The sequence below is a fragment of the Scardinius erythrophthalmus genome (genome assembly GCF_964197995.2).
Source record: "Scardinius erythrophthalmus genome assembly, chromosome: 13".
Taxonomy (NCBI): domain Eukaryota; kingdom Metazoa; phylum Chordata; class Actinopteri; order Cypriniformes; family Leuciscidae; genus Scardinius; species Scardinius erythrophthalmus.
The window spans coordinates 25,429,189-25,501,277 of NC_138233.1; the positions used below are offsets into that span (position 1 = coordinate 25,429,189).

Below are 72,089 nucleotides of genomic sequence, written 5' to 3' on the forward strand. Positions count from 1 at the left end.
ATGGCTTTTCTAATGATTGATCAAATGGCAAATCTGAGTTCAGAAAATGCTGCCATATTTCCTGTTTTAACATTTAAAAAAAAAAAAAAAAAAAAAAAAATCATAGTTTGCAACATGAAAGTTTGGGTTTAAATGGAAAGCAATTTAAATTAATGGTTTTTAAAGGACTTCTCATATCAGTATCATGTGCATGTTACCTTTCAACCCAAAATGTGCTGAGTGTGCATGTATTCAAACTCAGTTTCTCCCAATTACTTCCTACCAAAAGTAAAAGGAGGCCACAAGCACACTCTAGTCATAGCAAGACTGGAAAAACATGGGAATGCAAGCCAGTTTGGGAGCCTCGGGCTTAGGCGTGTGGCTAACACTCACAGAAATCGTTGCTTTCCACTTGAATGAAATTAGAAAATATCAGCACTTTCGGAGGCAGGCTGAAACAATGCAACACATCTCTCACTTTCCTTTTCACTTCCTTAAAAATTCACACAGACAGATGGATTATCGCTTTTTCAGTATGCTGTCTCATCTAACTTTGACTCAACATACGCTCTCTGCAAGGTTTAATACTCTGGCCTGGGTTAAAGTGGACTTAGATGTACAATTATGCTGTGTTAGCTTTGAGCCTGAGGTCTGAGAAACCCACTCAGGTGTAAAGAATAGAAAAATGGCCTGTCTCCATTGATTAGACCTTCTAGAGGAAATGAGTACTCAGATTCAACAGCACATCCGCAGGGACAGTGAAGCGCTCCAGGTTGATTTGAAATAATTAGTTCTTTATTAGTATTGCATATAAGTAAACAATTAAGTATTTATTTTGTAAAGGAATGTTAGTTTCATAATGAACTAACCAGTGGGAAACAGAAGCAAACATTGAAACAAATTGGTACATTACATTAGTTTAAAAAAGGTTGCATGTTCTCAACAAGCGAATCAGTGGTCAATTAATACTATGCTGACCTCCCTTCAGAGTTATTGACTGACCCATCCAAGTTCCAAATTGATTTTTTATGGCCACAAGACAAGTCCCATAAATGCTGTTCTCTATCATTTTCTGATCGAATTATCTGATTTGCTCTCTATCGTTTGAGTACAGAGAATCTGATGCTATAGTGTTCAAGGGATCTATAAACTTTAATCAGAGGAGATGCTACAGTATATTTAATTTGACACAATTGCAAATGAGGCTTTGAGGATATTCAGTCACAGCTTTGATAACTTAATAAGATTTTTTGGAAAGACATATTTTCAATGATTCATGAGCTGAAAGATAGCCAACAGTACAACCAACTGAATGTATCATGGCCGGTGCATTCTAGTAAATAAAATATGCTGGATTCATGCAAAGTATATCAATTTAAGGATTTTGTCATGCGCAGAGCTTTGTTGCTCTTCGCATGACTCGTGAAGTGGATAGCCTATTCAGTGCGAGAACAAAACTGTCATTGTACTCCTACAGTGTGTCTCGTTGCATTGCGCTTGGTGTGTGTGTGTGTGTGTGTGTGTGTGTGTGTGTGTGTGTGTGTGTGTGTGTGTGTGTGTGTGTGTGTGTGTGTGTGTGTCTATGTGTGTTATTGTTTATTCTATTGCGCTGTGACTCTCCTCTCTGCTGCCAGGCCAAAGCAGAAGTTCTTACATGGCCAAAGCCCTTAGTCACATGGCCTGGGCATGTGCCACATACCGCTAGCAGTCAATGCACACCAACACTAAAGCTTCTCCCCTTTAACACAGATAAAGGACAGTTTAAAAAAGAACCGGAGAGAGACGGAGACCTGAGGCCAAGAGCTTGAAGATTTGCATTGAAACCGAGAACCTGAAAAAGGACCGCAGGGGAATCGATGTGAGAAACTGAGGAAGGTCAAAGGAGGAGAGGAGAGAGAGAGAGAGAGAGAGAGAGAGAGAGAGAGAGAGAGAGAGAGAGAGAGAGAGAGAGAGAGAGAGAGAGAGAGAGAGAGAGAGAGAGAGAGAGAGAGAGAGAGAGAGAGAGAGAGAGAGAGAGAGAGAGAGAGAGAGAGAGAGAGAGAGAGAGAGAGAGAGAGAGAGAGAGGCAGACTGGCTGCATGCTGCTGAATTGCATGGCCATCTTTCCAGCTGTCCCTCCTGTACATGCACTGACATCGGCTTAGCTTTAAGCCACACATCAGGAAATACAGAAAGGGAGGAGTGTGTGTGAATACATGTGTGCGCGTGTGTGTGTGTTTTGTTAGTGTAATATTGGAGGAACAAGAGGGAGGGGTCCTTTCCCAGCTGTTGCAGTGTTTGCACATGGTTTATGACACTGCAGTAAGTGTAGCTCAATCCCTCTTCTAACATGGCTCAATGTTTACTCATCATGGGCCGAAAATGTGGCAAAGATCTGCTGAGGATGGGATCTGTCAGATGGGAACTTTGGAATTTGAGTTGAAGAGCTAATGAATGCAGACAGCCTTCTGATTTAAATGCTTTAGTCAGACTACCCTAATGATGCAACTTACTTTCTTCTACCGAGCTTTCTTTTTTTTTTTTGCTTTCCAAAAGCTTGCGTTTTAAACATTCTTGATTTATGAAATCATGCCCTTCACATCTTTAACCTTGAAGGCTACTGCATACAGCGTGCTATTCTCTGCAAGCTACATTTCAAACCAACAGCATGCAGCGTCAGTCATACTGTTGCCATGGAGAGATTGCATTAATTGCTTTATTTCAGAAACATCCACGCCGGCAAGCATTGAGATACGCAACATTTCAATAGCAGCAGAAGGAAATGTATCTTGGTAGTTTTTATGCCACCTCAAGCTTGCAAATCTTTAGAATATATGTTAAAGCTGAAACTAAGGACCTATCTTCTTCTTGAATCATTGAACAGCATGTGAAATAACACAAAACTGATTGCATCACCTGGGGGCGAAGTCTAGCAAGCAACTACAATGCAGATGTGTCAGACAGACCAACATTGTGAGCTACAAGTGAACATAGCTGGCTTTTTAATCCTCTGAGCAGCCCCCTCGCTCTTGTCCTTCTGCAAGATGACCTTGTGCACAGTATCTTGTGACAGACCCACAGACAGACTGATGAAAGCAAAGACCACAAATGGTTATTCAGGTCCCGGCTCTGCCTGATTTCTGGGAAACAGAAAGTGAGTGATGTAAATGATGGGTGCATTTTAAACACGGCTGATTCATTTGTGGCTGCACTGTAAAAAATGATAAGATCAATAAGATATGACAACATATGTTTTTACATTGCTTTAACTATTTTTCAAGTTATACAAGATTCAGCTCTTTTTTTTCGGTCAGTTTAATGTAATTTAAGTTCAAATGACTTAAACATCCAAGTTGATTGTACTTAACTCAAGGCAGCATTTGTTTTTTACAGTGTGGCTGTTTTTTTATTTTTTATATGCGGTATGATAGTCTAGGAATTAGGCCTGCTATTACATTCTCAGACTTGTTGTGATGTAATTGCTCCATTTGTGGAGAACATATAAAATATTATATTTCATCAAAATATCTGCATGTGCTATTTATTAGAGAATGTAAACAACTTCTGTGAATGTTAAGGTAATTAATTCTTAATAAGATTTTATTACAAAATGTTATTAAAGTAATCATTTATAGAAACTCTCCAGATATCTGCTTCTTTCTTTTTTTAGATTAACATGGTTAAATTTAGACAACGCTCAGAACGTTGATTTGATCGATTCCCGTTTCAGTAAACAGTCCAAATGTGTCAGTTCTCCCTCACATAAATCCTTAGTCTGTGTACTGAAATATAAACTGTACAAACACTAAACTTGACATAAAGCCTACACAAAAATGAATTACTTGAGACAGATTCATCCAATGGATGTCACACTTTTTTTTTTATTATTGTGATTCAGTGCTGCAGAGAAATGGATTGATTTTGATCTGGTCCAGGCATGAATAGTCGAGCGCTAAAACTCGATTACAGGCTGAAAATAGTAACAGCTTACTTTAATGGGATTGCAGGCTGCAGTGAGCACTAGAACTGGCCTACTGAAGGCATCCCCGAGCCTCTAAACCCATCATTAAAAAGATATAGACTGTGTCTGCCCATTAATAAAAGCAGTGTGCAGAACTGAATGAATGTGAATAAAATCGAGGCAGGAATCTATCGTCCATCGTCCAATATTTCTCCTTCAAACCTGATAAAAAATGTTAATTATTCATCTGGTCAAGCATGCCCGAGGCATACGTTTTCCAGAACAAGAAAATGCTAAAGTTCATATAAACATCTCCTATTTCTCTCTGATATTCAGACCAATGTGGCAACCCGTCACATATAATAATTACAGAAGCTGCTCTTTCATGTATATATATTTATTAATTGTTATTTATATGTACGCAGTCTAGACAGCAAATATTTAAACATTTCAAAGCCGGTTCTATGGGGTATTTACATTCTGGGCAGGTACAGTCACCCTTCTATCGGTGATAGAAAGTAACTGGTTGAGAAAGAGGTGTGGTTGGGATTCTCGGGTCCAATCAGAAGCCGAGTTTACTCAAACCAGGGCGGAGATTCTGCTATACAAGGGCGGGGTTAAAGACGGAAGTTCAACTGGATTGGTTGGTCGGTTGCAACACTCACAAACCATGGTCATCTGCAGCACGTCCTTGCAACTTGGAAACGTAAGAAAACCTGTATCATTCTCAGTGTCGATTCTGAAACAAATCTTTAGCAAAAACAGCCAAAATGTGTCGAGTGTAAACGGTTGGCCGACGAAGACGCGTGGACGTTTTTAACCGCTGTCTTTATTAAAACGCCGACTGCGATGCACGGTGTCATTAAGAAACCAGAACACGAACGCTGTCGTTTGCAGTGCGGGATCTGAAGTAATTTAGCGTTGCTTATGAAGCAAATGTAGCAGAAATCCACCGAGTAGCGTTTGGCATCACTACCGTGGGATTTAATCGACGCGTCAATGTAAATTCGAGAATTTATAAGGTGAAATTTGGACTGGGGGGGGGGGGGGCACTACCCCGGTCTATAGCACATAGACTGAAACGTCATCAACATTTTCCTGTATTTAAATGGCTGAGAGAGAGGAGGTCATTGCTGAAATAAGGAAGAACGCCGGTAGGTCATTTGCATTATCTTGAAACATTTGCGATGACAATGCTTTAAATGCGTACGTGAAAATCCTCCATCAGCGGGCGTGCGGAATTATTAGATAAGGTGGCCTGTGTGTGTCATGATGACATGTCGTGATGTGTTTAAAGGCGACCCCGTTTTGCTTAAGAAAAAATGTCGATTAAATCAACGGCTCCCCACGGCGTTTCTCGCTGCAGCGTCTTTTACTCTTGATTTCATTAAGATTAAAATCCATTCCATCATTAAATCCATGATAGATCAGTACTGTGTGTGTCTGTGAATGACGGCAAAGGTCGTTAGTGTAGAACAGTAATAGAAACTGCATATTATTTGAATGTATTGTATAATGGGTGGATGACATGATTCATTAGCTGTTTAGTATTCTAAATATTTTTCATTTCTCTCTCTCTCTCTCACACACACACACACACACACACACAAGGGTATTAAGAGAAACTGAGGGAATTACGCACAAGTGAAGATTTACTCGATTAAGCTACATAAATGGGGGATTACGGCTTTCTGGTTAAAAACAACGCTGCTAACAAATCAGTTTTTCCAGTAAGAATACATCCACACCTGCAGCATACGGTCCACCACCAGACCGCTCCTCCAAGCCCTCCAGCTTTCATCAGCAACAACAACACTACCAATGGTGGAAGTGTTGGATCCGCTTGGCTTTTCCCAGCTGTGACGACCCACTCTAACATGCAAGATGATGTTTTGGAGTCTGAGACGTCCAAGGCTTCGCAGCCGCAACTGGAGAGTCAGGATGGACAAGACAAGCAAACACTCTCTCCGCCGGGTCACCAAGAAGCACCAGGAATCATATCAGATTTGGACAACGCCATGCCAGAGGAGAATCAGCTGGAGAAGGGGACCATGGAGAATGCTAACGGAAAAGAGGCGCTGCGGCTTGAGTCTCCAGTGTTATCAGGCTTTGACTATCACGAGACGTCCGGTATTGGTACTTTAGCACAGTCCAGTAGCTCTTCTTCATCGTCCCTCACTGGCTTCAGCAGCTGGTCCACTGCTATGCCGCCTAACCCCTCCACCTTGATTGAAGAGGTCGGCTTTTTCAACCAGGCCGCTACTACTAACAATGCTCCTCCTCCGCTGCTATTTCAGAGTTTCTCTCATCACACCAATACAGGATTCGGGGGGAATTTCTCCCACCAGATAGGGCCGCTATCTCAGCACCATCCATCTCATCATCCCCACTTCCAGCACCCTCATAATCAGCACCGCAGGTCCTCACCCAGCCCCCATCCGCCTCCCTTTTCCCACCGCAGTGCTGCTTTCAACCAGCTGCCCCATTTAGGGAATAACTTGAGCAAGCCCCCATCACCGTGGGGAAGCTATCAGAGCCCCTCTTCCACTCCATCTTCAACTTCATGGAGCCCCGGTGGAGGGTACGGAGGCTGGGGGAGCTCTCAGGGACGGGAGTATCGAAGAGGGCTGAATGGAGGGGTCAATCCCCTCAACTCGATTTCGCCTTTAAAGAAGTCTTTCCCAAATAACCAGACACCAACGCAAAAGTATCCCCGCAACAATTCCGGCTTCAACACTAAACCCTGGATGGAGGATACCATAAATCGCAATGATAGCATCTTTCCATTTCAGGTAACTAAAGCCCAGTCTCTCTTAATTTTTTTGTTAGCTATTGATGATTTAGATGGAGGAACATGTTTAGAGGTAATATGGTTGCAAAGATGTGTATTGAGGATTAGATGACATGAGAATTTTTTTCTTTTTCTTTTTTCTTTCTGCATTTGCTCCCTTTGGCTTAATCTAATCTGATAGTGACGAAGCACTCGTGGCCTGTTTGTTAGATAAATGTGATAGATCAAAGCTCAGATGAGCAATGCAGTGCTGTCGTTCCACTTCTGCAAGCTGTTATTGTCCGTGATATAAAAAGACATGGTTGAGTGAGTCAAAATCAGGGGATGGCAACATGAGGGGAACTGGAAACTCTGATACTCATTTATCCACTTATGTCAACACAATATTAACATTCATAAATAGCAGGGATTCTATTCTATCAGGCTATTCTTATTCTTTTCGTATCTATCATTGATTGAGTAACTGGAAGACCAACAGATGATTGGACACCAATGACAATACCTTGTGATTTGAATTTGACTTATTTTAGAGCAGAATTTGTATCTTTTTAATGATTTACTTGTTAGCAGTCTGAACTGTGTTGTTATAACCACGGTGGTAACTGTGAAAACACTCACTGTTTCACATGCTCAGTGTGTCCTCCCTGCTCAGTTCGTAGCCTAATACCAAGAACAAACCATGTATTGTTTGTAAGGCTTTTCTGTTGGTAAGCACAGGATTGTTGTGCTAAAACACACGGGTTATAGTGCATTTCATCAGGCTAAATCAGGTGACTACAGACGCCATGTACATTTTTGAATTGCGAAACAACATGGGTTCTTTTGCAAGCAATCAGACGTGTTACACAGATAATTACTTCTTTTCTTTAGGTCTCTGTAGCCTTAGGAATCCTTGACTGATGTATTCATTATCTAATGGCACTATTGGTGTACACATCAAGTGCCCAACTGTGTCAGTCTGTGTGTGTTAATGTGGGCCCGGGCTGCATGTTTGCATGGGTGGCATGACGTATATCATCTGCATTTTTTCAAAACAAAATGATGTGAATGTGCCAGCAGGATGAGTTTCAGAAACTGTTGATATCGCTTAAAAAGAACTTTGTCTGCATTATTTTATAAAAACCCATTTATTACTTTTCAAACAGAATGACGGGGCCTAATCACATCTCCCTTGTCGTTTTTGCAGGAGCGCAGTCGGTCCTTTGATGGTTTCAGCATGCACTCTCTAGAGAACTCTCTGATCGACATCATGAGAGCCGAGCAGGATTCCTTGAAAGGTACATTACTCACTGCCATTACAGATCCCGCCTCACATGAGTCTGAAAGCGTTTGAGTATCTTTTGCAAGTAAAAACCACTAAATTTGATGATTAATCATCACAGAAAATCTTTTTTCTAGTTTACACTTGAGTTTATGACTCAGTGTTATTCATAGCAAACACGTAATATAGCATATTTAAATGCATGGCTATGAATTTAAATGTATTTTATAGATTCTTTCTCAAAATAACCAAATATAGCCTTAGTTTACTTGGCTTTGATGCTTAGGCTATATTTGCAGCATCATGCATGCTGTTTTTTTTTAATGCACCTTTGTATATTTATTGCATCAGGTCATGTGTTGTTTTTCAATATAATGCTTGATTTCTCCAAAACTCCACATTTGTATTCCCCAACCAAAGTAAAAAATGTATAACTCATGCTATTTCCATTCTTGTCATAACAGATATGACTGTCCCCCATACTAACGTTTTCCTGCGTTCAAGTAACCCACATACACAACCCAGTTCTAAGTTTAGTTTTGGAATCTGTTTGGGATTTGTGATTTATTGTTGCCATAGGATGAGTGTTTCAGAAAGTACAGCCACAGAATATATTGAATGAAGGGACATGGAGATCACCTAAGTTCCCTTCAGGATTTGAAGGCTTATCTAGGACAAACACTGGAGAGTTTGATATGTAGGCTAGTTTTTGCACAGAACTGGTTTAGTTGTGTTCACATTACATAATTTATGTTTTTTTTTGTTTTTGTTTTTTTTTGTTTTTTAAATCAAGGTGAAGTGTAACTTTTAATTGTATATTTGAATAGCACAAATGTGGTAAACCAAATTATCGTGTTTGCTTGTTCTCAGTGATGTAGTCTACCTAATGCTTTCCAATACCTGTGGACTGATGTCTACTAACTGTATGTGCTATTGTGCATTTAATACACAAATCCTCCATTTTTTTATCAACAGTGATTTAGGCCGATAGCATCTGATTGCAATGTCTAAGTCTTTGCTCAAGTTTATTCTGTCTTATTTCACATGCAGCAAGGAATTACGGGAGGCGACGAGGTAAAGATCTTGGTAGTGTATTTATACTTTGTCTGTTCAAGTTACAACATGCCTTTGTATTAAATTGTGTTGGTTGCCAGGCAAGGTTTCTGTACTCTGTTGTGTTTAGAAACTGTGATCTTTCATTGTATTCAAATGAAGACGGGTGTTAATTCAGGGTTCCTACACAGTTTCCAGTTCTAAATTCCATTCTTATCATACTCAAATTTCCAAACTTCGACCATATTAACATAAATGGTTCATACATCATATTGTTTATTGTTCATTATTATATATTATTATTATTATCATCTATTTTATTAAATTCAAAAGAAATATCTTACTATTGCAAAATTAAACTACTGTAAAATAAAAAAATCAAGAATTTAATAATCATAGTAACAAAAACCTAATACACTCCTATAAAGGTATTGAATTGTTATTATTATTTGTAGTTATTATTATTATTATTATTATTATTATTATTATTATTATTATTATATTATTTACAATAATAATTTGTATGATAATTTTTGTTTATTTTATTTTACAAAACAACAATAAAATGACAATAGTAACATTTATGGTTGTCCTAATTTCTTTGCTTTCAATTGTTAAACCATTGAGTTTTTATTTTGGCGGAAACCCGCAGGGAGACCTTAAAGTCCAACGGAAATCAAAATTGACCGTATTTACTTTGTTAGCGCATATTACTAGTCTTGTGGTGAAAAATTAATCCGTGCAAGTTAATACACAGAAAAAAATTGTTTGCCGTCGTAATCTTTAATCAAAGTGAAAAGTTACTTCCGGTCTGGAATGGCGTTCCTTCTCTGATGATGTAGGTTTGACGGCTTGGGTTGGGAAACGCTTAACCACTCCCCTCAAACCGTTAGTCTGTAATGAGTGAGAGATGGAGAGGAGGAGCGCTAGAGTAAAACCCTGCCCTCTGTTCAATGTTCCGTTTCACTGGGAAATACGTCACAACACTGGGGAAAAGTCGTTTGAAACTTCCGGTTCACTTAAACTTTGACCTTAACGGTTTGTTGACATTACGAATTTGGGTTGATGGTTTTCGCATGTTGCGTTGCCAAATGCAAATTCTTAATTACTCAAACACACAGCACTTGCAGAGTAGCATTTACTGTAAATTGAAACTGAAAATGAACACAGTGCTGCACTTTGGCTTTGCTCTGAAACATGCAGCGTGACTAATATATTAATAAATTTACCTTACAACCTTTAAAGCTACACTGTGTGATATTTTCCCCCATCTAGCGGTGAAATTGTATATGACTACCCAGTGAATATTAGTTTCTGTTCCTTTCAATTTCGAGGGAATTTTAACTCCTACGGTGGCCGTATTATTCCAAGATTAACATGGCTTCCAGTTCGACTTCGTCCAATTGCGCCTTTAAAACTATTCATCACCTGTGATCCGTCGCAGCACAGATTTATGTTACAAGGTAAACAATAATTTTTCACCATTGACGTGAGGTAAAGTAACGCAAGTTATACTAGAGGTCTTTCTGCACAACCACACTATGGTTAGACAAGCAACTATAAAACTTTGAATTTACACAAATAGGCTGAATTACCTGTCGAGAAGAAAGCAGCCAACTTCGGCGTCCGTTTTAAAATCTTTGCTCCTCATGAGCTCTTTCCATCTGGGAAAAGTTACTCCAATATTGACTTTGGTCTTGCTGATTTGCCTGTCGCGAGGACACATCATGTCCTCGAGAATAGGCGTGATCCTCTCCATCAGCAATCTTTCAAATCTGCCGGCAGTCGCGAGACGCGAGTAATCTCCCCCTCGCATTCGTCTCTGTGTCACTGAGTGTAAAACGCGAAAGGCGAAGCTTGAATTTACAGGTATGGCCCTCTTTGGCTAATGTAGTTTCAAGATGGAGGGGCAACATGGCGACCAGCATTCGAACCCCTCACCCGTATGTACTTTCAATGGCAGATTATAAACTTACGAGAATACTGTATTACTTGAAAGAAGTAAATATACATTAATGAGCACATATATTTTTGAAAGAACTAAGTGTTTTTTGCTAAGAATCAACTAAAAAAAATTACACAGTGTAGCTTTAAGATTTGATAATCCCACTAAGACATATCACATTCACACAACCATGCATTGTCAAAATTCATAGTTACCGGGCAACTGGCGAGTAATGTGAATTTTTAATTATTTTTTTAACTCCCATTTGGCACTTTAAACCCAGCGTGCAGCGCTGTCAGAAGCAGTCTGTGCATGAAATAAATGTATTAGAAAAAGTAACCTTTTGCAGTTATTGTTTAGGGTCTCTTCATGGTTTCAGTTCATGAAGGTCACGCTTTTCCGGTCTGAAAATATGGAAATCCATATAAATATGGAAAAATCCCAACCCTACTGCATATATTTACCTCTGACACATCGGTTTGATATTGTAATCATGGTTTCATGTTGAATGATCACCAAACAGCGAAGTACATTCTTATTTAAATGATCGTTTGCCTCTGTTGCTGGTTCAAGTGGCACATGCACATTCATTTAGTGAAATTCAAAAGAGACTCACTGATGATAAAGCCAAACAATTTTGCGCAATCAAAATTTCCGCCATGATTTCATTAAACGTTTGCCATGAAATCACACTGCTTGTGTTATACATTTATTTTCAAAAAATTCTTAATTTCAGAAAACTGAAAAGGGGAAACAAATATTTTGCCATCCTCCGTTTTCTTTTTTTCCATACCTTTCCGGACCTGGAAATTACTTTTCCAAACTGTGTAGGAACCCTGTTAATTGCTTCTCTACATGATCTACAGCAGCTTTTCTATACATATAAAGGTTTGTTAGGTGACTTCAGAATTAGTTCCACTAAATTGCTTTTGGGACTATTGTGTGACAGGTCACTCATCGTTGTTTCCCATGGAGGATGAGCGGAGTTACGGAGAGGATGAGAGGTCTGATCAGAGTCTGAGTGGACTGGGCTCACCACACAGTTTCCCTCACCAGAATGGTGAACGCATTGAGCGATATTCTCGCAAGGTCTTTGTTGGTGGTCTACCTCCAGACATAGATGAAGGTACTAAGGGATAAGAAGGGTTGCTCTTCAGGTTTTAGTAAAATGAGCGAAAACCACAACTAACATGTCATATGTATACAATTTCAGACGAGATCACTGCCAGTTTCCGACGCTTCGGACATTTGTTTGTTGACTGGCCACACAAAGCAGAAAGCAAATCTTATTTTCCACCGAAAGGTTAGTTTCAGAGTGCGAAAACTCTACATTTATTAAGAAATGAGTCGTGCAGAGATCAGCTTCTCTCATTGTAGCTGATTACTTCTGGAATCCTACGAGGGAGCTTAGATGCAAACCATTGTTTAAAGCCAAGCTTAAGATGAATATCAGTGGGCCCTAAGCAAAAGCTACAGGTGAAGAAAGTGCTAGATGCTTCTTGCATGCATACCCTCAGTGAACCTGTTGTCTTCCAGGTTATGCCTTCCTCCTGTTTCAAGACGAGAGCTCAGTCCAGGCACTGATTGACGCCTGTATGGAAGAGGATGGGAAGCTCTATCTCTGTGTCTCTAGCCCTACAATCAAAGACAAACCAGTAAGATATTAAATGAAGATTCCTAATGTAGGTTCATGAGGAGCCCAATCATTCAGTCCTGTCAATCATCATTACAAGCGTATAAGCAGCAGTCATTGTGCCATTTCTAACAACAATTCTTCCGGCATCCCTTCTCCTCCTCTATTTCTCTCATTCTTCTACATAGTATCATTATTGGGGGCTTAGCTCAGAGCTCGAGCCTCGGGTTCGAGCTTCCTTTGAAGACCGCAAGCCAAGTTTGTTTACCATTAGCCATCAGGACTGGATGGGCAGGCGAACTCATGAGAAGCCTGTATGTCTGCTGTTCCTGTGTGATTTTATTCTTAAACTCTCATGCAAGTCATGAGAAATTAGGAGAGCAGTTTAAAGTTAATTATAAACCTGAACATTGTAACCTGCTCCAACACTGTTACCAAAACCAGTGGAATTTCGTAGAAACACTGGATAGCAAATGACAAGTCAATGATTCTGTTATGTTCATTGTGTAACTTTAGGTCCAGATACGACCCTGGAATTTGAACGACAGTGACTTTGTGATGGATGGCTCTCAGCCCCTTGACCCCAGGAAAACTATCTTTGTTGGGGGAGTTCCACGACCTCTACGAGCTGGTTTGTTTGGCCTTCAGATGAGCCCATAATTTTTTTTTTTTTTAAATCTGTTTAGTCATCACAGTAAATACAATAAGGTCTTTGTAGATTATTTACAGTGTGATGTTAGAACCATCTAGCACAGGGTTTACTCTAACTCAGACTTGATGCTACAGAATACAAGCATGTCTTGAGCATGAGAGTGTTTATGCAAGCCCTCTTTTAAATTATTATTTCTATTCATTTATTATTATTATTTAAATTGATGTGTTACCCCATGACAGTGGAGCTCGCAATGATTATGGACAGACTGTACGGCGGGGTGTGTTATGCTGGCATTGACACTGACCCTGAGCTGAAGTATCCTAAAGGAGCTGGACGGGTGGCCTTCTCCAATCAACAGAGCTACATTGCTGCTATCAGTGCTCGCTTTGTGCAACTGCAACACGGAGAGATCGATAAACGGGTGAGTGGGGGTTGGAGCTTTAAGTAATGTATATGTAAACTGATATAGTTAAGCTCGTTCTTTAGCTCTTCCATATATCAAATGTCAGCACCATGCATAGCAGGGCTCTTCACCTGCAGGCCGGCAGTCATTTTTAAATGGCCCTCGATTTCTCTTGTGAACTGTCTTTTTTTCGCAAAATGGTTGACATTTAAGTCTGCAGTCTAAATTCAACATGGAGTGCACACTTAAGCTCTAAGGGGCAGATTTACTAAACAGAGCCAATTAGCATGAGAGCGCAGTTCCAAAACAGCGCTGATGGGAGTGGAAAGTTCTGTGCGTGATCTACTGACGACGTGCAAATTAAAGACACAGACACAGTCAGATCATTTCCAGAATGACCAACGCAATCTTCCAGGTAGCGTCTGGTTTAAGACATGCACCAGTACGTTGGCGAGCGCAAACCTTTGTAAATCACCTTGCATGATTCATTTAAATACTCTCCTCACATCAATTTTGAGCCTGAAAAGGAAACTCCTACAGATGCATACGCAATAAGGTCAGGCACAAAACTAACTGTCTACGCCTTTTCAGCGCTAATTTTTCACTGCGTGTCTTAGTAAGTAGTTTATTAACACCAAAAGATGGTTTGCGCTGGCGCAAGCTGTTAGTAAATCTGGCCCTAAGTTCTTTAGCCAGTCAAATGACTGTTTATTTTTTAAATAAACGCTTTTAAGTTTTCTAAAGAAAATGGAGATCTGATCTACTGCATGCTACAATAATGTTGGGCTCTTTTAAATGGTTTATGGTCCTAATTCTTTTGTTCTTCATGGTCAAGGCCAGCCTACCGTCACATGTGCTAAGCTAAAAGTGTCTACCTTTCCCAGGTGGAAGTGAAGCCATATGTACTGGATGACCAGCTGTGTGATGAGTGTCAGGGCACGCGTTGTGGGGGCAAGTTTGCTCCGTTCTTCTGCGCTAATGTCACTTGTCTTCAGTACTACTGTGAATACTGCTGGGCAGCCATTCACTCGCGTGCCGGACGGGAGTTTCACAAGCCTCTAGTGAAGGAGGGAGGAGACCGGCCTCGCCACATCTCCTTCCGCTGGAACTGATCTGGGAGGCCAAGGCTGTGCTATTCATATTCATGCACTTTTCATTTTGCTAAGTCCTTTTTATTTAGAGTTCTTTTTTAAGTCTAAAATTGTATTTATTCTTAAGTTTTTAATTTTTTTTATTATTTTTTTTTTTTTGCAGAAGAGAATGCTAAAAGAAAATGGTGTAATCCTGATTTTTGTTGAAAAGCTACATTGGTGCGCATGAAGACTTGAATGCATTAGATTTAAAAAAAAAATATATATATATATAGATGTTTAGCCTGACTTGAATTACTGTTCTATCTTTATTCTCTTGGAGCGTCATCTTCTGTTTGTAATGGGTCACATTTTCACTTGAATCTGTTGAAGGCTATACACTGAGGCCAACAATGTAAGGGTTCAAGCCTCATTTATATGACTTTAATGTTGAGGTTTGCTATTTCACTGACTAATCTTAACTGGTTGCATGGCAAATGTGGAATCATAGTTACTCCTTTCAAATGCACAGTAACAACTAACAAGAGGCCGCAACCTATTCTGGAATGGATTATATGGACTAGTTCTCACGTGTAAGGCAAATCTTTGTGATTTAGCCAAAAAAAGTAGTTATTAAAATCCTTTAGAGTAATGTAACGCATTCTGTAAAGATAACTATTAAACTACATCCAAGTTACCTATTACTTAATCAAATCAAGCATAAGACTTAAGGCTAAAGGGCAAGAACTAAGAACAGCAGAGATGCGGTGATAATGCAGGATGTGACTGTTTGTTGTGCTTGATAACACAGGTTTTTGGTCAGGCAAACCAAAGATGAGCCTTAGAGATGTCCTACTGTCTATGATACAATGAATAGAAAGATTAAAAGTATAATTGGTTTAATGGATTTAAAAAAAAAGAATTCTATTCACTTAAGTGTTTATGATTCTTGTAATGGTTATGGCAGTAACTTTGGCTCATTTGTCAGGGATTTTGTGCTAAAAGCTAACTCAATGTTGTAGTATTTGCTAATGAGGAATTACCATGTTTTGCATTGATAGTGTTTTACTGCATGGGTTTTGCCATGGGTTAATTGGTGTTCTAACTGAGCATTGCAGTAGCTGAGCACATTTCAAAGAATTTGAAAAACAAATATTATTTTTTACATGGTCTGCTGATTTTTGTACTGTGTTTTATAGCTAATTATTTTGTCATGGACGTAAAACCATTATGCACTACTTTTCTAAATATTGTTTTTCAAGTCACTTTTTTCCACAAATGGAAAGTCCTTTTGTGATAACCTTTTTTTTTTTTCACTTGTTGAATATAGATTTTGTACTTTTTGTTACTAAGAGATCTGGTTATAATGCAAGCATACCTTAAGGAAAAGAAAAAAAGCTAATATAATTTTGTTTAGGTTTTTATGTATTCATTCTGAAATCCCTAGATTGTCACACACACATATATATATATATATATTTAGGTGACTGTATTGTTCAAACTAATATCTAATATTTGCAAAATGCAAACAGTGTTCTTTTCTATCTTAATGGACAAAGTAAATATTGAATCTAGCATGACACAAATTCCTTAAATTGTGTGCTACATGTAGAAATATATACCTATCCAGTACCTGCCCTCTATCAGTTATGAGAATGATGATGACCTCCCTCATTATTGGCTGTAGAAAATAAAATAATTAACCATGTAAATTAGAGAAATGTTAGGATGCAACGTGTATCACAATGATGAATGTTCCATATTGAAATATCAATGTTTACTGTTATGTATAATTCTGAGAGGCAACAAGGTTAATTTATTCATTAGGTATGCATGAGCTAAATTAAGAAGTTAGGGTTTAATTATTTTCTCTTGCTTTAATGGTGGTTTTGTTTCTTTACCCATGCACAAACTGTGCATACCCCATTTTTACCGTTTTTACTAGTTGACAAAAAGAAGCATACAAGAGGGTGATTAGTCATAAATTGATTCAGGGTTTACTTGAATACACTTTCAAATTATTGACAGTGAGATCTGTGCAATACGTTTTCCCAGAGACCTTTACATTGTACTTCTAATATAACTACTTATGTGCAAATCCACCACTTTCAACATGCATCACCTCACAAACTGTCCTTCAGCTGTTATAACCTTTATTATTCTCTGATTTATACAGAAAGGAAAAAAAATACCACTGAAATTATAGGTGTTTTTACTTTTACGTATTCACATATTTTCCTACTTGAGTTCATGCTACTGTGACTACAATGTAAATACTAAGTGAATAATGTTTCAACCATTTACTGATATATTTTTAATTGGAATGTAATAATTGTCATTTTGATTATAGTTTTTGATCAGTACACTTATTAGATTTTCTAGTTTTAATAATCACTATAGTGTGCTTCATGCCTACAGAAGGATAAGAAAAAATATCAGAAAATTCTCTATGTAACTGCTTATTTAAATTGACATAGTTTATAACTGTATGGGAAGGTGTATTTATCAATAGATTTTTATAAGAGGAACAATTTTTTTGCTATGTCATTTAAAAGTTTTAATTTTTATATTTTACATCCACATGGAGTTATGTAAAGAAAAAAATATCATTTAGACATACATGTGCTTTGGTAGTTGAGTCTTGATTATTTGCGGTTAAATATTTATAACAGAATGCTTAAAGTATTTGTAATGTGAAATGTTGAATGAATAAACTTGATTGCAGGAAACGCCGGATGTCTTGTCTTAACCGTGAAATCTATCAGTGAAACCTTTGATAGGAAATTAGATCTGTAATTCATGTTGTGTTTAATTTAACTCAACCTACTGTACATAAAATCAAAGTGTTAGTTATTTTAACAGAGCGCAATAGGAAATGCAGAAAGCTTCTGGCACTACTGACTGCGAATGGGGTCAAAAAATCTATTTTTAGCTTGTCTGATCCAGTGCATGCTGCCTAAAAGACAGTATTATGATTACAAGGAGGACATCAGGGTGAGAACTTGATTATTCCTGTGTTATTAAGATTGTTTACAGTTTTTACTGCTACTTGAAGGTGTAGCCTAATGGAGGGCAGGCCTTATAATGATTTATGCACAGAAGTACATCTAAACTGTTTGGACTTGCATTACTTAGAGCTTCTCGTGCTGCAATGCATATTATTTTATGCAAATCGTCTACTTGTGCTAGTACAGCATTTGTTTAGGTCTGAACACGGTACCTTATCATTGCAGGCAGTCAGATGTGGAGGTCGCCCACACATGATCACTGCAGAAGCACACAAACAGCGCCCTCTGGCGGGTCTTCAATCAATACCACACAACAAGTGGACTTCTGTAAAAAGTAATAGACTATATAATAGCTACTTAAGATAACAATAGACTCAAACATAATTACATTATTTCTCATTGACCCCTAAAGTTAGATTTTGTCTGAAATGAATGAATGAAATGCCTAAACAAGTATTTCATTTAATCACAACTGTAATACCGAGAGGAGCTACTTGTGTAAAATCCATATCAAATATATATATAGCCTACATCTCAGACAAAATCTAACTTTAGGGGTCAATGAGAAATAATGTAACTGATATGTTTGAGTCTAATGTTATCTTAGCTATGAAGGCTAGTTTATATTTTACTAAGGCAGGCAGTATGTAAAGTAATTTAACAATGCTGGGACAGTTCATGTGAAGCATTTATTGTGTATCTCAAGGGCAACAGTGACGACGAGTCTAAAATGAAAAGAACATTTTTGTCATCATTTATTCGTCCACATGTCGTCAGAGGCGCCATATTTTATTTGAAAGCTGACTACTATTTTAAATCGATTTGATCATGCACTAGTTTGGTTGTTCTTCACCCAAAGCTATGGCTTTTAATGGGTCTATTTTAATGGGCTTTTTCTGGGCACAGAACACAAAATACGCTATTTTAATTTCATTGTATTGGGGTAAAAAAATTACAAATTACAAAGTAATACGGGTTTGCAACACGAAACACGATGTGATTATTATTATTATTATTATTATTATTATTATTATTAATAATAATTAACTTATTATTGCGTAACTGTTCCTTTAAGGGCATATCGGGTGCTTTGCCCTGCGCTTGTGATTGAGCCTCCATTTCAAACCTGAAGTGGCCGTTGATGAGCTCGACCTCTTCTGGCGTTAGTAAATTTGAACAATTTAAGTTTCACCTTACATTATTTTTTTTTATTTTAGTTCGTAAAGTGTGGTTTCGTCGTTGACAATGGCAACTCATTGTAAATTACTCTACACACCGAGCTTCAGCTCTCAGTCGCCCCAAATTTTCAAGAAACCAGGATTTACCGGGGAAAATAGCAAACACCATAAACTGAGTTGGAGTTTGAACAGGTTAACTCAAGAGGCTACTCCCTCACCCTTGCTCCACATTAAAAGTCCCGAAATAACTCCGTGTTTCTCAAGAAAGATGAAAACAAACCATCTTTTGAGGTTTTACTCGAATATGAGGACCTATCAGAAATCTACAGTTAATCTGAGGGCACCTGAAGGCGGGAAATCACAGCGCGCCGAACGTGACGCTCGTGGAGGTGCGTGTGGACCACAGCCAATGCAGTCATTTAAAACGCACTGGTTTTCATATCACTCTGTTGTGTGCAGCATAATTAATGCAGTTGCATGTTTTTCTCTGTGCTGTGTGTGTGTGTGTGAAAAGGGCCCTCATCTGATACATTTGGATTCCCACCAAGAGATCCTCAAGCATCAGCAGAGGATATGGTGGGTTTGGTATATAGTGTCTGAATTTTATGGCATTATATTTTATTTTATGACAATGTGGTGGTGTTGTTTTTCCATGTCAGTCCCAAACAAAACAGGATGTATTGAGCACAATCAAGAAAATGTTGGAGGAGAACAGGGTCATCAGAGAGCGGTTACTCACCTTGAGGCAGCTGAGCCGAAACAAATGAGGTTTGCCCATTGTCTGCATTTAAAGGGATAGTTCAAAATTTTAAAGTGCTGTGTCACTATAGCAACAGACATCCCAGTTTGAAGGCTACTTCAAATGCATCCTTAGTTTCCCGTGAAATGAAGGATGCAACAGATGGATCCTTCGCAGCCTTGCCTGCCCCAGAATTCATTGCGCGTCAGTGAGGACACTATTTTTTTAAGAGAAAATTCCGGATTACACTTTTAAACATAAATATTGGGTTTCAACCATAGACTGTAAAAAATATGGACAAAGCGTCTGTGACGTCACCCATAGACTTTCTGAAGAACGGGTTTGAAGCCGTTTATGGGGGGTATGGGCGGCGCCATCTTGGAAAATCTTGGGAAATTCTAACCCCGCCCACCTTCTAACGCAGTGCGCGTCACTCAGCTCGCTCTGCTACTCCGGTTATCTCTGTGTATATTTTAGGCAACCAAATATGTTATAAAACACCATACTAACTCTTTTCTTTTTCATTTAAAGAAATCTTAAACATTATAGCCACACAAATGTGGTTCAGGGAACGCGTATTGATTATATTCACTGCACATAACGTTTGCCTATTTATAACAAAACAAACAAAATATAAAACACAAACCTACCTCTTTTCGTTTTAAATATAATATAAAAATATTAAACATTTTAATATAGTCCAGGCAATATGTGGATTTGTACTAAACAACAGATGTTGCAGTAAACAACATTACAGATCATATTCCTTGTATTAAAATTTAAAATGACAAAACTCAACCCAGTCTCTTTTTGTTAAATTTCAGTTTTATCAATATTAGCCATTATAAAAGTATAAGTAAAATGTACAAGAAGCTATACAAATAAAGCAAACAATTCAGTCAAACATACAAAGTCAGGGCTCTAGTCTAACCATACAACGGTAAAGTTAAATAGCTTATTAAGTTATGAAACTTCCCCTCAGCCAAAACGATTGGCCTGGGAACAAATTATAGATTTACGAGACCAAAAATCACCCATTAGAAATACTGTACACAAGACGAATTATATCTCATGTTTAACCACTACAGAGACGCCAGAGTCAGCAGCAAACCTCAGAACGACTAGCCGAGGAAAGGCTGTTCCAGGCGGGGTACATGCGCTGAGCGCCCGGTCATCGCTGGATCTCACAACTGTATACAATTTTCATAAATCTTTATAAATAAACCACAGATTTGAGCTTTAAACAACTACATTCTCGCCTGAAAAACTCTTAAAACTACATTTCATGATACAGAAACAGTAGTATTATATGTCAACTGTATTAAAAAATGGCGCTTCTTATGTTGTCATTCTCCATGGCGCTTGTCAGCTGTCAATCAAGCTGTCAATCAAAGTTAACCACGCCCTTATTGTCATACATTTTATATCTAAATACGATCTAAACTAACGAGTTAGAAAAAAATTCACAGCCCTCATGGTTGTCAGGCACTCGGAAGCTATCGAAAAATACAATAAAAGTACATGGGACCAATCTGTAAAAACATGAATTTATGCTGTGAAAACGGACATTTTAACATGGGTATGACAAACAAATATCGAATGATACAAATGTAAAAAAAAAATATATTTTATACTCTTTTTGTTGACAAATCTTACTAAGATATGATTATATATTTATACTCTTTTATACAGAAATGGACCATGCGCGTGAAGGCAACGAAGGTCGTATCAAGCGCTGTTAAATGGGACGGTCTAGCCTACTGAGGACTGTTCTTGTCGCCTATTGACTGTGATGAGTGACATTCATTTTCGTTTTCGAAAGTTATATTAAACAGTCTGAAAACAAAACAGGGTTCACAAACTGTCTAAATATGTTCACCTTGGTCCATTTCTGTAATAAAGTGTATAAACTACACTGTATCTTTTTTTAAGTACAATCAACTTGGATGTTTAAGTCATTTCAACTTAAATTACATTAAACTGACTTTAAAAAAATTAGTTGAATCTTGTATAACTTATAAAAAAGATGAAAATTGCTTAACTCATTTTGATGAGTTAAAGCAATGCATAACATATGTTGTCATAACTTATTGATCATATAATTGTTTACAGTATAATTGCATCTTAGTAAGATATGTCAGCATTTTTTTTTTTACATTTGTATCAGATATTTGAGTAAGCTGAAACCCAATACTTACATTTAAAAGTGTAATTCGGCAATTTCTCTCAAAAAAAAAATCCTGTCTTCACTGGCGCACAATGAATTCTGGGGTAGGCAAGGCCACGAAGGATCCATCTGTTGTATCCTTCATTGCATGGGAAACGAAGGACGCATTTTGGAAGCCACATTTGAAGGATCCGTCGAATTGGGACAGCCTTTGTCGCAACCGGCCTTTGAATGCGGCCTTTGAAGGATGCAGCCTCTAAATTGGGACACTGCTTTAGTCTGCACTGTGACTGCACTATAGGCTATAAGCTTTCTTTAGTGTTAGGAAAAACTGAAACTATGTATGAGAAAGAGCTGTGTGAAGAACATTGAGGAGATGTTCTGTAATGGCAGAATTTTTACTTTAGGTAAACTGTTCTTAATGCCATTTGTTGGTTTCTAAAATCCTTTGGATATACAAAATGAAAGTTTTTAGACTTTAATGTGTTGAACATGTCAACACTCTTGAGTGTCAAGTATGATTTACAGCTGATTTTCATCTGGTTTTATTTCAGGTGGTACCACATGCAGTGAATTTTAAAGAGGAAAAGAATGCTGTTCACATGGCAAAGTCATTTTTTAGCGAGACTAGAGGGCAGTAGGATGAGCTTTTATTTGTTATATTGCCTAATAAGTTATAAGAGTTGCCTAATATATGCCTAATAAGTCATATATAAGAGTTTAAAATCTAAATTATCAGAACTAATATATTGAAGAAGAGGAAATGAGTATGACCTACAGGTGACCACTAGATGGTGATATTTCCAAAATTAACAGCAACTACATAAACTGCAGTGAGGCTCCCACCTCCAAACTTTGCATTTTAATTATATTTACTAGCTGTTGTTTTTTTAATATTTATTTATATTTTTTGTTAACACAGTGTTCATTCATGCCAGTAATGTACATATTGGTTTGTAAATTATCCTTAAATGACTTTGTTCATCTCTAAAACACTGTTTCACTCCCCACTTTTTTTTTGCCTTGCTGTATTGTGAATGTTTGTTAAGCCTTATAGTGACAGCATTATTGCATGTTAAGTCATTTGTAAAAAAAAAAAAGCGTTCATAATGTTTTTTACAGATTCTGGGGGTTAAACCCAGCAACAAAAGTTATTGTAGATTTATAATTTAGTGAAACCAATCATCAGTAAATGCTTAACCCACAATAAAATTGCATTACATTTCCAGTGTAGAAAGAGCTCAACATCTTGCTTATGCAGGTTGTGGGTTTGTGGCAGAAGTCATCAGAGAAGCTATTGTCGAGAACATGAACATAGATATTTAAATTGAGATATATTAATCATGTTGTCAAGTCAAGTCTGTGTAATGGGGCAATAAACCCAAGGCTTGATTACAGACAATGATGCTTATAGTTTAGGCCCCTCTCCTGGGCGCCTGTGATGATTATGTGTTTTCCTTGAGCATCAGCTAAATGACAGTGGGTAGATCTCGAAGATTAAATGCAGGTTAAATGCAACTACAGTAAATGTTTGTTGTACACTGTAAAAACTAAAGGAGCCTCAAGTATCCTGTTGGATACTCAAGGAACTTCAAAATGTAATTTTGGTGCCTCAAAGCTCTTTTTCCTATAGAAGGGTAACTGGAAGAGCATTGACAATCTTTGAGGTTCTTGCTGGAACTTATGGGATCCTTTAAGCACTTTGTATTTACTTCAGAGGTTCTGGAGTCACCTTTTCATTACTATGAGACCTCGAAGTGCTTAGGGGGAAAATAGAGGAACTTGAATGCGATAGAAGGGTTATTGGAAGATCTTTTAACATTTAAGTGGTTCCTGGAAGATCTCTTATGTTAAAGCCAGCATCTGGAGGAACCCAATGGTTCAGTGAGGCCTGAATTAGATTATTATTCTATTATTATTATTATTATTATTATTATTATTATCCTATTATTATTATTATAGGCTACTTAAGTTTGATTCAGTATACATACCCAGGTGAAAAAGACGTACTATTAAATGTATAAAAAATGTACTTGAGTGTGTTTTTAGTAGACCTACAATACAAATATACTTTAATGCATTTTTAATACATTTAACAGTAACCAGTCTTTTTCACTTGGGTAGCTTACATATATTTAGTATAGGCCTATTTTATTAAGTCATTTAAACCTTAAACAACAACACTAAATAATAATAATATTATATGAAGAAGAAGAAGCAGGAGGAGAGAAGTTTTATTCAGTCACGAAACTGCTGCTATTCCTCTGCTGTCGTCGCTTCAGATATGCTTGCGCTGCTCGCGCGCAACAAAGCTCAGCTGATCGTCATCAGGAAAGTAACGGCTCCTCTCATCAAAGCTTCCGCCGTTTATTCGGCTCTCCATTACAAGGTTTGTAAACTCGCCAAATAAATATAAATACAGAGTCTACTCACTATATATTTAAACACACATATATATAAACTAAATTTATTATACATTACTACGTTTTTACAGTGTTTACCACTCGTTTATTGCACAGTATCTGGTATGAAGGTTTTAGCCGCGATGCTAACTAACTTATGTTGATCTAATGAACAAATGGAAATGATTGACTTATTGTCTTAGATTGATTTAGTCATTCAATTCAACATATTTTGTACAACTGTGTCTTCAAATTGCTGATATAGCCTAACTAATTTAGAAAATTCTCTGATTCGTGGCGTTTGTTATGAATAACAAAAACAGGTTATAGTTTGCTGTTTTTGTTTAGCCTAACGTTAACTTTACTTACTACAGGTGCCCTCATTCTCTCAAATACCATTTTAAAGCCATTTACTGGTCAATAAATATTATGTTGTGAATAATCAGCTTTGTTCTTTTGTTTCCCCAGAACAACCATTACATTTCTAAAATAATCTGAACTTTTCAGTGGCAACATTGAATTACAGTAAGTTACCTGCACCACATGCTGTACTTTATTACTATGAACTTTCTCTGTGTGCAATTGTATTGTTTGACTGTGTACTTGTGTTTTTTAATCAGTTACTCTCTGAAAATCTTTTCTCATGATCTCAAATCTCATTCATGTTACTCAGAAAAATAATATCACAGGTTTGATTCACAAAAAATGCTATAGACATTTTAACTCTGAATTATAATTTCAAGTTTAGTTTTTTTCGACAAAAAAATAAATAAAAAAAAGGAAAAAGCAATTAGGCTTCAGAAGACTTGCAACACAACCCATAACACATGAGTTGTGAACTCATTGATTATTTTTAGGATCTTTTCTGGGACATTTTTGGAGCTTAACCATTTTTACATAAATTGTTGCATTGAATTGAACTAGACAAGTGTACATAAGAATGGTTTCATGAATGATTTACACATTTGTTTTCTTCTTGTGTTTCATGCAGTGAAACTGAATGGTGACTGGGGTTGCATTATGCCTGAGATCTGCTTTTGGGTTCCACAGACAGAAAGTCAAACAGGTTTGGAACGTCACAAGGCTGAGGAAATTATTTAAATTTCACAACTATCACTTTAATAACATTACTAACAGTAAATTTTGTACTTTGCAGGGATCTCAGTAAGCTGAAATACAAGTTTGATCAAGAATAAAAATCCTCCTGTAGACCTGAAAATCATCGAAGTGCCTGGACCATCCACCAGAAAAGAAGAAAAACAAACGGAAAACGATGCTGTACCTTTTCACTTTTCTAACTCGTTAAGTACCTCACACCAACTTGGTCCCATAGTGACATTTTTGACCACAAACGAAATTGCTGATCGTGTGGATTCTTAGTGAAATGACTGGAATTCACCAGTGAACATTCACAGAACAACAGATCATTTTACTGCACCTTAACTCTGTTTCGGGTCGAAGCCTCTACTTCTACTTCCTCTATCTTGTTTCATGAGAATACTCAACAACCATTTATGAACACTGTTGATTCAAGTCACACATTTAAGCTTTTCAAAAGCCATAGTGTACATTACAGTCTCCAGTCTAACGGCATCCCAGACTTAAACATTTTATGATTCAAAATAGCTGAATAACTAACCATCAGAGATTTCAGTATAGAGATAAAGGTTACAGCACAATGAGTGTATATTAGCACTGTTGTTTGTTTTTGGCATCTGATAGAGCTTTTGGACTTGGAAACAGTGATGTCAGACTAACCATCGGACTGAAACACAAATGTTTTAAAGTTAAGTATGATGGACATTTTTAATTAGTTCAAATGTAATTTTATTTACATTGATTTATTTCATGGAACATATGTGTTTCCATGCATTTTGTTGAGATGTCTTTTCTTGTTTATCTATTGTATATACATGGTTGATTATTCATGTTGCTTATGTATTATACTATTTTTTTGTGTGTTCATTGATATTAATCTGTAGTTAGCTTTTTTCCCCATGTGCATGGAAGTGTATGTATAAAAATGAATATCAAATATGTAATAAACAATTCTTATTTTGTATTTGGTTCAATTTGTTTATTATAATAGAAGTCAAAGGTAACCATAGTAACAACATGAAATTAAATATTAAAAAAAAAAATGAAATTTGGTTCCTGGAGGCACCCAAAGTGGTTCCACACAGTGCCTAATATAAGAGTTCCTCAGGAAACCTGTGTGGTTCCTCAGAGAACCAGCCCTTTTTAAAGGGTGCCTAGAGGATCTACAGACGGTTCCGCCGGTGTGGCAAAGTGAAGAACCCCAAAAGGTTCCTCCAGGCACCTTTTATTTTTACAGTGTAGATTAGGATAAATTATAGAACTCGGGAAAGAAAAGGAATAGTTCAGGGATGTTTAGATCTCTCACAATAACCAGCTAAACATGCATTTCACAGTAGATTATATGTCCTTTACAATGTGTTTGGTTCTTGAAATTTCATTTCTCACGATGAATCAGCAATCAATTTAATAAATATGAATCGAACTGCCATAAAGTGCTAATCAAGGGCTTAAGAAAGAAAGCCCAGAACAATGAGCTGCGTGCCATTGGGGCCTTGAACATTTGATATGGATTCCAACACTGAATTAAGCTGTAATTATTTTTACCACAAGTTCATTTAGTTTCATGTGTTGAAACATGCTAAGCAAGTGGAGCCACACCTTCTCTTTAGCACTGTTTATGAGTCCTTAGCCACAAGCAGAGCTCCCTTAATGTCATTTTTGTAATGATCTGCGGATAAGCAGGGAAAACACAAATTATCTCTCACAGGATGGGATAGTGATATTGGACCACACTGCATCAATGTACACAATTTCCAAACGCTGTATGACAGTTACAACTGTTTTATTCAGTTTATACGTACGTCTACTTTTGCAATAAATCACGTGGATAATGTTTTGCTCGGGCAGCAGATTAGTATCTTCTGTGATCAGCCCTGCTTTAGGCTCCTTTTGAATTGAGCTTCAAAGGGCTTATTGAACTTCAAAACAATACAGTTTTTCATTTTCATCATCATAAATCTTTTGGTCTTTTCTTTTTTTTTCCACTTCAGATTTAATATATTGTGTTTAATGACACATTATGTTATAAATGAGCTCCAGCAGACAGATGAAATCTCTTCACTTCTCGGTCTTTGCTCTCAACTTTGCGCGGGCTTGATGTGGTTGGATGCACACAAAGCAGCACATAGACAATGACTCGCTTTTACACTGCCACACACACCTAAAGCTGCTGGTTACATTTGCACATCCTTATTTCCTTTTAACGACAGCATCCATAATTAATGAAATGTCACCCTGTGAATAGCTGAAATTAGTTGGCTCTTTGTTTGAGGCACACAGGAGGAGATATTGTGAAAGCATAGGCGCTTTGTAGATGCTGCTATTACCACCAATAACTATTGACTGGTGCAGAGTGTACCTATAAATCTATTGCACTGAGAAACCCGGGACATGTAGTTCGTGGAATGTGGTCTTGTCTGTGCTTTGGTGAGGCCAAGCCCAACATGACCAAATTCCTGATTGTGAATGATATACAACTGACTATGGCTGAATGTCGCTAATCTCATTAACCAGTGCTTTATGGCTTTTAATTCACTATGTGACAGAGAGCACTAAAATGTCCTCTACCTCTTGAATTATAAAACACGCTGTAAAAAAAAGTCCTTGGTAGAAGCAACCACAGAGTTGAGCAGAGACAGCTGAGAAAACTTCCTATTACGAATTCCTCAAAATCTGACACTCAGAAGCCACACCAAAATGATTCTTGGTGATATTATCAAAATCACATCTTCCTTTCCCCAGAAATGGTTTTGTCATCTTAACTTCTAGCACACAGGTATAATTGCATATTGCCTTGAGGAAATAGAACGGTGTCAGGAAGAAGCCTTCAAGCGCTTTACACTGATGAGGGCGTAATAAGAACCTGGATCCAGATATAGCCAAGTGGGACACAGACTGCCTGTCCAGCTGTGCCAGAAACATTAGGCTCACTGTGTATGGGTCTATTGGTATAGTGAGCTCGCACTTAACATCAGTTCAGTCACAGTGTAGTGGCTTCCTTCCTGACTGGCACTGCATATCTCACCGTATGGGGTCTAATGGAAAGAGCTATCAAACGCGTGCAATTGTGCTGAACGTCATTCTTGTGAAGAGCCTCATCTGGTGGTTTTTTCTATATTCTGAAAAATGGGGTCAACTTTGATAATGTGCTGCATTTATGAACTGAATGTTCCCGTAGTGCAGCTCACCCCTAAAAGTGCGGTCGTCTGCCACATCAAATATTCCGTCTCCAGGGACATGAATTGTGCATAATGGTCTGCTTACATTTCAGTGTAGCTTAATGAGGAGAAATGAATGTTTAAAGGCACTGAACAGCGAAATTGTTATGAGGTCCAAATTGTAATCTTTAATTTTGTATATTTACATAATTTCACATTGAATAAGGCAGTTTTAACTCTTGGCTTTTTTTTTTTAAAGAAATGGTCATTTGCGGAGATTACATAAATGCAAGTAACTGTTATGCGCAAATGTTCCCAAGCAATTTTATTTGAGCAGTCTGGTACAAAATTATCCTTAAATGGTTTGATCAGTACAACTAACAGGATTCATTTTGTGTTCATTTATAAAATGTATGTATTGCATAAAACGTCAAGCAATACCTACTTTAACCTTAATCGGTATGAAATTACAGTATTTTCTCAATCCAGCTGAACCGTGTAGTGCTTAAAATGATGCAGTTCGCTTTGTGTCCAGTGTCAGTCGTTGAATTACGAGCCAAAGCAAGCAATAAAACTGATGGACAAAGTGATTATATCATCATGTGCATTCTCTAACATGGATTTGTTACTGAAATAGAAGTACAATCGTTTGCTCACTGACCCTCAAAAGCAATCTGGGCCAAACAATTAAAAAAGTCATTTCACTGTAAAGCGTGTTGTAAATAAGCGAGCAGTGCCAGCGCTACACATTTAAACTTGTGTTGTGTTTAACATTTATTTGGCATTGCAGTTTTGTCTTGCTTTGCTCTTTGGTTCACGTCATGTTTATATACAAAAGTAATGAAGACCAAATTGTGTGAGCATCGCTTTCAAATGAAAACAACATGTAGCAATGCCAGTTTATGTCAAATCTTTTTGACTGCGTGTTCTTTCTTTCTCACAGAAAAATGTAATTAGGTCTATAATCAAATCATAATCACCCAATATCTGAACAGTTGTTCCAATCCACCTGGTGTGCGTTCCCATGTAGCAATTCTGTAACAATCAGTCATTTTGGCTCATGCTGTAACAATCTGCCTTGTCTACAGCGCCACAGGCCACAGCAGCCAAATCCTTGTCAAGGATTATCTGTTCAATTCCCTCCAGTGTTGACCCTGTACATATTACATATTATGTGACAGTATTGGCAGGAGTAAACTTCCTGACATTTTCTTTTTTTCCACTAATGAGCACAATATGCTGTTCCTGCTAGTCTAAAGACTTTTTTCCTTCCACTTAATTCTCTAGTTTAACATTCTAAGTGACTTTAAAGACACCACAAAAGAAACACAAATTAGTCTGATTTTTAACCCCAGGAGTGCACCTTAATCACTGCTATTACAGAGGGGAATATGTAAAGGTGAATGCTAAAATGATTCCCAAAGCATTTAAGTATAGAACGCAAGTGATGCAAACACAGTGATTCATAAAGCTTAATGAAGCCATAAACCAAGGCCTTTGCCACAGAATTAAACCTGTCACGATTACAGAGTATGACTCTTCTGGAGAGCTGTAATAATGGTGCAGGAGCCCAGACTTGGTGGAGACACTTAAGTGTTAGTTTTGACAGGACTGACTTGTACTTCTGCATTCTCTAGGAATCAAATAATTACCACGGTGCAATGCAACTTCTGCAGTGAGAGAGAGAAAAAAAAAGGAGTTGCATGTGAAGTTTGTTTTGATTAGGTTAGATTGTGCAAAGATCCTAGCATTAAATGCGTATTTTTCCTTCATTTTTCCTTCTGTTTGATTTTCAGTGCATTCCACAGCATTTGACTTGTGAACTCTGACAAAGCAGAGCAAAGTTCATAGCCTTTAAATTGACAGACTCATGCTATATGAGTGGGCGCCATACACCTTGAGAGGGTAGCAATTTTCCGGTATTACGGTTAAATCCTGGTAAAAAAGAACCGGATTCCAGGAGCCTAATTACAAGGTGTTAATAGCAACAACAATATAATTACTGTAATTTACATGCTAGCTTGAAACAGTTGGTCCCCTCCAACGTGTGTCACAAATGTTATAAGTTATCAGGTTTTGCTGTTGCTGTATTTAGGTTTTAATAAATTGTTGTTTTTAAATATTAAAACCATTAAAACTTGAGTCAGTCCTAATTCTTGAAAGATATATTGTTTTAAAACAGTTCTTGCAAACTATTTGTCACAATTTACCTGAATACAGCTGTAGATTAAAAAAAATGTAATCTCTGTATCTTCACCCATATTCCTTCAAAAACCTTAGTTGGAGATTCAAGAGACATTGATCATTTGTTAAAACATTTACAGTGTATTGTAGATTTACACATTTTACCAAAAAAAGTGTCCAATTTATGCTGACTTCATCTGTGACAAGCTTGATTTATCCTACAAATTATTGAAGGGAGAGTAATTTGAAGCAAAACGTAAAGTCTAATTTTAGCTTATATATTCCCCCACTATAAACACCACATTATGGTCTAAATATAACCTCTTTATCCGAGTATCATTTAACGGCTAAGGATCTCTCTCTTGATGAGGCAATCACGCTTCATCTCCTTACAAAAAACACTCATTCTGTGTCCCAGGATGTCCACAAAGTCTAAAGTAGGCGGCTCTCTGGGGTTTAGACGCAGCCTCTGACTGAACGATGATTGGTTCCAACTTCGGGTAGTCTCGTAACTTTTGTCAAGTTATTGTTAGTCATGTAAAAGTTAAGCAACGAAGAGCGAGCTTACAGGTCTATGGTTCTTTCCCAAATTTTCATGTGGAATATAGATATAGCCTAGTTATTTTACGCGGAATGATTTCAGCTAATTATAAAGGTAAAGTGTCCTCCGATGAAGATGAGGATGACCATGGTTCACGGTCATCTCCACCGGAGCGTTCGGTTCGCGCGCAAAGCCTCCCGTTCAGCGTCGAAGCCCTCATGTCGAAGAAGGGAAGGAGTGAATCAACCTCACAGGAACTGATTCAGATGCCATGCCTAATAAATCAAGATGATCGATCTGTGATATATTCCTCCAAACGTTGTGAATCTGTCAAAGAGGACTCTTCCTGGATCAATAAACCCAGACTATCAACATCACCACGTAAGTCATCAGGTTAAAAAAAACTATTTTGTAATTATCCTTTCTCAGAACTAACTTTTCTGAGCCATTTCTGTAATCAACTGGTGTGTGTGTGTGTGTGTGTGTGTGTGTGTGTGTGTGTGTGATTTTTAGTGAGAGATTCTAGCAATTAACCACATGACTTCATTGTAAATAGTTTTGTTTTATCATTTAAATAATACAACAACAAAAACAGATATGGCAGGAAATACATAAGGAATATACAGTGCCCTGCAAAAGAATGCATTTTAAAATGGATCAATACACTGTAAAATACAACAGTTGTTCAATTAGTTTATAACTTTAGTTAATATCTTCACTTAATTGTAAAAATCTAGCTGTCTGTACTATTCACCTACTATGCCTTGTTTACTCAGAAAACTGTACTAAGCATTGTCAGTACACCATACTATTCCTATTTCACTTAACTTAGTTTTTAAGGTAATCGGTTTGCATTATTTTTTTAAGCACTGTAAAAAATTAGTTGCTGCCTTAAATTTTTAAGTACAATCAACTTGGATGTTTAAGTCATTTAAACTTAAATTACATTAAACTGCCTTAAAAAAACGAGTTGAATCTTGTATAACTTATAAAAGCAGTTGACAATTGCTTAACTAATTTTGATGAGTTAAAGCTATGTGTTGTCAAAAACTTGATTGATCATATAACTTTTTACAGTAACTCTAACTAATTAGATTTTACAGTGTCACATGATCAAGAAAAAAAAAAGTAACTATTTACAAGCATAAATGTCTGATTTCCAAATTAAGCATTCAGACATTGTGTACAGCCGATTTAATCTGGTACTCAATGTATTTTATGAGTTTGCCCTGTGTTAAAGCAAATTAGTCATCTGCCCGAGCTGTTTATTTCCAAGTCTTTTACAAGCTAATTTATGAACTTATTTTACAGGACCACCGAGTCCCTCAGCATGCACTCTCAGAAAACACAAGACGAACCGTAAACCCCGAACCCCTTTCACCACTACGCAGCTCTTGGCCCTCGAGCGGAAGTTCCGTCAGAAGCAATACCTGTCCATCGCAGAACGCGCTGAATTTTCCAGCTCTCTCAGCCTGACCGAGACGCAGGTGAAGATCTGGTTCCAGAACCGAAGAGCGAAGGCTAAGCGACTGCAGGAGGCAGAGCTGGAGAGGCTCAAAATGACCAGCAAACCCATCTTGCATCCTGGCCTTACTCTACCGTTCCCTCTCTGTACCCAAGCCCAGACTGCAGCTCTATTGTGTGGACAGTCCATCCCTTTCAGCAGACATATGCTGCCCTTCGCACCTGTAGGAATATACTCCACACCGGTGGGTTACACTATGTGTCCTCTGTCCAAAGACGGCTACTCTGTGGAGCCAGTCTAGAGGATCTTATACAAACTATTGCATCAATATTATTTGTGGAAACACTTCTGGTTTATCTGCTGGGCTGATATTTGTATGTTTGACACATCAACATGGGTTGCCATTAGGTTTTATAAATGCACCGGATTACTTTTTATGTTCTATTTTACATTTTTAGACATTAATCTACTTTGGAAACCACAAAGAACAAATGAAACGTAGACTTGCAGGTTTGAGTTTTCTGATTTTAAAGTGTCAAAATGCCGTTCTTGTAACTTTCCAGCCAGGGCGTTTTAGGATGTTATCTTACCCAATGTTTTGCATTAAAATATAATGAGGCACACTAAAGAAAAAGTCAAATGATTTTACCACATAGCCTTAGAATAAAGTATTTTTGTTTAATGAATCCCAATTCAAATGTTTATGAGAAGCAAATGTAACATATTTTACACTTGATTTACATGAGCTGATTTAGAGTTACACCGATAGGCCTGTGTATTTTTTTCATTTCCCAATTGGAAATTTTAGAGGAAAAACTACTAAGATTAAACCTTTTTTTGTTTTAGGAGATCAGCTCACGCTTCAAGTCGCATGATTGCTAATGCTTTTTAAATTGAGCTGCTGAAAAGAGGCTTTTTTTAAGCGTCTGTGCTCATAATCAGTGGAAATGCTGGTTGACCTCTGGATCTCTCTTCATGCTGGTGGTCCCAGGAAAGTTAATTAAACGGTGTCATTACATGACGCACTAAAACACTGGGTTAGCCGCGCAAGTATTGAAGTTCGTAAATCTCTCTGTGTGCTGCGACCAAGGAATGTGTCGACCTGATGCATTTCTAAGAAATTCAATGTTGCATGTAATTTATGATGGATTAATTGGCTTTGTTCTATCGCTGACTTTCCATGAAATAATCTATAATCTTCTACTGGTGTAATTACATATATGTGGGGTATCTACACAGTTAAAATAGCCCGATATAATAGCCCCCTTCAGTCACAGTCCCTGAGCCGGAGTGATTGAACACAACTGCTTATTTTCCGTAGACACCAACCGTGTCTTAGCATGTCCCTTGGTAGGTCTTCATCGCTTGGTCTACCCTTTTAAAAATACCCTTGGCTTTGTATCGTAATTTGACTTTGAGCCTTAACTGATTGTGAATGCCGAGCTCTACATCAACCAGACCCTTTATTAATTGTCCTTACCCTCCAAGTTTAACTCCACCAGTGTGAAATGGTGTATGAGAGCTTAAAAACATTACATGATTGGTTGGCTTCACCTTGTTTTGCTCGCTTAACTGTGGCATTGTTTGGCACCAACAAAGTGTTTCCCATTACTGTACACCAATTAGCAGTCATTTCACAGTCCATTTCCATCTCTTTGTTTTTAAAACATTAGTTTGATAACAGATCTTTCTGTGGCACAAAACTGACTTTTGACCCGAAATCTTGGTTGAAACTCAAAAGATCCTCATGCCAAGTCCTTCTGACTGTTCAGTCCATTGAAGGCTTTGATCCACAGTGACTATAAGCAGGGAGGTCTAAAAAAAGGAGCTTTTATTGTATTTATTCATGTAGCACTTCAAGTCATTAAATGAGCTTGAGAGAAAAAAAGAAACCATTTACTAGATAAAATTGCCTCTCACTGACCCTAAAAACTCTCATTTAGCATAATTGTATACTCTAATTTAACTGAAACACATTCATTCATCACAATAGATAAAACAAAGCCACTAATATGCACATTGCAACAATATCTGCATTTCCATATGCTCTATAAGGTTATAAAAGTCCCAACTTAGAATTTATATGAACTAAAACCATATTGTATCTAATCAGTAACTTCTCATCCATGAGTGAATGCACCAAAGTTTGAAAGGTTTTTTTTTTTTTTTTTACCATGCTATTACTTCATTTACCCTATTTTTATTAATTAAAAAAGCTGAGAAATTATTTGGGAAACACTTTCTTTTAAAGTGACGTAGTTACACATTACTTACCATTGTAATAACAGTAAATTATGCAGAATTACAAGTAACTAACCTAACCAGGGCCGTGCAGAGACCTCTGGAGGGGCAGGTGCTCAAAGTATAAAAGGGGGCACATGGAACAAGGCTTTAAATAGGGCTGTGATCAAAATACAGTAACAGGGTTTTTCCAGCCTCAAAATAAGGCGGAGGTGGTAAAAATCCTAATAATGTGTTTTAATAATAAGATAATTAAATTTGTATTTTTTTGTAGATCATCATATAGCCTAATGTGTTTCCCACATTATTTTAGTGGGTGGAGCTTGGTATCTCTAGGGGGTTCCGGGGGCATGCCCCCCCGGAAGAAAATTTTGTACATTTTAAAGATAAATTCATTAATCTGGTGCACTCTCAGTGTTAAGCATGATGATATGGTAACATATCACACTGAAGTAGGCTGATTTAAAACGAACATTTATTTAAAATAAAAGTTCTTCTTTTTGCAAAATTACATTTCCTTAATAGCCTAAACAGAGGCTTTTCTCCCTTCAAACTTAAATTGTCAATGTTTCATTACATCACTGTTTGAAAACACTAATTTTTTGTACCTTTTATAAAGGGCATTTTTCCACTAATTTTATTAAATGTATGCTCCATCTTTCATTTCAAATTCTCAAATTTGATCAATATATTCAATTAAAATAATGAGACACAGGCTGTTACCAATCAAATTAAATAATTAACATTGAAAAATTATTTCTGTATTAATTTGGATTATTTTAAATATTTTTGAATATACAAATAAGGAATGTTGAAAAGAAAGATACTTTATGAAACTAAACCGCCAGTAGGAGGCGGCAGGCGACCGTCTTAATGAGAGAGTCATTGAGTCATTCATTCAAACGATTCGTTCAAACGGCTGATTTATTCAGAATGAGGCAGTTTATGAATGGGTAATTGAATCTTTGACTCAACCGATTCGTTCAAAATGCTGAATCATTCAGTAATGCAACAAGTGTTGCTGTGAGATGCGCGATGGTTCTGCTGTGATCTTTGTTTGGAACTATTTTCGCTGCAGAAACAGAACAAAATAAGTCATTGCGTCTAAAATGTAAGTGACTTAATTTTAACTATTTGTTTATTGACCTGCTATGAAATCAGTCTCGGTTTCAATCTTGATGGCATTCAGGAAAACAGTTACTTCTATAACGTTACACACAGCAATATAAACAACATCTCTGCATACTCTCTTCACGTCATCCTTGTAAAATAATAATAATAATAATAAGTAAACGAACATCAAAATCACTTCGCTGAGAATGAAACGCCACTTACCAGCAGCCGCAGATTTGAAGATATCCTCTGGTAGTGCGCATAGCCGCGCGAAATAAAAAAAAATGTGCGTGCAGCGTGAGGAATGAGTTAGTCAGGTGAAAGGTCATCATGTGGGTCATTTTATTTACGGCTAAATTATTATTAATTAATTTTACTAATAGTTAGATTGGGCAGGCATCCACAAAAGGGCCTTTAATTACAAAAAAAGGAGAGGACATTTTGCCTTGACAAAAGGGCACTTTGGACACCAAGGGGCAAAGGGGCAGGTGCTCAAGCACCCAACGCCCCCCCCCCCCCCTGCACGTGCCTGAACCTAACCATAACTCTATTTTAAGTACATGTAGCTAATTAATATTACTCAGTTCTTATGTAAGCAATGTAACTACTGTACATCACCTTAAAATAAAGTGTAACCATTCTTTGAAGTTTCAAATATTTCAGGAACTGCAGCAAAAAGGGTGATGCAATAAAAGAGAAATGTTATTTAAATATATCATTAGATGAAATTCAACATTTAATATGAGAATTACCATAATGAACTCCCTTGACTTTAATTAATTCATTTGAAACTTATAACTCATGACGCACTTTATGGCGTGTAGCCTAATACGCACGCATTTCGCACCCCTAATCCTACCCAGGGGGTTTACGGTGCGTAGCATATGCTCGCAAACACATTTTTGGCGTATAAATGGCACGATAAATAAAATTCGCGGTAGACAAATCTAACAAATAGATGCATAATAAAACAGAAGCATAATTTCATGTACAAAGCCACAGTTCAATTTCGGGTCAAAATGGACCCAAACGCAAAAAGTGTAACAACTTAGTTTAAATGGTTAGCTATATCTCTTACATTTTTGTCAAAAAAGTCTGGAAAAATAAATAAGAAATGTGTATTTTGACAGTCTTAACACATTTACAAAATGTCATCTTTGTAAAATTTTAAGTAAAAATAATTAATAAAAATCATGATGCAGGGGGCTACCTCTTCCGGGTCAAAATGGACCCGAATGCAATAGGGGGGTTAATAGAGTTGGAGGCCTTTTGCGTCGTACAAAGACTGCAGTAAATATTCTGTGACTAAATAGGCTAGGCTACTGATAAAGGACCATTTTTGATCTTCAAGTCCAACATTTTTTTGGTAAATGCAGTGGCTTCAAAACATTATTGGCATACTAAATGCTGCTATTCACAGATGTATTTTATTTATCTAAGTGATTTGGTCCTGCTGACTTGGTACCAATGTATATGGCTTATCCAGTAGTGCCTGTGTCTGTGTTTTAACTGTCCACTAGATGTAGCAATTTCTCTGAGAAAATAAAGTCAAGACAGTCCATTGACGATGCACATCGGTAATATATATATTTAAGTTTACAAAAAAATATTTTATATTACGATGTATCTATATTTATTAGTCTATTTATTTTGTCTATATTTATTGTAACACCACTTTTATCACTGCATAGTACATTTTAGTGAAACAAAAGCCCTTCTGTCTGAATGCACACATGATTTTTATGTTTCACAACAGAAATAATGATAGAAAAAAAAATGAATATAAGGACATACCACAAACTTCTGATAGACCCCGGGTGTATATTACGTCACACAAGTGCAATGTTTTTACCTGCTCACGGTTGCAACTGTGAACAAATTTCCTGTGCCTGTCATTTTTTATAGACATGCAAATACAACGTCCATCTTCGGAGGAGCAAAAAATAATTTGTGTGCAATGTTTACACAAAATATGCGAGGTGCGTCCGAGGTGGAATAAATTGTGGTAATTGCTCAAAGGAGTGCACAATTGATTGACAAAGAGCACAATGGCTCTGATGGGGAGTAAAAGAAGCCAACCGATGCTGCTGTGCTGAGCTGCACACACCTGCCAACATGACCAGTGGCTCAGGCATCTCTCTGCTCAACAGAGCATGCAGCAAAACCAGTCTGAGAGAAACAAACTTCTGACTTTGTGTTTTCCTCTTCACTAAGCTTTGGAGAAACATGTTTTCTCAAAACAAGAGGCTGTCTGAGAGAATGATTCAGTGATGAAAAGTCTGTAAGATAAATGAAGAAACAATGAACGGTGAACAGTGCATATATTAATGTGCCAAGATCACACAGTTAAGATTAAATGTCAAATTAGACGGAGGTATATATTCACGCAATGGGAATTCATCTTTCAGCTGAAGCACAGCACAAAAAGAGTCGTATCTGAGCACGCAGTGACTCCTTTACTCCAGAGGCTGAAATGAAACACTCTTTTTATTTCAGATGGTGTCATTATGGGAAATCCCTTTATCTCGCTTCAAAGCCCTTGAGCAGGTGTGTTTTATGAAACAATCGCTTTATTCAGCCTCTTAACAGCAGGGGAATGAGGCTGTCTAAAAGCTATCCTCCAGGAAGATCTCTGTAGTTATGCAGGTGTCGTCGATGCTTACCTTTATTTGAATTTTGAGCTAATTAAAACGCAAATTACATCATTGAATAATACTAATACATATTCAAGATGCTAAAGTGTTAATTTTATATCCTACCACTATACTCAGTGTAATGATAGACAACTGTATATATATATATATATATATATATATATATATATATATATATATATATATATATATATATATATATATATATATATATATATATATAATATACATATATATTGGCCACACATTAGATTAGGGTTCAATTCTCATTACTACTAAATATAAACTAAGACTTCTGCCTCAATAAACTCATAATTACTGCTTATTAATAGTTAGTAAGGAAGTTGTTAATAGATTTTGGGTCGGATTATGGGATGTAGAATCTGGTCATGCAGAATAAGGCATTAATATATGCTTTATAAGTACTAATAAACAGCCAATGTCCTAGTAATGTGCATGCTATTAGTAATAATAATTAGTTAATAAACTAGTTAATAGTGAGAATTGGACCCTAAACTGAAATATAAATATAAATATAAATAAATAAATAAATATATATATATATATATATATATATATATATATATATATATATATATATATATATATATATATATATATATATATTTATTATTATTATTATTATTTTTTTTTTTTTTTTTTTTTTAAACGGTAACACTTTACAATACGGGTGCACTAATAAGCATTAATTCATGCTTAACTAATGCACAGATAATCATTTGTTAATGTATGACTCATGAAGAACTAAACCATTAATTAATGATTACTGCATCAGCAACTAATAAAGATTCTAAATGATTAGATTAAGTAATATATGAATTGCTATTAATTAAATGTGCCATTCAATGTATTAATTCCTTAATAACTTATTTTATTAACTAAAAGTGTAAATTAATGCGTTAATTACCACAGTTGGTCAAAGCAATGTACTTCAACTTCCAGTTGTCTCCTTTAATTAATCATTAACTAATGATTTGCAGATGTATCATTATGTTATGACTTTACTTGTTGAGGCACATGACTATTAAGTAATTGTTAAGTAATAAGAGAGAGAGAGAGAGGACTCTTCTCGCCCTGATTGGTTGGATTACCTGAACATTCTCCTCCCAAACTTTGTTAAATAAACTTCTTATATTAAAATGATTTCTGAAGGATCGTGTGACACTAAAGACTGGAGTAACAATGATGAAAATTCAGCTTTGCATCAGAGGAATAAATTACATTTGAAAATATATTCAAATAGAAAACATTTATTTGGGGAGTCACCTGATGCTCTCGTTCTAAGTGGCACGTTTTCGCGTTATTTTCTCACTTCTACATTAAACTGCGTGGCCATTTTCCTTTAATTTTCATCATCCAACTCGTAAACATGGGCTTCTCAACAAGTAACTAGAAGGGGCCGCACGACAGCAAAAGGCCAACCGCCTGCTAATCAGGGTAACAAAGATGGTGGTTCTTCAGCTGAACAGTCCAGTCTGGTAGGCTGTAACTGATCATTTAAGCGCCGTCCTGGGCGAGAAATTCGCTCGTTTCGAGTCGACGTTGGACACAATTACAACCCGATTAGAGGATAACACGAAGCGTGTCACAGAGGCGGACAGTCGTGTTTCCCAGACCGAGGACAAAGTGGCGGAACTTCACAACAAGATAGCGGCGTTAAACTCCGTCTTTCGGTGTAATGTGGCTGCTTTTTTTCAAGCTTGGTTGGGGGGGATGGACGTGTTTATCATGCAAGGTTTGTAATCTTTTATGATAACGGGGCAGGGATGTTTTGGTTTTGTTTGGCGTGCTGTTTTGTTCATTATTGTGACCATTCTTCGTGCTGTTTTAACACCCCAGAGCTCTTTCATACCTGGATTTTGGCTTTATCAAGACTATTCAATGTTATGGTAAAATTTGTCTATGGGTGATCTTAAATGAATTAGCCTCAATGTGAAAGGCATTAACCATGTTGTCAAAAGGCAACTTCTCTCTTTTTTTCAGAAGGAGAAATGTCAGATTGCGTTGCTTCAAGAAACCCATCTCTCTGACATAGAGCACATGAAGCTGCGTAGAAACTGGGTTGGCTAGGTTTTTTTCTCATCTTATTAGTCCAATAGCAGGGGAGTTGCAATTCTTCTTCATAAAAATCTCTCCTTTAAATTGGAAAAATCGATTACAGGTAATGAAGGTCGCTATGTACTTCTTTCGGGTTTTTTATATGGGGAACATGTGCTGATTGGCTGCATTTACACCCCCACACATGTAAGCCTCAATTTTTTTTCCCAAATTACTTGCTGACATTTCTTCATTCTCATGCTCTCTCATACTCTTGGGAGGGGATTTTAACTGTGTACTAGACCCATCCATAGACCAGTCTCCTACAAGAGGTACCAAACCAAGGAAAAGTCTTAGACTTTTAGAATTTTGCAAGGATCTGGAACTGTTTGATGTTTGAAAGTCAGTTCATATGAGGGGGAAAGATTCTACTTTTTTCTCCCAGCCTCACCAAACATTTTCGCATATAGATCTATTCTTGTCATCGCAAGGGATATTGGACAGAATGATGGTTTGCTCCATTGGAATTAGGACTTTATCTGACCACTCTCCCATTACAATAATAGAGATCCGTACAGTAGACGGTGGCGACTGAATCCTTCATTACTGAGCTGTTCTAAATTTATGCAATATCTTAAACAGCAGTGGGAATACTTTATTTACATCAATAAATCTCCTGAAGTTAGTTCATCCATCTTATGGGAGTCAGCCAAAGCCTACCTGAGAGGTGTAATTATATCTTATACCTCAGCTAAAAAGAAAGAGGCTATGTGAAATATAACGGAGCTCGAGAAGAAAATTAAGACTTTGGAGATAGAAAGTGTCACCCTCTAGAGGCTTATCCCAGAAGCTTAATGCAGCCCGTTCTGCTTTAGATTTGTTATTAACTAAGAAGGCTATTATTCTATTTTCTTTGCCAAACAAAGACTTTATGAATCAGGGAATAAACCAGACCGTCTTCTTGCGCGGCAGAGACTAAGGTAATTTCATCTTTAAAGGATAACTCTGGGGCTAATAGATTTGAAAACCAATACATTCATTAAATTATGAAAGAATTTTATCAGAATGCCACTCCGTTAGGTCAAAGGATGAGCCATTTTCTTAATAACATTAAGCTCCCGTCTCTCACACTGGAGGAGCAAGTGGACCTATATAAGCCAACTAGAAGAGGAAGTTCTTAACACTATAAACTCTCTGAGGGGAGGGAAGGCCCCTGGGCCAGATGGCTTTTGCCCAGAATTCTATTAAAAAATGGGAAAAGAAATAGTAGGATCACTTACTGAAATGTTTGCAGATTCATTGAAAAATGGTCAGCTTCCACCCACTTTAAATTTGGCAAATATTTCACTAATTCTTAAAAAGGATAAACCACCCGATGTATGTAGCTCTTATAGACCTATTCGTTTAATTGGGAGTTGATGCTAAGATACTCTCTAAATTGCTGGCCTGAAGACTCGAGATGGTTTTTCTATTACAAATATAAGGAAGCTCCTGAATGTAATACAATATACAAACGATATGAGGTTATTTCTGTATCTCTGTATATGCCTGTAGCTTAGCTATGCCTAATATTTAATATTATAATTGGGCTTGCCATGCCAGAGTCATTTGGGAGTGTTATAGGTATTACTGTGATCTGTGTCCTTGTGTGGATTCCTGGGCTTGTTTCCCATTCTCTATTTAGAGCCTGTTTGCTTGCCCTACAAGCATGTTGATATAGTGAGGAAAAATCTGATACTTTACAATTCGATTAAAGTTTGGCGACGGATCTCAAGGTTCTTTGGGAGAGGTGAAATTATGTTTATGCTGAGTCCAATTTACTTGAATCAGGACTTTACCCCTTTAAAGCATGGCACATGAAGGGGATTCGTGTACTGGGGGACTTGTTCCAGGATGGCTCCCTAATGTCCTTCCAACAATTGCGACAATTATTTACAAATTCGCCATTATGTTTTTTCAAAGCAAAGATCTGTGCTGGATTCGCAAGCACTTACAGTAGCAATTTGGAGAGTTTCCACTTCAACACAACTAATGCTGCTCATTTTTTATCTAAGTTTCATTCTTTTATACACTCTCATGCCTCTGGACTCTTGAATACAGTGGCTCGCAAATGGGAGGAAGACCTGTGCAATGAATATATAGATGATGACTAGCATTAAATGTGTGAGGTCCACTTTTACTTGTAACCGGCTCAGAGAGACCCAATATAAGATGTTGCATAGATTACATGTAACACCAGTAATAATGAATAAAATTGATCATACTATATCTGCCGTTTGTGTTAAGTGCCATACAGATTTGGGGACATACTTTTAATGTTTTTGGAGTTGCGAGTATATCTCTAGATTTGGGAGCTTCAATGCTTGTGAAATTAGCACCATTCTTCAGATAAAATTGAATAAAAGATCCTGGTCTTTTTGTTTTGGTGCTCCCATCCAAGAGGCAGGCAATGACACTTACACTGGATGCAACAGGTTACAAACTGTTAGATAAACTACTACTTGTGGCAAGGAAATGCATCCTTATTAGATGGATTACTGACACTCCCCCCTCTGTGACTCAGAGGTATAGAGAGATCTTTGCAGTTTTGCCCCATGAGAGACTGACTGCTGCTTAGGGGGTGAGGCACAGAACTTTCAGAACTTATGGTCTCTGTTTATAGATCACTTTCCTTCGGATGTGAGAAAAATAGTCATGTGTGCCAATTAGGGCTCTCTGGGGTGTGGGGTTCCTCCTTCTGGAGGAGGGCATTGCAACTTTGCAACTTACAAAGAATGGCCTGGGTTCTTTTGTGTTCTGATGTTCTTTTGTGTTCCAAATGACATGTATCAGTCTCTGCTTTAGGCTTATGTTAATGGTGATGATAGAGTTACGTACGGGAAATATTTTCATGTGCTTTTCTGTAGGCTTTGATTGTTAAACTTTGTGACTAACCTAATCACCAATATTATTATTTTTATTGTTGCTACTGTAGTCCCTTTATCTATTTATTAATTATTTTGAATATGTTTATGCATGTTATCATTTATGTAGTTTATTTGAAACCAAACCCGTGTTAAGATTTTCTGTTAAGATATTTCTATTTCCGTTGTACAGGCACGTTGTACATTGATCATGTTAACACTGAATAAACATGTAAAAAAATATATATTTGTTTATTTGTTTGTTTGTTTGTTTAATCAGGGACTATAAATATTAATAATACATGACAATATGTAAAAGGTGCCAGATTTAGTCAAATTGGCTAATTTTCCTCCGTAGTCTCTTGGCAGGTTATACGGTAACAAACAAACAAAAATTTAACATGCAAACACAAAAGGAATCTCTACAAATGGCTGCTATTTTGATTGGATAGTAAGCATATTTTCATTTTTGAAACCACAATGACCTTTTATATGTTTTCATTCCTTTAGTTCTGTTGGAAGTCTAGTCCAGTCATCTGTTCCTCTAAAAGTAAATGATAACTGGCCAAAGGTTCTTCTCAATTGTATATTACAATTACCGCATACCAGCTCTTGAACGTAACAACACCATCAACACATTTGACAAATCAACATATGGGAGAAGACATTTGGTAAATCATTTACATATACATACTAAACAACAATGGACCTAAAATCGATCCTTGTGGAACTCCAATATTAGAATCTAAATACTCTGATTTTAACTCTTGCACATTATTTCCTATTTTATAAATAAGATTTAAACCGCATAATGGCCTCAACTGAGAAGTAAAAATTTGATAACCTAGAAAGCAAAATATCATGATTTACGGTTTCAAACGCTTTCTTAAAATCCAAAATAATACAGCACCAACTACACTTCCGTTGTCCATCTTTGATTTGATATTTTCCAGCATAAAACAATTTGCAATTCATTTTTTCCCCTAGCAACTTTAGACATTACCAGGAGAATACTGGTCTATAATGATTGATTTCTACATAATATTTTACAATGTTACTGTTTTTACTGTAGTATTGATCAAATAAATGCAGCCACGGTGAGCATAAGAGACTTCTTTCTATAAGATTAACTGATATCATCTTACCGACCCCAAAACTTTTAAAATGTATAGTTTTTGTGTAAGCTGCTGCCTTATACTTATTTAAGGGTCAAACACAGGGCAAAACACTTCCTTTTGCTATTGAAATGGACATATATCCAATCAAACTCATAATGCGTTCAATAGGATGAAGCTAACATGGACAGGATGCATGACATTTGTGACTTCATCAAGACAAGCCATCAAAGAGAGACATTTATAGAACCCAATAATAAGCAAATTATTATATGTTAAATGTCAGTTTTTGTATACTTCACATCTTGCTAAACAGTTTTGTTACCATGTTGGATCATCAATCATCACTCAATGTCCGACATAAAAACTGGGTCCTGAAGCAAAACCTGTTAAGAACCGCCGCCTTAGGCCGAAGTGTGTCAGATTCGAAGCCAATCACATACAGAGAGGAACATCCTCCCATCCAACACTTTGTGGATCACAGCTCTCTCCCCATGGCTATTACTGTCTGAGAATGTTATATCTCCGTCCCTATGACTCTCCATCACAGGATGTAGAACAACACAGTTATGGTCCTCTGATGCCAATGGTGTGGACATTGTATTGCTGAACGAGAGCTTGCACTTCAGTGACTTTGATCTCCGGGCTGGAAGTGGAGCTTTTTTTTTTTAATCTCCATGTGCAAGGTTGAGAGGTCTTAGCTTAGAGGTTGGGTCCATTGTAAATATTTCACTGGCAAAGCAAAAGTGCTAAAAGAAAAAAAAAAAGCCAGTGAACTAAAAATACAGCAGCTTTAAATAACCTCAACCTCGACCGGTGAGTTTAGTTGTACCTTAATGTACACTCAGCAATGTAACTCAGTCATCTGGAGAAATGACACAGGTTGTTGCATTGATTCGACAACAACAAAACTATTTTTAGGGTGAGATCATGCAATGTATATAAAATGTTCCCAGAGGATGTGTGCTGTGCATGCTTTAAGGTCAGAATAACAAAGTACAGTGTGTTTTGACCTCTCTGTGAGGGAGTGTTTGTATAGCACGTTGAATGTGATGCCTGTGGGAATGCTGTGGGAGATTTTGTACGCCACAGCATCTGCTTCAATGTGTGTATTAGGATTGGAGATGTGGCATTCAATGAATACTAATTCTCTTTGACTGATGGGTTGAACTGGATTTATCAGACCAATGAATATTAAGAGAATCGTGTGACCGTTTCTGCCACTGCCTCTCGATCATTTACATAAGAACAAATCAGAGAACCACAAAGATGTTTGCTTTACTCTTTCATGAACTGGGGAAGGTTCGTGCAGCTGTTTTCAGTTTTATATTTATTTATTTTTCTCCTCTGGAAGCTGTTGCTCTTGTTTTGAGTGAGTCATCAAATTCTCAGTCGGACTGTAGGGCGCATGTGAAATGCAAGTATACGGCCCCTTTTCTTGCTTTTATCAAAGGAAAAAGGCCTGGATTGTGTTTCTAAGCATGCTTAACAAAAACTAAATGGCCGTGGGTGAAGACTAGACTTTTAAAGGACTGTTCAAACCACTTAATCTGTGTTACAAGTTCAGAGACCCGATGGATTTTAACGCAAGGTTACATAACAGCAGAAAACAGCACATTATAAGATTTAGGTTAGTGATCATTTTGGGATAAAATGTTGCTAGGCAAGATTTTTTGCACATCTGCACAAAGGAATCACTGCTCAAATGAATCAGCATGTGATGCAAATATGTCAACATGCAACTTTTTTGATAAAAAAAATAATTGATTTTTAATTAAAAATAAAATTCTTGATTTTTAGACTTGCTTCAAGTAACCACTTTTAAAAAAGTACACTCAAAAAACATTTTGCCCTAAATTTAAGATTTATGCAGTTGAATTGCATATAAATTTCCATCCATTTAGATTACACAGTTTTAATATAAACAAAATAATGAACGTAATGTGATGCATGTTTGTCAGTCATACACAAATTAAACGGTTAATATTTCTGTAATCGACCTAAAAACTGAATGAGTCTAATGCACAATAACCAGGTTTATATATTTATCATCATTAAATACAAATTGTTTCTCATTTTAACTAAGTGAATGTTGCTTGTTCCACAGCTAGCCATATTTTAACAATGTTCATACATTTTATCTAAATAAATCTATGCTGATTCTTAAAGGTACTTACTATGTAACTCTTTTCAATACAACAGTCAATACATCATCAATCCTTCTTCCAAAACATGTTTTTGTCTTACCCTGATTCACTATGGTAAGCCTGTTTATATTTTAGACCTTCGCTGGAAATTTGAATACACTTCACTTGCCAGTGCGTATCTCGTCGTGATATCCATAAATAAAGAAAAGTTGCTCCAGCTACTTTGACGTGTGTCTGGTGTGGGAATGGCAGAGGTTAGTTGTCACAACGAGTGAGAAAGGTTGACATGAAACACACTAAATCTCGAACCTCAGGGGAATCACTCGTTTTAAAAATGGAAGAACAGAGGAGAGTCTGCTGGCAATAAGAGAACGTGTAAGAGCTTGTTATAAAACCAGAATCAACATGGGCTTGGCTTTTTGAAGAACTGTGTCTATTAATGGGTAAAGCTACAGTAACGTCTTCAGCTAGTCAGCTTGAGATCCTTTCCATCAAATCTTATATGTCTTAAAGGCACAATATGTAACTTTTTTGCTAAAAAATAGCAAAAATCCCTATATCTATGTCATATATTTTTTTTAGTTGTGTACTTACATTATCCCGACTGTTTCCAACAACTTTCAAACCAGGAGAAATTTGTAATTTAATTCGAAGACACGTCCCGTTTCTTTATTTCCGTTTAGTCGTCGTCAATGGCGTCATATCCGCGTTGTCCCTGGTTTCCACTCGTACTGCCATAGCAACCAGAGCTATGAACCAGAGCCCTCTGATAGTAACCAAGGCGACTGACGTGGACCACTGTGTAGTTCGCAATGTCTATTTGCACGCTGTTGTTGTTTCGTTCAAACATTATGGACCATGGCAAGCAGACTTTGGATAAAAAAGGAGAACTAAAACGAGAATCAATATCAGCGCGGTGTTTTCGAGATGCCGAGAGCTCCACATCCTAGAACTCCACGTCCGAGACTTCGACCGCTCCTACCTGTACTTTATTAAACAGGTGAGCACATTTACATAAAACTAATCAATGTTATATAGTTCAACAATGATAAAATGTCAGAATATGATCTGTATGTTATTCTAATGTTGATCTAGCTTACTGCTAGTCTCACAGACAAACAAACACATTAATTTCAACACATTGAAATGCAGTTTAGTGTGATAGTGTAATGTTAGACCAGGTGAAACAGCACTGCGTTACCTCACAAGTTTAATTTGTCTAATAAACTGATCTGTGAGTAGTAATTCAGCACTTGCGTGTAGTTCGGTAGAATGAAATGTCCATATTCCTTTTATATCCGCGGGACTCGCGTCGCGTGTGGAGCTGATAGCTGTCTCTTAGCAATCCTGACCTGCTTCATATCACAGTCATGATAAAAACATTGATGTATTTACTCATCCATAAACATTATTAGATCGTTCGGCTTGACGTTGACGACAAGATCCATAATTCTTAGCAAATGTTGCGTCAAAAAACTCCGCCTTTGTTATTGTAAAGAGGTTAGCGACCCCTAGTGGCGAAAAATTCCATACTGTACGTTTAAGCCTAGTAGTGAATGTTTTAAGAGCAGTAGAATAACCATATTCATCCGCACAGTCACGTAGATCCGAAGCACAACCAAAACAATTTTCTTCCACAAAATGCATGCAGTTTTGTTTTTTAACCGCGAGAGGGTCAAAAGTTACATTTTTGAATAAATGCATTTTGCATTTAAATAAAATCTAATAGCTGCAAACAGTTAACAATAAACAGTCATTATTTTATTCATTTATTTTTGAGTGAATCGGAATACGCATCACATTAAGTTTATTCGTTTATGTCAAAACTGAAATGACAGTGGAGATCGAGGGAGGCCTGTGCGTCGTGCAGGTGTCGCTCATCATTACTCACGCCACCGGCCTCGCGCCGCTCTCTCGCGGCCCTCAGCCTCGTCCTGCTCGCCACAGTGGGAAAACTAAGGAAGACTAAAAGCCCTTGTTGTTCATTTTCTGGATTTCACTGTATATAAAATATTCAGGATGCAAAATCCCTACACAGCTGCAGCCGAGTTTATTTGACTCTTCCTTTTCAGAGGGGGTCGGCTGGCTCCCAGGAACCCATTTGACACACGCATTTTTCAAACAGGGCCATATTTAGCCTGCTATTTGCTGATTATATTGTGAATCTGGAATTTCTACTTCAACGTGGGCAACGTGCAATATTATTTAAGGCTGTTTTGTTGAATGCTGAAACGTTTTTTCTTCCTTTGGTGAGGCCAGACTCAAACCTCAGCTTTGTTCTCATGTAGGCTACACAAAAAAGGTACAAAAGCTGTCACTAAAAGGGTCCCTAAAAGAAACAAAATTGTACCTTTGAAAAGGTGACAGCTGTTGTATCTTTTTTTCCTGAAAGCGTATGTATTGTTTAACTCTATACGCATGTGGTGTCTTTCTTGATCAGCTATTTTCTGTTCCTTTATAATCAATGTTTTGTTGTGTATGACTCATGCAGCTGTGGAATTCAGGTGCTCTCTAAGGTGAGTCCGACACACAGGAAGCTTGGCAGCATCGTTGGAGAGCTGGAAACCCTTGTTGAAGGTCTAATTGTTGGCAGCCAGCAGGAATCTCATGCTTGATTGTGCCCCGCGCCTTTGAACGGCATCCAAACCGCACCAGAGGTAACGTTGTCTTTCACAATCTGTAAATTAGCACCATTCACCACTGAGATGTTGTATTCTTCATATGTTGCCAATGCGTTCGTGTTTTTTTTTTTTTTTTTTTGGGGGGGGGGGATGCAAAGAAACAAATTTTCTCCCTCACTTTCATCCACTTAAGTCCTTCAGTCTCTCATCCTCTCAGTGCGAGGCGGGAGTCTTGTTTTGTTGATAGAGGGCATCTGTCCGCCAATGGCAGTGATGTGATGAGATTAGTCAGATTGGACAGGCCGCACTTCAAAAACAGGCCTAAAGGGCAGTGCATTAGCATTGCATCCATTCAAACATGACACAGCTTCCCCAGACTCTGTCCTTCAATGGGCATTCCTATTTTTGAAAGACCAAACCATCAAGCTCTAATTTACATTACACTGTACAAAAATAAATTATGTAGGTACAAATAATTTGGACATTTAGGTCATTTCAACTTAAATTTCACTTCACATTAAACTGACTTGTGTTCTATAACATAAAAAATAATTGCTTAACTTATTTTGATGAGTTAAAGCAATGTAAAAGCATATGTTGTCATAACTTATTGATCAAATATATTTTTTTACAGCGCAGACCTACATCCATTATAAAGCCTGGCTTCAATCACTCTCACAACATGTTGCTGGCACAAACCATATCAAATATGCATCATATAAGGCATGTTAAAATATAACTTAAACCGTTCGCGTGGATTTTATGACTTGTAAAAGTAATTTACAAGTAAAACATCTTTTCTGATTAAATTATATAAAATGTTTGGTCTTGCTGTGACTTGTTTTATGTTTTTATGTATTTTACTTAAATTGATGTCACTGATCACAGCAAGCAAGTCACAGCAAGACTTGACATTTTAAATCAGAAAATATTTACTTTTAAAGTTTACTTAGCCTAAGTCATACATGCAAACTGTTTAAGTTGTATTTGAACATCCCTTGTGACGTATCTGCTATTTGACACGGTTTGTGCTAGCAACATGTTAAAGATCTGACATCAGTGACCTATCAATTTAAGTAACATACTAAAAACATGTTGACATCATGAGACAGCTACTAAAATATGACAATAAAATCAACAACTACAAAGCGTCAAATGTACTGTAACAAGTCATAAACCAGGGTATAGCCTGTGCTGGAAGGAACGCATGTGAATTATAGGACTGAACCCAAACACACTTATTAGGTCTTTTTAAACTATTAAATGCATAGTGCTTCACGTATGTGTGAACGCAAACGTGCGTCTCAATGCGAGAACGTCTGATGATGGGGTTCTGGCAGAGGAAGAAGCAGCAGAAAGTTTTTATAGCCTGCAAACACTAAAATAAGGAAAAATAACAACCGTTGCGAATCCGGGCAGACGGAGAAATGAACCGCGAGTGTATCGGATCCGTTCAGAAAAACACAGAGTGGAGATTCTCGGGGATATCGGCTATGTCACATGATGGCTTCACGGGACTGCCCGTAATGTGAGTATAGCACATCTTGTTGGTTAGTTTGAGTTTGCTTCAAGTCACAAAATAAAAGAGGCATTTGGGGTTTTCTTTTCATTTTCCCTTAACCACAAGATGGCACATAAACTCACCGCAGCACAAACATCCGCATTCAACATGCAGGTGGAAATTTGTCTGATCCTGACGCCATTGCGGGTGCATAGGTAGCATACATATTTTAAAGTCCACATGAAATCAGAATTGACCATATTTACTTTGTTTGCCTAAATTGATCGTTTTGTGGTGAACAATTCATCCATGCAAGTCAATCCACACAAAAACATTTTTTGGCTTCGTAATCTTTAATCAAAAGGTGTGTTCGACATCGGCTGCGGCTGGATGCACCCGATCGGCGAGAGTAGCCGCGTGCAGGCGGGGAGGAGCTGCAAACGGAGACGTGAAGTCGGACACTTTCTGGTTCCCGTAGTGACCGCTCACGTGGTGTTTGCATACTTTACCACAGCTGCAGTGAAATAAATGCAATATTTGCCAAATAATGCACAGATGTTTCAGAGACATTTTAATTCAATACTTTATGTAGCCTACTGCTTCATCCAGCGTCTGTTTGAACAAGAATAAAGTTCAACATAAGCTACTATCAATGAAGTGGAGTCTACGTTTTTTAAGCAGTTTTAATTTGATAAACATGACACAATATAACATGACAACAACATGAAAAGAGTGTTCACTGTTATAATAAACTGATTTGAGAGCTTTAGAGGAACTAAAGGTTTTCGAATAAACACGAAACACACGTGATCGTTGTCATGCAGTGAATCCGGCCAATGGTGGAACAGCTGTGTCGTCATCAGCCCTCGTGAAGCCCAGTGCAGCCGCTCTTGAGAAGCTGCGCTGGCTGAGTTCTCCGGCTACTCTCGAATCGCTCTCGCGGTACTTTGATGGCATACGTCACAGTCACGTGGCGTCGGCGCTGTATCAAGTCGGACAAAATTTCTAACCGGCATGCACTGCTTTAAGTCAGCCGCCGATCGGTCTGCGCAGAGCTGCATGAAGTCGAACAAGCCTAAAATCTGAAAATGCCCCTCCCCTCTGCATTGGAGGACCTTCTCTGATGACGTAGGTTTGACGGCTTGGTTTGGGAAACGCTTAACCACTCCCCTCAAACGGTTAGTCTGCTATGAGCGAGAGATGGAGAGGAGGAGCGCTAGAGTAAAACCCTGACCTCTGTTCAATATTCAGTTTCACTGGGAAATACGTCACAACACTGGAGAAAAGTCGTTTGCAACTTCCGGTTCACGCAGACTTTAAGTTTAGAGATAATCGCCATCTTCATAGTGATATTTTAAGAAACATTAATCATATTATAATTAAATATCATATTTATTGTTATACTGATTTTCCTTAAAGTCAAATCAAATTTGAAATGAAATCAAAATTGACAACTTGTTATCAATTATTTTTTGTAATATTGCAGTGTTTTATAATAAATGATATATCCGGGCAAATCATTATTTTATTTTATTTTCAATTAATTTGCCCTCGTAATCTTTAATCAAAACAACTTCCCATCTTTCTTGCAGCGACATCTTCTCTGATGATGTGTTTCATGACTTGAGGACGGGACAACCTGGCTGAATCCGAAATCGCATAGGCTACTTCCCCAGTAGGCAGAAAGCAGTATGTGACAAAAGAAGTATGAATTCACAGCACTCATAAAAGAGTAGGCAAAGTAACACCAACGTGAAACCAGTCTTCATTCACCCCAATATTTACACTGTCTGAATCGTTCCCTATCCCCTATATAGTGCACTATGTGCCATCCACCAGTAATTTTTTTAACAAGTGACCATTTTTATCCGCAGCTTCAGCGTCTATTTATAAGGTGGTGGGACGCTTTAGATTCTAAAGAGCATTTGATTGGACAGAAAATCTGATGAGAAGCTGAAGTGCAGAGTTATGTCATTAAAATCATTGATCCATATTGGCAGAAGTGAGAGACGAAGTTTTGAACGAAACACACTAGCTTATAGAGTAAGGCTAACATATTCATGCTAAAAGCCAAAACAATTTTGATTTCATGGGGACTTTAAGGTGTGTCTTTTGCACTCTATATTTGTATTTTAATCATTTTCATTGTTTGAACTCTGGAATATCAATTAAACAAACAAAATCTTTATAAAAAAATCTATTTACTTGAATGAAGAAATTATACTAACTGGCACTGCAATACACACTGATCAGAAACAGCATGACTACCCTGCAGTGAAGTTTCATCTGAATTCACTGGCACAGGTTCAGGCGTTGTCAACACAGTTTATACAGCCCTTGTCTTTTGTCAATTGATTTTGCATAATCTCTTTAACGCAACTCGAGCATGTTTTCATTTTTGGAGGGGAATTTACTCCTCACTCTTAAGTCCCAGTCAGGGGTTTCTTTTGGCAAAGTGGGTGAACCATTTGGGCCTGACATGTGAAAGAACTGCAAGGATTATGATGGATTAATACAGAGTTTGCCTGATGGCTGCTGAGATTTATTTTAGCTGTACAATGTGTTATTGCTCCCATTCCCAAAAGCCTGCACCCACCCATCTTTACTTTGTAATAAGGTTGGATAATGCTGATCGCTGGCATTTGCCTGTTTCCAATTTACGAATCTAACGGTTGTGGGAGGGGTCTGGAGGTTGAGTGACAGAGCATCGCTGACAGGTTAAATGGCTGTGCAAAAACAAATCCATCACTCACCAGCGTGGTAGCATTAGGACATCAGCATATACAGCAGTCGCTGTAGCCTTTGACATCAAACGTGCAGTTCTGTCAGTCGACATGTGGATGTGTAGACGCATTACCGCCGTGTCCCTCACCGCATCCGACCCTTTACTTATGAATCTGTCACAGCAATTGTATGCGAGCTATTAGAAATGCATTAGTTCTGGTAATACATACAGTAGCAGCCTACATTTTAAATGAGGGGATACAATTAATCTAAAGGGGCTGATTGCACTTCCATCATGCTCCTTTCATACAGCTGAAAGCATGGACAAAGGCAATGTTTCAAATTTCTCCCACCCGTATTTACTGGACATGTCTGTTATAGGACAGTCCCCAATGACATGGTGAAACATAGATTCTCCCATAATCTGCCCAAAACTGACATTGTCGGAAAATTGTGGTATAGACCACAAGTATAGATAGCAAGTCTCTCTCTAAAGGGCCTCATCCTGTTTCTCTCTTTCTCTCTCTGAGGTCATCAGTAACTTTACTTCTAAAGGCTACTACACTGACCACACAAGTTACTTAAGTTACACTTAAAAATGTATGAATGTCCTGGCATTAGATAACAAATACAAATGGAATTTTTCTGTAAGAAAACAAGCACAAACACACTTTTCAAGCAAGACGTTTTACGTGAAAAAAAAATGTGTTAGGTTTTAAACAATAGATTCAATTAATTCAAAAAGATATTCTGAAACGTTCTGGCTGTGAACTGTTAGTCGATCACAGTTGTTCATAGTTAATGCGATGAACTTCACCTGTGGTTACACTGCTGCGATACCTGTGCGAACTTGAGGAGAACTGACTTCATGCATCCACTAAAAACTACCTTGACACCAGCTGATTAAAGTCAAAGCTAAAGGCAGGAGAAAAGCGTCGTTCTAGCATTATTTTCAGTCACCGATTTGATCATTTGTTTCAGACAGTACATTTTAAATGTAGCTTATGTCCAGATACTATTTGGGGTTACACATCTAAACATTAAATACACTGAAAACAATGTTTAAACAACCTAGACCAGGGATAGGCAACTTTGGTCCTGGAGGGCCACTGTCCTGCAGAGTTTAGCTTCAGCCCTGATAAAAACTCACCTGCCTGTATCTATCTAGTAATCCTGAAAACATTGATTGCCTTGTTCAGGTGTGTTTAATTAGGGTTGGAGCTAAACTCTGCAGGACAGTGGCCCTCCAGGACCGAAGTTGCCTATCCCTGACCTAGACCTAAACCTAAACCTAGGAAAAAAAAAAGAGAAGGCAACTTGCAGTTGTTTTCTTTATGTGCTGTTTCTACCTGATCTATTTATTTTGGTCCGGTGTACCTTAACTTAACAGTAATGTTAATTATTTAATTAATTATATTTTGCCTTGAATAAAATCAATTAATTTAGATGGTACCCAATGAAGCTCACGTGATTCATGTGATAACATCTCAATGAACTGATTTTATTCAAGTCAAAAGCATTATTATGACCGCCGCTAGCGTAGCTAGCGAAAGCGGTCATATAGGGATTGTCAAGTTTTTTTTTTTGTTTTTTTTCGTCACCTTACTGAATTTTTCGTCAACGATACCAGGGACACCGAAGCACCGGGGAACATGAAATTTGGTGGGCATGTAGCCCCACTAGACTTCTACGGAAAAATTTCGTTTGGTCCCCGGGGGCCACTCCCCCCCCGCGCTGGGCCCCCCCAAACCCAAAAAAATGCAGTTTTTCCTAAATAACTACCTGAACCGTGGCACCGAGGATGAAGAAATTTTTATGGTATGTTCGTCTACTAGACTTTTACGGAAAAATTTCGTTTGGTCCCCGGGGGCCACTTCCCCCCCCCGCGCTGGGGCCCCCGTAAATTTTTCGTCAACGATACCAGGGACACCGAAACACCAGGGAACATGAAATTTGGTGGGCATGTAGCCCCACTAGACTTCTAAGGAAAAATTTCGTTTGGTCCCCGGGGGCCACTCCCCCCCCGCGCTGGGCCCCCCAAACCCCAAAAAATGCAGTTTTTCCTAAATAACTACCTGAACCGTGGCACCGAGGATGAAGAAATTTTTATGGTATGTTGGTCTACTAGACTTTTACGGAAAAATTTCGTTTGGTCCCCGGGGGCCACTTCCCCCCCCGCGCTGGGGCCCCCGTAAATTTTTCGTCAACGATACCAGGGACACCGAAGCACCGGGGAACATGAAATTTGGTGGGCATCTAGCCCCACTAGACTTCTACGGAAAAATTTCGTTTGGTCCCCGGAGGCCACTTCCCCCCCCGCGCTGGGGCCCCCGTAAATTTTTCGTCAACGATACCAGGGACACCGAAACACCGGGGAACATGAAATTTGGTGGGCATGTAGCCCCACTAGACTTCTACGGATTTATTTCGTTTGGTCCCCGGGGGCCACTCCCCCCCCGCGCTGGGCCCCCCCAAACCCAAAAAAAATGCAGTTTTTCCTAAATAACTACCTGAACCGTGGCACCGAGGATGAAGAAATTTTTATGGTATGTTTGTCTACTAGACTTTTACAGAAAAATTTCGTTTGGTCCCCGGGGGCCACTCCCCCCCCCCGCGCTGGGGCCCCCGTAAATTTTTCGTCAACGATACCAGGGACACCGAAACACCGGGGAACATGAAATTTGGTGGGCATGTAGCCCTACTAGACTTCTACGGATTTATTTCGTTTGGTCCCCGGGGGCCACTCCCCCCCCGCGCTGGGCCCCCCCAAACCCAAAAAAAATGCAGTTTTTCCTAAATAACTACCTGAACCGTGGCACCGAGGATGAAGAAATTTTTATGGTATGTTTGTCTACTAGACTTTTACAGAAAAATTTCGTTTGGTCCCCGGGGGCCACTCCCCCCCCCCCGCGCTGGGGCCCCCGTAAATTTTTCGTCAACGATACCAGGGACACTGAAGCACCGGGGAACATGAAATTTGGTGGGCATGTAGCCCCACTAGACTTCTACGGAAAAAATTCGTTTGGTCCCCGGGGGCCACTCCCCCCCCACGCTGGGCCCCCCTTAACCCAAAAAAATGCAGTTTTTCCTAAATAACTACCTGAACCGTGGCACCGAGGATGAAGAAATTTTTATGGTATGTTCGTCTACTAGACTTTTACGGAAAAATTTCGTTTGGTCCCCGGGGGCCACTCCCCCCCCCCCCGCGCTGGGGCCCCCGTAAATTTTTCGTCAACGATACCAGGGACACCGAAGCACCGGGGAACATGAAATTTGGTGGGCATGTAGCCCCACTAGACTTCTACGGAAAAATTTCGTTTGGTCCCCGGGGGCCACTCCCCCCCCGCGCTGGGCCCCCCCAAAACCAAAAAAATGCAGTTTTTCCTAAATAACTACCTGAACCGTGGCACCGAGGATGAAGAAATTTTTATGGTATGTTGGTCTACTAGACTTTTACGGAAAATTTTTGTTTGGTCCCCGGGGGCCACTTCCCCCCCCGCGCTGGGGCCCCCGTAAATTTTTCGTCAACGATACCAGGGACACCGAAGCACCGGGGAATATGAAATTTGGTGGGCATGTAGCCCCACTACACTTCTACGGAAAAATTTCGTTTGGTCCCCGGGGGCCACTCCCCCCCCCGCGCCCCCCCAAACCCCAAAAAATGCAGTTTTTCCTAAATAACTACCTGAACCGTGGCACCGAGGATGAAGAAATTTTTATGGTATGTTGGTCTACTAGACTTTTATGGAAAAATTTCGTTTGGTCCCCGGGGGCCACTTTCCCCCCCCCTGCGCTGGGGCCCCCGTAAATTTTTCGTCAACGATACCAGGGACACCGAAACACCGGGGAACATGAAATTTGGTGAGCATGTAGCCCCACTAGACTTCTACGGAAAAATTTCGTTTGGTCCCCGGGGGCCACTACCCCCACCCCCCCCCACCCCCCCCGCGCTGGGCCCCCCCAAACCCAAAAAAATGCATTTGTTATTGCTTTGTAATTTGTAATTGTAAACATTTGTAATTGTTATGGTATGTTGCTCTTAAGGGCCCACATCAACCTAGCCCATAATCACTCATTTGTGATTTGCACCCCTCCCATAAAAAATGAAAATGCAATATTATTCTGCTTTAATCGCCCCTATCTTCAGTGGAGATGTTCAGAACTGCACCATATTTCATGTGTATGATTAACTTGACATCCTCTGGGGGTATCCTCTGCTAAGTTTTGTAGAATTTCATCCATGGGGGGGTATAAAATAAATTCATTTATGTGCACATTTAGTGACTGTACACTCATCGGCCTGTAGATGGTGCTGTTGAGCGAAGGGTTGCTGGTTTAGGATGATACTGTCACACACACACATGCAGGAATACAAACAAACGCAAGCATGCACACACACTGACATCCACACGCACAGACACACACCCATACACACACATACAAATCCACATGCACAGACACACACACACAAACACACACGCGCACACATGTACGCACACATACATACACGCACAGACACACACACACACACACACACACACACAGACACACACATACACACACACACACACACACACACAGACAGACATGCACATACTATTACTTTTTTTAGGTATATACATAAACACGCAATACAGCCAAATTACTCCACATCATTTATTTTTGTGGAAAGCCAGTGCAGGCCTGAGCGGCGGTCATATTTTGTACCGCGATGCGGTACATCTAGTTTTATTTGTTATTGTATTATTACTAAATCAACATAAACGAATGAATGAGCTTCATGGTGACATCTATTTTAAAATAATTGAGCTTGTTCATATTAAGCAATATTAACATTCCTGAATCAACCTAAATACATAGGTTACGCTGACCAAACTAAATGTAAGGGTTCAAAGTAAATAGTTCTTTAAGGTTACCACTTTTTATAGTTGTACGAGAGAAACAAAGGTTGCTTTAATAGTTTTACATCACTGTGTGACTTTATTTATAGGGGCCTGGTAAATTGAATATACACTCCTATGTCTATTGTATACTATACAATATTAATGCTCTTCATTACACATAATTGCACAGTGGCCCCGCTGTTTCCTGTCAGCTGACGTAGTCCAAACACAAAGTAGTACGGCAGTGATGACTCACTCACTGCTGTTTCTGGATCTAAAGCACAGCATCTACTGTTTAATAACTCATCCAATATGCTTCCTATTGTGTCTAATATGAGAGTGTTGTATTTGAGGCTGAGTGGGAATGTCAGCTTTGAGGGCCCTGCTGTGAAAGCTTGACTCTTACACATTCACGGAGGCTGGCAAACAAAAACAATTTGACTCCCCAGTTCCTCTGGGCCAAGGCTGAGCTTATTATCTCTATTTATGCCAGCTTTGCACAGTGTCAAAAAGCACATGACGGTAACCAATGAAAGTTTAAGAGGTTGAGAGCTACGGTTCCTGCCGTCTGTTGTTGCTTTCGATTCAAGTTTCATCAAGTGAAAAATAAGAGCGTGAGTGCTGAGGAATTGAGAATCCAGAGATGTAATTTCAAGAATTTTCTAGACGTAAAGTTGATCATGTTTTGAGGAGGTTAACAAACACAATGCTCGCAAAGAAAGAACGAACACTTTAATTTACCAAAAGCCAATGAAATGATCTTAAACACCATGAGTCCTAATGGTTGCTTTACATACAGTATGTACTTTCTCATCAGTCAGTACCATAATTGGTAACACTTTAGAATACTGTTCCATCATTAATGAATAATTACACAGGAACAAATGAGTAACACACTATTAACACTAACTAGAAAGAATCTCTGATTAATTAGTAAGTAATAGCACTCACTATTAGTGGTAGCTCATTAGTTAATCAATAACTACTTTTTTCATACCTCCTAGAGGACTACTAAGAACTGTTATACAGGTTCATAATCAATGTAAATAATACATAATATAATTCATTCTAAAATGAAGGTCATGGTAACCTACTAGTTATGACTCAAGTGTTACTAATGACTTCGGTCATTAGGAAGTTATCGTGCTTTTCACTTTAGAACACTGATCCAAATAATTAATTCCTTCAGAAGGATGAGTCATTACTATCCAATACTGTACAAAAACATCAAAAGCTTACAATGATTTCAGTCATTACTAGAGAGTTATCATGCTCAAATTATTAGCAATTAGTAATTTCGTTCTGAAGAATGTAGTAGCACTTGAGTCATTACTAGTGACTTTCACTTTAGAATTAATAATACATTATGCATTATTCATGCCAATTATGAACCTGTATAGTTCTTAGTCCTCTGGGAGGTATGAAAAAAATAGTTATTAATTTAACTAATAGTGAAGTACCACATTTGACTGAGCACTATTACTTACTAATTCGTTAATCAGAGTTTTTTGTTAGTATTTACTAGAATGTCAATAGTGCGTTACTCATTTGTTCCTGTGTAGTTATTTATTAATGACGTGTTAAATTATAGTGTTACCCCATAATTTTATTCTACTTCAACATTGTAATGCTAAAGGACTGAATCAGTGTCTTTCCCTAAACACCACAACGACAAATGCAGTACTGTGAAATACCAAATTATGTGTTGTGAAAGCATGAAAATATCTCTGCCACAAAAATACTATAAAATTGACCACATAGTTGGACTCATCACAATTAATTACATTCAGTTTGCCACAGACGTTCTGAGATTCTCGACGTTTCATTTTCTACATTATCACATGGCACATTGCATCACATCCACAGACATAGTAACAATCCAGTGTTATTTTGTACTGGGCCTGAAGGCCCCATACGCTTTCAGAAAATAATTACAATCTCAACAATAACGTATCTATTACTGGATGACCGTAACTGAGCACACTGCCACATCTGCATTTTTATTTTATGGCCATCTGTTCTGCTAGTCGTAGTGTTTAGCTTTCACAGTTTAATAATGAATCAGAAAACAAGTACCACAGAACAATATACATGTTCATTATGGCAATAATGGGATGGCCATCTCATGATTGACCATCTGCCCTCTTGTTTTGGAAAAAAAGTCTCATGAATAAGGCAGATGTAAAGGAAATGTAATGAGAGTGGAGAGGATGAGACAGATATTTATCAAGCAGTGATGTATTAGATTCAGATTACACTGAATTTTATTGCAAATGCCTGAAATGGTCATTTATTCAGTGATACTTCAGATATATTAATGGAATGATATACATTGAGACCATATTCTCCACTCATTTGCAGTAAACACACAACATTTGTTCCAGTGAATTGCAGTTTTGCCCAGCTTCACACATATTATTACTGTACAGTTTCTTTCAAATGAAAAGAAACATTCAAAGAAACATCTATATTTCTTTTGATAAAACATTGCTTCTCTAATTTCTGGCAAGTCACTTGTGGATTCGATAATCTGTTGAGTATACTGTCTAAAATAGACACCGGGAACACACAGACCACCCTCGCGTCATTCTTTGGTGAAGAATAGCTTTTTATAGAGATTAGCCCTGCTTAAGGGACGTGGCGACTGCTTTCTCTGCTCTCCAGCACAGCAGGAGGGCTCTCTTCCCAGAGTCTTAATCCCAAATCCATTTCCCCCCCTTTTTTTTTGCCTTCCTTGGCAAAGCATTGATGTGACATGGGCTCACACGTTGAGCGTTGCTTTTCAGTTCTTGTTCAGGCTCGGTGTCTCCATGCTAGTGGTTCCTGGACAGAGTCTCTGGCACCCCAAAAGGATGGCAAAAGCTCGGCGAAAGTCGGCATTGAAGGCGTATATGATGGGGTTGAGAGAAGAATTGGCCCATCCGAACCAGACAAAAACATCAAATGTTGTTGGACTGATACAGGGGAGACCAGTCGAAGTGCTCTTACAAAATGGCACGATGCAGTTCAGGATGAAGAACGGCAACCAGCAGCACACAAAAACCCCCATTATAACGGACAAGGTCTTTAAGACTTTCGTCTCCCTTTTGAAGGACAGTTTGAAGGAGCTTTCGGACTCCACGTTGGAGCTGCCGCCCATGCTGTCATGGCGGATCTTGGCGTTCTCCGCAGCTCTCTCCAAAGCGGAGATCCGTCGGATCTGCTTCTGGGCGATTCTGTAAATCTGAGTGTACGTTACAATCATGATGGCGACTGGAATGTAGAAGCTGATGAGCGAGGAGGAAATGGCATATGTTCGGTTGAGGCTGGAGTCACAGTTCTCCGTCAGCAGAGCCCTGTGAGAAGCGTTGACCTCTGGGAAGCTCACTGGCTGAGCATTGTGCCATTTGAGCTGCACTGGGATGAAGGAGATGAGCACAGACAGGGTCCAAGTAATGCTGATCATCACAAAGGCCACCCTGGGAGTCATCTTCCTCTCGTAGCGGAACGGGCTGGAAATGGCCCAGTATCGGTCCACGCTGATAACGCAGAGGTTCAGGATGGAAGCTGTGGAGCACATGATATCGAAAGCGATCCAAATGTCACAGAAAGCACCAAAGGGCCAGAAGCCGGCTACCTCTGTCACAGCCTTCCAGGGCATGACCAGGATGGCCACCAGCAGGTCTGACACCGCCAGTGAGATGACAAAAAAGTTTGTGACTTTAGAGCGCAGGTGGCGGAATTTTGTGACAGCTGCACAAACCAGTGTGTTCCCGAGTAGGGTGGAGAGGATTAGAATGGAAAGAAAGCAACCTGTCAGAACCCGCCTGGACTGGTCACTTTCCATGAAACCGCTGTCAATTACAGTTGTCAAGTTCAGATCCATCACTGCCATAATGATGTGCATTAAAGATCACCGCATCGTGAGAACTAGACGTGAACTGTTCGAGCACTTCATCTTAGAGTCCGTAAGACCTGTCACACTTCAGGTAATGTTGACCGTGTGTTCTAATTAAGACATTTTCATACCAAAGTTAACATTTCCAGTTCATGCTCCATTACACAAAAGATTTGTCCTGCGTTCCAGTTTGGAAAGTGCCAAAAAAGTCATTCAGTTCAGGATTACTGTCATGCCGGTTGATATCATAATATCAGTGATTCCATCAAAACTGTTCAGATAAGTTCATCTAATCACTCTGCACATTGTTTTTTAGCGTTCCCTTATATATTTGAGTGTGATCATGTATGAGTCCTTATGTCATAAGAGGACGTTTTAGATTCCAGTGAGCAATAACCGGTTCCTGCAGTTCTGTTAGTCAAACAAAGGGACAAAACTCATATTACAGGAGTAAATACACAAAACAGCTATTATATCCTCTATGATAATTAAGAAAAACACCTTATCCTCACCTGTTAGACAATACCGAAGAGCTTCTTTTGAGCTTAAAGCTGCATTTATCCGAAAAATGTTGCACAATTTGCTCTTTGAAACATCGTGTCCGTAAAGAACGATTCACTTAAATAAACTAGAAAGAAAACTTGTTTGGTGTAGCCTACGTCCTCCTCGATGAACGACTGTAACGCACCCTCATCCTGTCGAAGATCAGGTGTTATTCCATCAGGATGCCCGAGCAGCATGAGCTCCCTCCACGCGACGAATGCGCGTCGTGTTCTTGCTGCGCGAGCGTGGCGAGATTGGTGAGACCCACGTCGCCGAGTGACAAGACAAATACATTTAACACCGAGATGTGTCGTGTCCGATGCCCGAGGGTTTCGACAAATTACTCTAACAGTAGGTCATCCAGTTTCTAGAGTCAATGCTGAAAGAAAGAAAAACACAGGGGTCACAGTGAAGTGCACGTGAGCGATGCGCTCCTAACATTACGATCCTATTACGAGCCTGAACGATTCTTGATCCGTTCATCTTAATTAAATCTTTACTTTATGGTCAGGCTATTAATTACATGACTAAGTTTCTTTATTGTTGTTATCGCTTTCCACTAAAGTAGGCTTCTGTATGAATGAATTGCTATGAGTGCTGCAGATTTTCACTAATCTTCACTTAACCGAAATTAAAGAGATAGCGTACCTGAATTAAAGAAAATGTTGCAAAACTCGCATATTTGGTTTGCCAGATGCTATAACCTAAATCAAGTCTATGAGGCCACCTAATGGGGAGTCTTATACTGAGCAAATGTGTTTCTTACATGCATTTACATTTCTATGACATCCAGTGATGTTACTTGTTTGTTATCCTCAGTCCTTTACAAAAAAAAAACAATGCTTCATAATTAAATTACAAAATGCATAGATTTTTTGCCAAGATTAAAGATAGCACAGCATATTTCATGTCTACTGCATGTAAAATGTTGAACTAATGGGTTTATCAAATAAAATATTAATATGATGATTAATACTGCATGTTCAGTTCCCTAATTAGTCATTTGTTACAGAAAAGTGCCATCATATTCATAAACAGTGAGTCAGCATGTACTTAATATGGATTATTTCCTAGAGCAGCTTGTTATTGTTAGTCCTATTGTATTGTATTTATTATTGCACTGTATTATTTTAAATATGCAATGCAGTGTCGGCACGGTGGTTTGAAATATTGCTCAAATGTCCAAATGTCCTGTCTACTGGACATCAAATTTCCACACAAAAAAAGTATGACAATTTTTTTTAATAATAAAATTATTAATACTTTAATAATATAATTCTCACAAAGGATCAACTTGACGAGAGTTGTGTATAAACACACTGGCAAGAGAGAAGTGGCTACACAATGCATTAGGGTAAAAAGTCCAATGTGAGTATTTTTATCTTGTCTCTATCATTTCTCCCACTTCACATTCGCCAACTGGACTCTCTCCATCAATTCAAATCACAACTTAAAATACATCTGTTTAGATTAGCTTATCCTACATAAATTTCATCATTCCAATTTAATTTACTTATTATTTTGATTTTACTATTGATATTATTGTTTGGCTTGTGGGTGTCTTGAAAGGCGCCAACAAATAAAATGTATTATTATTATTATTTCCACTATATATGTAGGTCTGCTCTTGAAATTCGCTCATAGTTCAGTGGAATTGTGTGAGAGAAACTTTTGTGATGATGATGATGATGATGACACCTTATTAGTGGGTGTAATGCCGCAAAGCTTCAGATCATGAGTAGATATTAGACTGACCTCCTCGCTGTCATCAACTTTCATCATCATCCACAGCGTGTAACAGATGATTAACTGTACAACTTAAGTGTGCTGCTTTAAAGCAACATAACTGTGAATAGAAAAGACATGCATTATGGACTATAAAGTGGCCTCTTTCCTCAGTGTGTTTTCTATGCAGCAACTCGGTTGATCTTGCAGTGCTTTGAAAGACTCGAAACGAGCATATTATGCCTGCAGCAATTCCTTGAAAAAAATCATACATTCTCTCTAACAACAAATATCCTTTTTCTTAGAAGTTACTTTTTTTCCCCTTTTATTGTGACAATGTTTGATGCTACATTCTCACAGTGATATAACAATTTTAAAAGCTTTTGCAATTTTTATAAGGATAAATGCACAATTATAGTTGCTGATCCTTATCAGATTGACTGGTAGACTCATGATGTGTTGAATGCTTAAATTTTAATTGTTATATTTCTTATATAATCAAGTCAATCACTGAAACCAAAAAGATCCATTTCCTAAGAACCAAAGCCTTAAATTGACTTTGTTTGTAGAGTTTCTGCTTGCTGAATACTGATTATTGGACTTTATTCTGAAAAAAACCCCCAATACTCTATGTATTAGTTAGAAAACTAATATGGAAACTGTTAAACAATGTGATTGGTAAAGCCTCTTGTATAAATGGCACACCATCTAAAGGAGTTTGCTGACCATATAAGGTAGGTGTGCCTACCTTTTTTCTGATCATTTCCTTCTGTGACTCTTTCCTGATTAAGGTCAGCTTGCTTCAAGATCAATTCAGACATGGCTACTGGTTTCTCAGGTTGGAGTGATGAATGTGGGCACTTGAAAAATCATCAAAGACACAGTGATCTGAGTTTAGATTTGGCCACCAACAGCCCATAAATCACAGCTTCAAAAGAGACGATCTGTCTGGAGTCACCGAAGCCTCAGTTGATGGTTTACACAACCTCCAGCTGCTCTTGCAGTTTCTTTCAAAATCATTGACTCACTGGTGTGGATTCTTTCAGTCGTCATTGTCTGGCAGTTAGACTGACAACAAATCTAAGTATAGTTATATTTAGCAACAGAGTCTCCTTCATGACTCATTTGCAATCACTCATCATTACCATCAAGTGAAAGATTGATGATTTCTTGCCTTGGGAATTTATTTGGTAAAGGAAATGAAGACCTTCAATAAATAAGCCAATGCAATAAGGTCAACATAAAGTTGGACTTCCCCCTCCTCACCCCCTTCCTTCATGCCAAACTATCAGCCTAACAAAAAAACAACAAACACATAACCAACCAATAAGAAGTAACCATGAATTAATTGTTCTATTGATAGAGAACAAAGTAAAGCGTTTACAAGACATCTCTTCCCCACACTCATCCTCGCAATGACTCTCAAGACAGCATCTTATCAAATGTTTTAGACCTTAGATATCAATGTTTTTGACTGTACCAACTTGTAAGAAATTAAATATCTGTTTCTATGCATGATAGACCTTAAATTTCAACCGTGACAAAATACGAGCGTGTGTAGTGTATTGTGTAAGTGCATATTGTCCATGTTCATGTCTAGTCCAGTTCTAACCAGATGGAGTTTATAAATAAAGTAATTGCAGTGCAGCTGATGACTCCCTTTGTGGTTGTGGACAGGGTCCAGATAAGGTGCATGTACAGTATGTTCAAGTCTTGTGTGATGAATCAGCAAAGACATTTTCCACAGATAGGGTACAAAACAAGGTAAAAAAAAAAAACTTTTTAAGCAAATATGAAGAAAATCTATGTAAGGAGGTGCAAAGCCTTCAGAAAATGTTAATGTTTGTATGTTAATCAAACAAAAAATGTTAATCAAATGTAAATGTACTAACTATGCAGATGTTGTTTATGCTCAAACAGCAACATTACACACTAACTAAAGTTAGAAAAGTGAAATCATAATCAACACCCCTTTACAGTTTTTCTTGATTGTTTACACACATTTTCTGAAAGCATGCCTCATATTCTCAGAACTCTACACACAAATCAAAAACACACACACAATGGGCAAAACCCCTCAATTCTCCTGCAAAATGAAACTTTACATTCAAAACAATGTTATTTCTTCTCAAAATGGTATTTTGTTTTCAAATGACACACACAAACCATCATAGACATTTATAAGAACCAGTTGAACACTGATGTGCTCAATGTAAAACACTATGATGAATGGAAAACACTTCTTCTCCATTCATCATAATGACTTAGGCCTTTTTTTGTTCAGTGTTACACTTACTACAGACAGTACATACATAAATGTGTTTTTATACTCGGAACACACAAATACACGGTAACGAATATATTTTATTTTTCCCACAAAAACAATGTACACAGTGCACATCCCAACCAACACAAAGTTGTACAGTGGTCTACATACAAAACAACATAAGAATTTACTGTATACAGTTACAGTAATAAAAAAAAATCCAATGTTGGCATCCATTGCTCCATTAAAGAGCTCACTTGTGGACCTTCCATGCTAAAGCTGTGATTGCTAATTGTAAAACTGTGACGGGTGTTTGCCCATGTGATGAGTCAGTGTGCATATTTGAATGGCAGTGCGTTCCTTGTGAAAACAAGAGATTTTCTGCATGAAAATTGTGCCAAAAGAAGAGAATTGTGTGTAGTGTTTTGAAAAAAGTGTGTTTTAGAACTGCAATTTGAGTGTAAAGCAGGAATTGTGCTTGTAGTTTAGCAGAATTGGCTCAGGGGGTTGGTGAATGAGTTACATGTTGTGGTCATTGTGTCTCAAGTACCAGAAAATGTGTGTAAACAATCGAGAAAAACTGTAATAAACAACATATACTTGCTTTAGGGTTAGATTATGATTTGGTTTGAAGTTACTTGCATGTAATTATGCATAATTTAAAGTTATTACAACACTGTAAAAAATTATATGATCAATAAGTTATGACAACAGATGTGTTTACATTGCTTTAACTCATCAAAATAAGTCATTTTCAACATTTTTACAAGTTATACGAGATTCAACTCATTTTTAAGTCTAAGGTTTAATGTAATTTAAGTTGGAATAACGTTTTTACAGCTTGACTACATGTAACAAGGACACTGTAAAATAGTGTTATCAATCATTATTTTAAGAAGGGATGCGGACATTTGATATTTAACTTGCTACGTCCGTACAATTTTTTTGTTAACATATCTAATATTTCCGAAAGGATTTGTGCATCTCATTTTTAATTAAAAAACCCATTAAGGTCCCATTAGTTAATGCCTTAACTACTACATTTGTTACAGTTATTAATCTTTGTATACATTAGTTAATAAAAATAAAACTGTCCATTCACTCTAAAGAAATTAAACTTTTTTTAAGATTTACACTTTTATTTTACAGTTAAATTCCATCAAATTGAATTAAATAATCTTTACATATTATTCCTTTTATGAAATCAAGAATTTGAAATGAGTTTTAAGAAAAAGCTATAGCTTAATAAAACATTTTATATTGTAATGGAACAAGGGAATGGATCATTTAGTTTATGTGATTCTTATTAATAAATTTAAACATGCGAATCAGATCAAATTAAATGGTCCGTTCCCTTGTTCCATTAAGATTTGTATAAAATGTTTTATTACAGTTTTTCTCGATTGCTTAAACACTATAACCAGGCTTTTGAACTAAAATTTCAAAACCATAACGCCATTTATCAAAAAGCACACCCATTTCACCAAACTATAAACACTATTCCCTGTTTTGACACATGAGTCAGATTTGTTGAACTGTCACTGCAAAACTCTACACACAAATCCCTTCATTTCTCATTGCTTAGACCATGTTGTCATTTAGAAAGCACTAGCATTCAATATTGTTCACTCAAGTCAGCACAGCTTCAGCTCAGTTAGCACACAATTACCCAAGTGGAAACACTAAGAGTCAAAATTTAACACACATCAATCAGAACCTTCAATAGATAGACAAAAGGGCCCAAATCAGTTTATAGTCTTGACTCCCAGAATGTTATCTTTCTAGGTATTTCAACCATATGTGGAACATTCTTAGACGTGTCCATCATATTGTATCCTTGAGTGGAGGCCCTCCTGTTACGTCCCAACACTCTTTACCATTCCAATACAATTCGAATTCCATATTAGAATATGGATTGTGTGTGCTCTTTTACTGTCATATGTTGGTCACACACATCTTACTGTAACTAAATATAAAAAAAAAAAATTAGAGGAGAGAGTAAAAAAAAAAGAGTAAAACAGAAAAAAAAAGTTTTTGTGTGTGTGTGTTTTCTGTGTATGAATAAAAATGTGACAATGTATCCACTGGTTGTGTCTTTTGTGTTCATCATGTGAAAAGGTTTGTGAGAGGGGGAACCACAAGCAACATAACTTAGCAGTTTTGGAAATGTTGTTTTGAATTTATTGCACCAGTGTGTTAGACTATGTTGTAGTGTGTGTGATTTTGAGGGCTTGTGTGTCCTGTCTGAGGGCAAAGTTTGGTTTTTCAGCAAGAGTGAATGGTTTTGAGTGTAGAGCTTCATTTTGACCTGAAAATAGGATGTTTGGGGAATTGGGTGAGACGTTATGGATTTGTGTTTATAGTTTTGAGAATACGAGGCATAGTTTCAAGAAATGTGTTTAAGCAATCGAGAAAAACTGTAAGCTATAGAGCTTTTTGTTTTTTTACTCATTTAAAATTCTTAATTCATAATATGAATAATATGTAAGGATTATTCAATTCAATTTGATGGATTTTTACAGTAGCTTACTGTAAAAAGGCTTTATTTAATTTGTGTGTGTGTGTGTGTGTGTGTTGGTAGTTCATGTTAGATCAGGTCCACTACATAATATTAACAGAACTAACTAAGGTCAATAAATGCTTAACGTAGTTAACTAATGTTATCAAATGACCTCATTATAAAGTGATACCAAAAAAACCCTAATGGGACACAGAAGTGTGGAAAAGCGCTATGAATTGATTGATCCTGAAGTCCTGATAAGACTGAGGAAGCTAAATCTCTTGACACAGTGGTTTCGAAACACACTCTGGAAGCTGGATTTTCTTAGTCACCGGTCTCCTGAACATTCCATCGTTGTGTTGTTAGGGATGTTCCCTTTCGTCAGGACACTGCCAGCAGCTGCGGGACTGTCGGTTTCCATCCATCAGACTTAATATTGTATACAGCCTCCTTCAAGACTCACCACATCCCATCAAGAGAAGATAAACAATGCACAGCTGGGTCAGTTAAACGTGAGTGTGGACGTTTTTACTGCAGCAATACAGATTTGTTGAGTGGTCTATAAATATTATGCTATGTGCAACTTAATGTGCATGAAGTTTTGTATCAAGAATAAGAATCGGCATAAGAATCAAGACAAAACATGAATGAAACAACAGAGAGTTGATCTTAAAAATATTCTTTTTATTTTTTATTACATTGAGCATAAAACACGTTGGACCATTAATTAACATGAAGTTTGTATACAATACAAGTCAATACAACTTTATTCTTGTTAAAGAATAAAGTACAGATCATGTTTCATCCCATTAATTTTGTAGCAACATTAAATGCGAGGACAGAGAACAACCAAAACACACTGATCAAAATAAATACAAATAAATATAAATAAATATCCTATTAAATATATAAATAATTACAAAGTAACATTTCTGAATAAATAAGCATGTGATTCACATTTCCACATCAGGACGTCCGTTTAGTTTCTTTTGTGACTCTGCTTGCAGTTTGCATTCCAGTTTTCGATGAAATCAATGTTATCCTTAATCAAGTTTTTTTTGAGAGATGCATCACTCAACGTATGTGTTCTGAAGTGACAGTTGTCACTTGGCTTCTGGAAAATCAAAAGAAAAAAATATTCATGGATTGCGTTATTTTAAATGATAAAGCGGCTCTTTCCGTGCTGCGTAACTGCATTGTGTTTGAGACCCTGAATGATTTATTTACTTTAACAGAGGTGTTAAAATGAAATGAGAATGTTTCATAAGAGAAGTGTCTTCAGGCCTTTTAAATGACCTACACTGTTCATCTTTCATGTATTGTGCAGGGTTAAATATTAATAACCCAATGGATGATGTTGGTGATTTAAGGCAGAAGTCTCACCTTGAGCTTAAGCAGATGATGATCCTTTAGGCTGTTCATAAGCAGATGAAGACTGTCCAAAATGTTGTCAATTTCTTCCAGGGGTAATACTTCTTTAACTAACAATAGTGCATCATTCAGGTGTTGAACAAATGGTGCCTCGCACTCACACTGTGGGTGGAAAAAAAATCCCCATAGTAACAAATTTATGCAAATTATTATTTAAAGCATTTGTTTCAATGTTCTGCAATACAGAGGGAATGATAAAATACTTACTGCATTCTTTACATCTTGAAGTGTTTGGAATTTTACTGTGTGATCGAATGCCTGGAAAATGACAAAGTCAGTTGATATCAGAGAATGTCTGCGATATACATATGATACATATCTGCTCATACAGAACATATCTATAAGCTATAAAGACAAATACTTCTCTCTTCACGCTTGGTGTTTAACTATTTTAACTTAACTAAAGCAAGTATGACAAATATGGCAAAATCACATGACGTCTCTCTCCCTTGCCATAATGCGAAAAATATTTACTTACTTGCTGCTTAAGTCCACCAATTCCGTTTTGCATTCCCTGAAGGTCGACCTTAATTTCATTGTAGGTCGAGATAAAATTAATTTTGGTAGGGTTGCTCAAACTAGGGTTAGCTAGTAGAACAAGCAGCGTGACGAGAAGAATTAGCAGTTTCATGTTCTTGTTCACAAGGATGCTGTCAGAGATAATGATCTCATGCTGCACTCTAACCCTTAAATACGTGGTAAAACAGGAAACTAATGCCACATTACGCTCACACCTAAGTTAAAACCATGATGTATGTCAAGTTTCTAAATTGGTTAAAGGGGAAAATACTGGGGTTTCATTAAGAACGCTATACGGCCCACAGAGGAAAAAACAGGCCAAACTGGGTGGGAATATACAATATTGTCTGTGAAAAGGCACAAATTACATGTTAATTTTATCATGTTACAAGAGTAATATATATATATATTTTTTTATATTAATACTATTGCAAATAGAAATTATAAAAAAAAAAAAAAGCTCCAGCAGTCATTATCCCGTCTGACGGATACAAGGAACAGACTGGACTGTGTTAGACTCTCTTGGAAAAGGAAGAGGACATTATAGTTAATCAGCTTAATTTCAACGGTCTACTTTTGAAATAAAGCATCATGAGAG

The 72,089-nt window shown here is 37.7% G+C and overlaps 3 protein-coding genes and 1 long non-coding RNA gene across 7 annotated transcripts; 3 read left to right on the forward strand and 1 right to left on the reverse strand.

The window, feature by feature from the left end:
* Positions 1 to 4,550: 4,550 nt before the first annotated feature.
* On the forward strand, positions 4,551 to 16,573 carry cpeb4a (cytoplasmic polyadenylation element binding protein 4a). Of its 4 annotated transcripts, none has more exons than XM_081382710.1 (10): positions 4,553 to 4,625; positions 5,531 to 6,711; positions 7,897 to 7,987; positions 9,022 to 9,045; positions 11,919 to 12,095; positions 12,183 to 12,272; positions 12,506 to 12,624; positions 13,119 to 13,233; positions 13,497 to 13,678; positions 14,545 to 15,038. In XM_081382710.1, the coding sequence occupies exons 2-10, from the start codon at positions 5,593 to 5,595 to the stop codon at positions 14,770 to 14,772; spliced, it is 2,145 nt and encodes a 714-aa protein (XP_081238836.1). In that variant the 5' UTR covers positions 4,553 to 4,625; positions 5,531 to 5,592; the 3' UTR covers positions 14,773 to 15,038. The 4 variants fall into 4 exon arrangements, with proteins under 4 accessions (XP_081238838.1, XP_081238836.1, XP_081238837.1 ...); XM_081382711.1 differs by lacking the exon at positions 4,553 to 4,625 and adding an exon at positions 5,023 to 5,073; XM_081382712.1 differs by lacking the exon at positions 9,022 to 9,045 and having other exon boundaries at positions 4,551 to 4,625.
* A 7,565-nt stretch (positions 16,574 to 24,138) lies between these two features.
* On the forward strand, positions 24,139 to 26,284 carry LOC308700770. The gene is made up of 4 exons (XR_014031349.1): positions 24,139 to 24,211; positions 24,693 to 24,749; positions 25,216 to 25,290; positions 25,381 to 26,284. It is a non-coding gene; the product is annotated as an uncharacterized lncRNA (long non-coding RNA).
* Positions 26,285 to 31,201: 4,917 nt separating this feature from the next.
* On the forward strand, positions 31,202 to 33,354 carry msx2a (muscle segment homeobox 2a). Its single transcript, XM_081383277.1, has 2 exons — positions 31,202 to 31,586; positions 32,517 to 33,354. The coding sequence occupies exons 1-2, from the start codon at positions 31,298 to 31,300 to the stop codon at positions 32,969 to 32,971; spliced, it is 744 nt and encodes a 247-aa protein (XP_081239403.1). The 5' UTR covers positions 31,202 to 31,297; the 3' UTR covers positions 32,972 to 33,354.
* Positions 33,355 to 61,412: 28,058 nt separating this feature from the next.
* drd1a (dopamine receptor D1a) lies at positions 61,413 to 62,504 on the reverse strand (the record flags this gene model as incomplete). Its single annotated transcript, XM_081382494.1, has 1 exon — positions 61,413 to 62,504. One exon carries the CDS (start codon positions 62,502 to 62,504, stop codon positions 61,413 to 61,415), a length of 1,092 nt encoding a protein of 363 aa, XP_081238620.1.
* Between the last annotated feature and the right edge of the window lie 9,585 nt (positions 62,505 to 72,089).

What these genes read in the sequence shown, in the direction of transcription:
- cpeb4a (XM_081382710.1), top strand. Translation starts at nt 5,593, where the DNA reads ATGGGGGATTACGGCTTTCTGGTTAAAAACAACGCTGCTAACAAATCA. An exon ending in ACCTCCAGACATAGATGAAG is followed by an intron (nt 12,096 to 12,182) that starts GTACTAAGGGAT and finishes ATACAATTTCAG; the next exon opens with ACGAGATCACTGCCAGTTTC. An exon ending in ATCTTATTTTCCACCGAAAG is followed by an intron (nt 12,273 to 12,505) that starts GTTAGTTTCAGA and finishes GTTGTCTTCCAG; the next exon opens with GTTATGCCTTCCTCCTGTTT.
- msx2a (XM_081383277.1), top strand. Translation starts at nt 31,298, where the DNA reads ATGATTTCAGCTAATTATAAAGGTAAAGTGTCCTCCGATGAAGATGAG. An exon ending in CAGACTATCAACATCACCAC is followed by an intron (nt 31,587 to 32,516) that starts GTAAGTCATCAG and finishes CTTATTTTACAG; the next exon opens with GACCACCGAGTCCCTCAGCA.